At 44.5% G+C, this 72,089-nt stretch overlaps 1 protein-coding gene, 2 long non-coding RNA genes and 1 pseudogene across 3 annotated transcripts; 3 read left to right on the top strand and 1 right to left on the bottom strand.

Annotated features, from left to right (window-relative positions):
• LOC136488077 (putative disease resistance protein RGA3) overlaps nucleotides 1-481 on the top strand; it is a 4,358-nt pseudogene extending 3,877 nt beyond the window's left edge.
• A 3,434-nt stretch (nucleotides 482-3,915) lies between these two features.
• On the top strand, nucleotides 3,916-4,861 carry LOC136485966 (uncharacterized). The gene is made up of 3 exons (XR_010766621.1): nucleotides 3,916-4,025; nucleotides 4,148-4,302; nucleotides 4,726-4,861. It is a non-coding gene; the product is annotated as an uncharacterized lncRNA (long non-coding RNA).
• Nucleotides 4,862-55,672: 50,811 nt separating this feature from the next.
• On the bottom strand, nucleotides 55,673-59,135 carry LOC136487743 (laccase-25-like). Its single transcript, XM_066484840.1, has 5 exons — nucleotides 58,965-59,135; nucleotides 58,194-58,348; nucleotides 57,252-57,640; nucleotides 56,184-57,155; nucleotides 55,673-56,072 (listed from the first exon to the last, which is right to left on the bottom strand). The coding sequence occupies exons 1-5, from the start codon at nucleotides 59,058-59,060 to the stop codon at nucleotides 55,942-55,944; spliced, it is 1,743 nt and encodes a 580-aa protein (XP_066340937.1). The 5' UTR covers nucleotides 59,061-59,135; the 3' UTR covers nucleotides 55,673-55,941.
• A 9,592-nt stretch (nucleotides 59,136-68,727) lies between these two features.
• On the top strand, nucleotides 68,728-69,551 carry LOC136486472 (uncharacterized). The gene is made up of 3 exons (XR_010766826.1): nucleotides 68,728-68,839; nucleotides 68,909-68,982; nucleotides 69,085-69,551. It is a non-coding gene; the product is annotated as an uncharacterized lncRNA (long non-coding RNA).
• Nucleotides 69,552-72,089: the final 2,538 nt, after the last annotated feature.

Below are 72,089 nucleotides of genomic sequence, written 5' to 3'. Positions count from 1 at the left end.
GTGGATGTTTCGCGTCCGACTGTTGTGCAAGTTGAAACTATCAGATTTCCCAAAATTGGAGCATTTGGAGGGGCTAACAGAGTTGCCTTGTTTCGAGAAGCTTGTGCTCAAGGAAATGCCTTGTCTCAAAAGAATAAGCGGAGGTCCATTTCCTTCACCGTTGGAGTTATTCATGGATGGAATGCAGAGTTTGTGCGTGGTTCGGTTGGTAACAGAGGGGAGCTTGGCTTATGTGGAAGAGGGACAAGTGCAGCTTGGTAATCGTCTATCAGTTCTAAGTGTATCAAAGTGTCCCAATCTGATGGTGATGCCATACTTCCCTTCGTCGTTGAAGGACTTGCGTTTGGTTAAGAGCAACGTGCAGCTGCTGGGACAGCCAGGCCTAGGCCAAGGATCCTCTTTGCCGTCTTTTCGTTTTAGCTACCTAAAGGAGCTTCGCCTGGAAGGCATGCCTCCAGCAGCAGGAGCAGCATCGTATTGATCTGGATGTCGATGGGAGCTGCTGCAACACTTGACAGCACTGGAGTTCTTGCAAATTCGGAAGTGTAATGGCCTAACCGAGCTGCCCGGGAGCATGCGGAGCCTCGCGTCCCTCCGAACCCTGCGGATTATAGAATGCCAAACTCTCTGTATGGCTGGGGGAGCTCTGTTATCTGGAAAGGATGGTCATTGGGGGGGTGCGGTAGTTTGAGCCCTGCTCCATCGATGCAGCCGCTCAGGGCCCTCAAAGCACTGTATATTTCTCACAGTGGGTGGGTGGGGGACCTGTGCTCTCCATCTCTACAGACTCTGGAGATTCTGGATTGTGACGCCATAAGTAGCTCCCAATCATTCTGGCAGCTCACGTCCCTCACGAATCTCAAAATAAGTTATTGTGACATTCACAGGATGGAAAGAAAAATTATTGTCAACCTCTAGAAGGGAAACATTAGTAAAAACGGTTCTTTCCTCCATTCCAATCTACCACTTCACAGTTTTTCAGGCGCAGAAAGGGGTGCTCAAAAGGATTGACAGATTACGCCGCAGTTTCCTTTGGCGCGGTGAAACTCCAGAAAACGTTACCGGGGGACATTCACTTATAAACTGGCCCACCACCTGCCTCCCAAAGGAAAAGGGGGGGATTGGTATCTTGGATTTAGAGAGTTTCACAAGAGCTTTGAGGTTGAGATGGCTATGGTTCAAGTGGAAACAAAAGGAAAGAGCATGGACAAACCTGGAAGTCCCATGCAAAAAGACCGATCATGAGCTTTTCAACGCATCAACCGTAGTAAATATTGGCAATGGAAAAACAGCTTTGTTCTGGACTTCGTCATGGATTAACGGCGCTTCGGCAAAAACAATCGCGCCTACCTTGTTTCGGAAGACGCACAGGAAGAAGATTTCAGTGCAAAAGGCTCTAGAAAATAGCAGATGGATTGACCACATATATCCTCCGAATTCACATGCAGAGGTCTCTGAATTTGCCGACCTTTGGGAGGCCATCAAGGATACGCAGTTGATCGACAATATGGAAGACAATATAAGATGGCGTTGGACAGAAAGTGGAGAGTACACAACAAAAAGCGCTTATAAAATTCAGTTTCAGGGGACCTTTTCCAAGCTCAGAATTATGCCAATTTGGAAGGCCAAGACGGAACCGAAATGCAGATTCTTCGCATGGACACTAATGCACAAAAAAATTCTGACCGCAAACAACTTGATGAAGCGAGGATGGACGGATGACCCCATATGTAAACTATGTACAAATGATCAAGAGACACCAACGCACCTGTGTAAAGATTGCCCTTTCACTAAGGAAGTGTGGGAGTTGATCAAGATATGGTTCAGTTTAACTGACCTAAGCTCCATAAGCACAACTGAGTCGCTTCATAATTACTGGCGAAGATGTAGGAGAAAAGTTGACAAAAATCAAAGACGGCGCTTCGACGGGATCATAATCTATTTTTGGTGGAATATCTGGAAAGAGAGGAATAGGCGAACTTTCCAACAAAAAAGTTTGAGCCCAAGACAAGTTGCAAGTTTGTGCAAAGATGATATAAGTCAATTTTCTTTGGCGACGTCTCCAATTCATAATACGGCGAACTAGCAGTGGACCTCTTCTTCTGTTGGGCCAGGGTTCTTATTTTCGGAGTGTCCCTAGTCTCAGTCTTTTTACCTTTTTTTCTTCTGTATAGTTGTTTTTTCTGCCGTTTTACTAGTTTTCCGTTTTGTTTAGCAGGGGACGCTGGGTGTAAATAGAGAGTTGTATTTGCCCTTTTTTTCATTATATCGTCTAATAAAATCCACGGCAAAGCTTTTGCCGTTCTTTCGAAAAAAAAAAGACATTCACCGGCTGTCAGAATGTCTTGGAGAGCTCCGCTCTTTACAAATGCTACACATCACGGCATTATTAAGGATGAGCAACCTTCCACGATCATTGGGGCACCTCACCTCCCTCCAGGTGCTCCAAATCGAATGGTGCGATGCACTTGCCCAACTTGCCGAATGTGTCGGGGAACTTGCTTCTCTACGCATATTCAAGATTCAGTTCTTGCACGTGCCTTCCCCAATCATTGGGGTGCCTCACCTCCCTCCAGGAGCTCAAAATACGAGACTGCGGGGCACTTGGCCAATTGCCAGAATCGCTAGGGGAACTCCGTTCTCTTAGACTGTCTCCAACGAGGAGATGCAAACCCAAAATGCGTTAGGCACAGTTGCTTTACCTACCGAAAACAGCCTCCAACGGCTGACCCAGACGGATGACCCATTTTACCTACGGACGGAAGCGATACGCAAAAATGCATGCCCTCTCTCCTCGGTACGCAAAAAAGCGATGCGTTCTCTCCTCCTCCTGCGCGGCCTCTGCTCCGCCTCGCCCGCCGGACAGCCGGATCCGCGGCCCCACACGTCCCCGGACCCCGACCCCGACCCGCGGCTCGTCGGCGCGCTCTGCCGTGTGCTCAGCGACTTCGGCGGGCCGCGGCACGACCTCCGCGCCGCGCTCAACGGATTCGCGCCACGCCTCACGCCCGCGGCCGTGGCCGCCGTCCTGCGCCGCTGCCGCAACCTTCCCGTGCCCTCGCTCCGGTTCTTCATCTTCGCCGCGGCGCTCCCGGGGTTCACCCATCTTCCGGAGTCGCTCCTCATCCTCGCCGGCTCACTCACGGGGGCGCGGCTCTTCCCGCTTCTGCGCTCCCTGCTCTCCGATCTCCTGCGACCCGCGCTCTCGCGGGACCTGTTCCCGCTGCTGGTGGGCCGCCGAATGGTGGAGGCCGAGGAGTGGGATGGGGGCGAGCAGAGGAACAAGAGGAGGAGGAGGAGGTAGTAGCTGTAGTGAAGTGGGAGCTTGGATATTTTCGCGGATGCAGGGATTTGGGGCTCCTCCGTTGGAGAGGTGAAGATATGAGGAGGTAACATTTTTTACTGTACATTACCTAAACCGTGAAATAGGTCTGAGGTATGGGTTACGTTGTTGGAGTCGGTCAAGGAAATTCGAGATATGGGGCTTGCGGAGCCTGACTTCCATTCCTGAATCGATGTGCTGCCTCACCTCAAATCCTTGGCAGAGTGGATTAAAGGCCTCACCGCTCTACAGACACTGGAGATCTCTAGCTGTCCTGATCTGGAGAGGCGCTGCCAGAGGAGGAAGGGGAAGGACTGGCGTCTCACCTCCCACATCCCTCATCTGTTGATTGGGCAATCGGATGCCCGTCATCATTTCATCTGGTGAGTTCGTTAAACTCTGATGATTTGTGCCCTTTTACCTTGTGCACATTCACTGGCACACCTAATTGCTCATCCGTCTTAATTCGTCATTGCAGATGTTCAAGGTCTACATGCGCATCAATTTTTGTGATACAGTTTGGTTTGGGCTTGTGCATATGTGCACATTCTTACTTATGGTTATCCAAATCCCAGTAGGATGGACTTGCACCGAGAGTTTTGAGGTATTATTCTGTATTTCTAAATGCCATTGTTGTTACTTCTCAAGCCCGCATACCAACTGTGTCAACTGATTGCAGCAAGCAAAAGCACAATCCAAAAAGGTAATTTTCCAATTCCATTCTGCCTCTCTTTTTTTCAACACAAAAGGGTCCAAGCACCACCTGACGAAACATCAAACTCACAGCAGATGCACGTGCGAGGTTAATTTGAACTCTGATTTCAGGTACACCAGGCGTATTTGTATTGATTCATTTGACTGTGGAGGTGTGCAGTACGATAGTTCAAGCTCATTGTGCTTTTGCAAAGTACATGCCTTGGTCACATCATGTTGTGCGGTATCTTCAAGATAGAGTGCCTGGCCTTTTCTAATGATGCAAGGTACATGAACAGAGATCAATCCGAACTCCTAAAGTGCTGTGGAAATGCTTTGCAATGTTTTGTTGGAAAATTTCTGCTGCTATTAATATGCTTCACTTCATCAGTTGTGTACTACTAGCAGTTAGAGTCTTTGTTATTTTGTAGAAAGGTAAGCACCCAAAATCGACATAGAGAAGAGCATACTGTGAAGCTACTTTTTTTTTTCAACGTAACCTGAAGCTACTTAATGAAAAGGAATGTTAATCAGTTATCATGTTCAGGAAAAGATTACTATCGCAGTTTGAATCTGCAAGTACCACGAGCAGTTACAATTGTTTTTCTTTAGTAATTGCACTGCTGCGGATGGAGATGTAAAAAAAGAAGGAAAACAAATCTGAATAATTTGAGTATGGTGTAATTTTAAATAATTGCATACTATTGCAGGCCCAATGAAATCTTCGGGGCATCATTATGCAGCCATAAAACAGTGGGTGAAGAAGCATATGGAAAACTTGAGGCTATGTGATGTAAGCAAGTTCAGTCGTATCTTTTAGAGCTACCGAGGAGTGTTTGGTTGCCCCTCCTAAATTTTAGTCGTTGTTCCATCGAATGTTTGGACACATGCATGGAGTATTAAATATAGACTAATTACGAAACTAATTATATAGTTTGCGACTAATTTGCGAGACGAATCTTTTGAGCCTAATTAGTCCATGATTTAACAATGTTTTGCTACAGTAAACATGTGCTGATGACGGCTTAATTAGGCTTAAAAAATTCGTCTCGTGGAGTACTGACGGATTATGTAATTTGTTTTTTTTATTAGTATCTGAACACCCCATGCAACATCCTCTCGACATATCTCCTAAATTTTAGATGCTGGATCCAAACACCCCCTTAATTTTTTCCTGTGGAGCTGAGCCCTGTCAAACACGCACCCAGGGATCAAATTGTGATGTCTTTGATGAGGGAGGAGCTGAGCGGATGATTGGAGTGGGGGGTGGGTAGGGCAACCGAGCAGGAACGGGAGGCGGCGTGCTCATGCTGTGATGCGGACATGAGGTTATGGTCCCGTTTGGCTTGCTGAATTTTAACTGAAACTGATTGAAAAGCACTGAAGAAACTGGACAAAGCGGCTTCTGGATAAGCCAAACGAAGGCTATGTAGTGCGGCGACGAGGGCCAACCGTGTTGAACCATTAAGGCCCAGTAGCAATAAAGCCCAATGTGATTACATAAAAAAATTCATAATTTTCAAATTAGGTATCCAAATTAAATTTCGATTGCACTATTATGTTTTTTATGGTAAGATCTTCGAAATAAGACCACACTTGACTATATTTGGATAATTTTATTTGGAACAATTTTTTTAAATGCTGGAACAATTTTTTCATGAACCTAGAATAATTGTTCCAGCTTACTAATAAATTGTTCCGCCTTAAAAAAAATGTTCACAAAGAAAATTATCTAAATATATCCAAGTGTGGTCTTGTTTCGAAGATCTCGTCATGAGGATCACAGTGGTGCAATCGGAACTTGATTTGGACATCTGGTTTGAAAACTACGAGTTTTTTCTTCAAATTGAAGATGTTGCGTGCTTTTCGAGACGTGGCCCAGGGGCTGACGCGCTACAGTACGCGCGGCGTATGTGGGGTGCGGTAATCGCCTAAACACCGATTAGCCGGTGTCCAAGCGTGCCCCGCGGCCGCACCATCGCCTCCTCACGCTGCTGTGTCGGAGTTCACTCGGCGTGGTTGGTGCATCCCTGAAGCAGCGGGAATTTCTCTCCTTCCATAGCTGCCAGGACACCAACGCGAACAGTGAATCCACACCTCGGCGCTGATCCCCCTGCCAAGACGATCGCAGTTTCCGCCACCAGCTTATGACTGTCTGCGCTGCCTGTGGGATTTTGCCGTCCGAGCGCCTGATGGATCAGTGACCACACTTCCCTGGCGTATGGGCAGGTTGCAACGATGTGATCTATGGTTTCAGAGTATTGATCACAGAGGTAGCAGAATTCTCTTGCTTCCAATCCATGTCTTATGCGTCGGTCTCCTGTCCAATGCCTGCGCTTGAAGGCCAGCCATAGGAAAACTTTTACCTTTAGTGGCGCCCAAAGTTTTCCAAATCAAGGCATGTCCTCTGAATTTGATTGCGTGAATGAAGCATGTTCTAAGCGGACTTTGCCGAGTAGATGCCATTTGGGGTCCAACGCCACACTGTCCTGTCCGGCCGATCGGAGAGCACCACATTCTCCATGATGTCCCAAAGGCGCAGGTATTCTGCGATGGCTGGTACAGAGAGCCCTCCTGTGATACCCCGAACCTACTGTCTGCCCTCCAACGCCTGACAGACCGTTTGGTTTTTCCTTGTTCGCCTTGGAACCAATTCTGAAAGTATTGGCGCGATCTGTGGTATGGAGGCTCCGTCAATCCACCTGTCTTCCCAGAAGAGTGCTTGCCTTCCATTACCGACCTCCGTGAAGGTTGAAACGTTGAAGAACGCGTGCACTTGTGCGTCTGCTTTGATCGGCAGTTGGCTCCAAGCGCGCTCCTGGTCTGTCTTCTGCAGCCAGAGCCATCTGGTTTGCAGGGCATAACCGGCGAGTTTGAGATCGGAGATGCCGAGCCCGCCAAGTGCTGTAGGTTTGCACACCGCCTCCCACGCCACCAAGCACTTTCCTCTGACTGATTCTTCATGTCCTGCCCAGAAAAACTTCCTGCAGACGGTGTCAATTTCTTTCCGCGCCCACGGTGGTAGACTCTCGGCCAGCATCGCATAGATAGGAACTGCTCGGAGGACTGGTTTGATCCAAACCAATCTCCCACTTCGCGTCATGAGGGAACCGTGACAGGGCGGGAGCTTCTGGGCGACCGCTTCGACGATGGATTGGATGTTCGCTTTGGGGATTTTTTTTGGTGGTGAGGGGCAATCCAAGGTACCTGATTGGGAACGGCTGTCTTTGGCAACCGAGGATGCTGATCAGCTCGTCCATGATCTCTTCTCCCCCAAAGATAGGCGTGACCGAGGATGCCTCGCCGAAGATACGGAGAATTTCCTTTACCGCTGTTGCCTCCTGTACCGTCGGCCTGATAAACAGGATGACATCATCGGTGTAGAAACTGCACTGGTATTTGATCTCCGGTGGCTCCATCTTGCGCAGGACGCCGTCTGTTGTTGCCTTGATGAACATTCTGTGAAGAACGTCCATGGCGATGATGAACAGCATAGGCGATAACGAATCCCCTTGACGGACTCCTCTTCTGTGCTGAATCGGTTGCCCTTGCCTTCCATTTAGCAGTATCTGCGAGGACGCCGTGCTGAGCAGCGCGGCTATCCATCTGCGCCAGGCGGCCCTAAACCCTCTTGCTTGCAACACATTCAACAAGAACGGCCAAGAAAGTGTATCAAATGTTTTGGATATGTCCAGCTTTAGGAGCAGCATGGGAATTTTCTTCTTTCTGATCAGAGTTGCCGCCCGTTGAATGTATTTGAAGTTGTCATGTATGGTGCAATCTCTGATGAAGGTGTTCTGATTCTTCGCGATGAGTTCGTTGAGTTTCGGCGCCAACCGCAAGGCCAAGATTTTGGAAACCAGCTTTGCGAAGCTATGCACTATGGTGATTGGACGGAAATCAGCAGGGCAATTGGCTCCAACCTTCTTCGGCAGCAACACGACAATGGCGTTGTTTAGCTTTGCCATGTTTCTGCTGTCGGCGTGGGCGAAGGCGTGAAGTGCCGCCATAATGTCTTCACGGATGAGTGGCCACGCCGTCTTGTAGAACACCCCGGTGAAGCCGTCTGGGCCGGGCGCTCTGTCAGATGGCATGTCCTTGATGGCCGCCCAAACCTCATTAGGTGTGAAGGTGTTGTCGAGGTCGGCTAGGTCGATCGGTTGTATGTCGAGCGCGAGATAGTTTATTGCGGCATGCGTCGCGGCAGGCGTCCCGAACACCCCTGTGAAGTGGCTGTGAAGCGCCATCTCCATGTTTTCGTGCTCGGTGATGACGTACCCATCAGCGGTCAGGGACGGGATGAACACTACTACTGTAATGATTTTACGCAGCGGGCGAAATCGGTTTTCCGCGGCGGGCAAAGCTGTCCACCGTGGTTCAAAGGCCACGGGAAATCATGGCTTTACCGCAGCGGGCCAACTTGCCCGCCATGGTTAATCGATTAACCGTGGCGGGCAGGTTAGGATACCCGCCGCGGTTAATGGTTTGGAAAAAAACAAAAAAAAAACCTAGCGAGCCCAATTGAGCCCATCGCCAGGCCCAATCGAGCCCGCTGCCAGGTGCGTCGGATCTGCTGCGGACGCGCTCGCTGTCGTCGTCCTTGTTTGTGGATCTCGCCGGCCTCCGCCTCCTCGTGCCGATGGAGCTCGCAGACCCACTCGCGGTCATCGTCCTCGTGCGTATGGATCTCGCCGGCCTCCGCCTCCTCGCGCCGCCAGAGCTCGCGGACCCGCCTGGACCAGCCGCCGTGGTGGCCGAGATATCCTTGCACCGAATCTGGGCGGCCCAAGGGAAGGCGGAGGCGCTCCTAGACCGGACCTGCATGCATATACAGGGGAGAGAGTGAGGGAGTGGAAGAGAGGGAGATGAGGAGCGAGGGCAACCTACCTGAGTTGGGGGAGGCGCGACGCAGAGGATGGGAAATGGCCGCCACCGCGGCGCCGCTTTGGTGGAGCCGGATCTGGTGGAGCCGCCGGGAGAGCCGCCGCGCTGCCGTTTGCTTCGTGAGGGAGGGGAGGGGAGGGGAGCAGGGGAGGCGCCATCGGTGGAGGGAGAGGAGGCTCCTCCCCCGCGCGCCTCGCCGTCGCTAGCGTCGTAGCTCGCCCGCCGCCACCGGCCTGTCTACGAGAAGGAGAGGGGAGTGGAGGAGTGTTGCTGTCTACGAGAAGGTGAGAGGAGGCTAGCTAAGTGTTGGAAACCCTAAGTGCCATATTTATACTAGAGCGGTTATTGGGCTTCCTCTGGGCCGATTGGGCCAGGCCTTTTTTTCGTGACGGGCCTTGTAACATGCCCGCCTCAGTTAATATATTTACCGAAGCGGACAACTTAAAATGCCCGCCGCGGTTAATAGCTATTAACCGTGGCAGACATTTTAAGTTGTCCGCCTCGGTAAATATATTTTCTGTGGCGGGCAAAAGTGACCGTCATGGTAAATAAATAATGTCCGCCTCGGTTAATCGTGGCCATTAACCATGGCGCACAAAATAGGTGCCCGCCTCGGTTAAGATTTGGAGGTGTCATGCAAAATCGATCCTGTAGTAGTGGAAGTTTCTCCGCTTCCGCCCTCTTGCGATGAGATGGAAGTAGGCCGTGTTTGTGTCCCCCTCGCTCAACTATCGAACACGAGATCTCTGTCTTGCCATTGTTCTTTCCAGCGATGAGAGCCCAAGGCACCGCATCTTCATCCACTTCCTGAGGTCGTCCTCCTCTGCAGAGAGCTGCCGGATCTCTTGTGCTCTGTCAAGTTGGAGGATCAATTCCCTAGCCATGAGCAGTTGTTCTTTGATTCCCCCAATCTTGGTCGCTACCCAGCTCTGTAAATCCCTCACCAAGGTCCATAGCAGGGTATCTAGATGTGCTAAGGGGCACGACAGGTTTGGTCTCTTCTGTGGCAGAACCACCCAAATTATGCTGGTCCACGTGCACCTGTCATTGTCCTAAAGACCTCTGATTGCTACACATGAGAGCCAGATAATCCGGTAATCTGTCGGTTGTCCTCGGGGAACCCCGAATCATCCACATTTTACAACTCATACAGGATCAACAATGGAGTTACCACAACATTACAACATTTGATACAAAAAATTCATACATCGGAGTAAAGCGCAGAAGGATTACAACTTTAAGTTACAAAACATGTTAAGTACTTTTAATGTATAAGCTTTAACTTAAGTTTCAAAAGATGAGTAGAACTAAGAGAGAGAGAGAGCAACTTAGGTAAACTACCTAAGAGATAAGGGACAACCAGATCATGTCGGGTCCACTGACATGACCTTGATCAATGGGACAAGTCTGAACCTACAACAGGGGTTAACAAACTCTGAGTACTTGAGGGTACTCGACAAGACTTACCCGACTAAAAAAAGACTCCAAGGGTATGCAGGCTTAAGAGAATTCATGGTAAGTCTGAAACAAGAATCAAGAGTAACTTTTGCAGAAAAGCTTACTATATGTGGATCCTTACTTTCAATGTTTTAGCTAAAAATTGAGTCATTATGAGTATCCAGTTTGCACCTGATCTAAATCAATCACTTCTTTAAGCATCACAACTCATGTTCACAAGTACCATTGTTCCTTTGATAAGCTACGATGTAGATCGAAGATCAAGTTTCTCACTATCCGGGAGAGACGGCGATTCGAATCGATGTACATCCAGCTGGAGTCAACCTAACCGCACGACATATGTAGGTCTTGGACCTACATATATCAACCATTCCCACGGATCCTCCAAAACATGAACTGGTCCGCACTACCCGAGAGCGCAGTACTCCACTACCGTACTTCGTCCTCGACGGTGGCCTAGTAGGGTGGGTACATGCTACTCTAGCCATCTCCCACTCCCAGTGTGCGGTTGTCTTTTCACCTAATGGAATAGCCGAGGTACTCAGGCTTACCGAGGGCATGCAGTTAGTACTTTCAATCTTGATCAGCAGGTCTACAACGAACGGTCCTCAATCGACATAGGCCGAGCGCTACACCAAGACTCCATTCTCAATGCAAGCCACCCGTCCGGTCTCATATTAACCATATCCATATTTCATTACTTGTACCTGAATAAGGTACCAACTTGAATGATGGAATCATCATCCCTCAGGACATTTCTTGAGTAGAGAACCATTGTGAATGATGAACTCATCACGCGACTCTTAAAAACTAAGCAGGGCTAAGCATCAACTAGCATATAACTACCCGAGGGTGACAAGGAAATGTATTGAAATATCAAGGTAATCATGCAGCAACGGGTTTCAAATCAACCCCTATAACTTAATGCACATATTATAGGACTCAAATGACAAAAGCATTTGTAAACAACAAGGAAGGGGTTGTATGCTCCGGGGCTTGCTTGTGTTGCAGGGAAGGTCAGGATCCGTAGAAGTCCACAAAGGTTAAAGCCGACATCACGGGTGGATGAACCTTCACCGAAGCTTGATCAACACAAACCTTCTCACTCTCGTGCACTACACGTAATAAAATGATGCATGCTTAACATGATGAAGTGCATGACATGATGCATGATGAGACACATAAAAGTGCATAGATGAACTCAAACAAAAGTTAACAAACTTGAGTACAACTTTTCTTCACGGTACAGTTCCAAACCAACAAAACCAACTTGTTACCAACTAACCAAAGTTTTCATTTTAGTGTTTAATTATTTCATAAATCAAATTATTACATGTTAGTTGGAAAAGATTAACCATCCTTGGAACAGCAGGGGTTTGTGTGTTCCCAAGTTCACAACGGTGTATAAAACAGACATAAGTCATACAAGAATTTATTTTAAGCATTAAAACATTTATTAATCATTTATAAAGGCATTTAAACAAGCTTAAATTAATTATCCAAGTTAATTTTATCAAAATAGTGCCAAACTTTTTGTGAGAACAATTATGAACATGATTAACATACACAAAAAGTTTCAACATCAAAAGATTAATATTTTGAGCTACACAATTATTTTATTAAGCATTCATCTATTTAAGTTCGGAATTTTTAAGCATACAAGAATTACTGAACATGGCTAACAGATATTTTTTCATGTAGAGCAACTCATAACAAAGCTAACAAAATTAGTTTCACCATTTGAGCATTTTTCTAGAATTATTTAAGCAATTTACAAGATTTAGCACATTTTAGCATTTTCTGAAAAAACAAAAACGTTAAAAACCCTATTTTATCGCAGCCCTACCCAGCTTCAGCGACTGATAGGCAGGGCCTGGGTCATCTGCACAGTGCCCCCGTGCGTGACCGCGGGTTCACGGCTGTTGATCGGCGGTACTTGTCGACGGCGACCTCGCCGGTGACGTGACCGGAACCAACGTGCTCCCCTCACTCTCGCGCACACATCTAGGCTATCGGTTGCTCGGGTTAGGTCTTGCACGAGCTCAGCCGCAACCATGGTGGCATGGCAGAGCTCGACATGGTGGCGCGGTGGTGCTCCATTCGCTATAGGCCTCGGCTGGCCTAGCTAGGGTTTACTACGCACTCGGGGGCTCACCATGACTTGATCGGCTGCTCAGTTGGGAAAGGGACGAGGCAGAGATGCTTGGCTGGTGTTGAGGACGACAACGACGGCGTGAACCAACGAAGATGATGGTGTTCTATCATGTCCTGCATGGTAGCAACCAAACAAACGAGCTAATCACAACTAGGGCATCAAGGCAAAGCCAAAGCAAAAGACGAGAGAGAGAGAGAGCCTCACCAGAGCGAGCTAGCCATGACGAGGTGGCCTGCGGCGACGCTGGCAGACGGCTGTGGCGGGAATGGTGCAGCCGGCAATTACGATGGCGAGAGCTGCTGCGACAGGGCTCAAACGGCACGCAAGGAGAAGGCGGAGCTGGCTGCACAAGCTATAGGGCGGGGATAGCTCAACGACGGCGAATTTTGCCAGCGATTAGAGATGGCTAGCGGCAGTGAAGAAGAGAGGAAAAGAGAGATATAGTGGCTGGGCTAGCTTAAGACGGCGACGACGATGTCTCTAGGCTTCACCCGCACCTTCTCGAGCGAGCCACATAGACTGTCGCACGTCCAAACGCGAGAGACGGCCAAACGTCGCACAACGGTGACGCGCCAAGCAGACAGCTATTGGCGTTACTATAGTAGTGTGACAGAGCTCCTTCTCCTCCCTTTTTCTCCCACAATCGTGTAGAAACTTGATGAACTCCAAAAATAAAAGTTGTTCTAGTCAATGAGATCTCCAAGTTTTATTTAAGGATCAACATCGAATTCTTACTATTTTTGAAGATTTTGAGTTTTGAACACATGAACTCAAAACTGAAAACCTAGATTTAGGTTTTTGATCAAATAGTTTTGATTAGCTAAGTTTGGTAATTAATTAGTGGCCAAAACATTTTCAAACAATCAAACCAATGGCAGAGTATCAAAGTACAAACATCATACCAAAGCATAGAGCCAAAGTTTGACAAATTTTATTTATAAAATTCCATTTAATAATTCCTCCAAAATTGAATTTGTTTACTGTTTTCCAGGACAACCAAAAATGGTTGTGGAATTCAGTATTGAATTCAAATTTGGAGTTCAAATTTAAACATGTTTGACTTAAAAACTCAATGGATGGGATTTAAATACTTCAATGGAAGCATGGAAAATGAATTCCAAAAGAAGGTTCCAAGGAGAGAGAGCACATTAATTGTGGGGCTATAATGGATCATGAAAGGACCTTGATGTCGCCTAGAGGGGGTGAATAGACACTTCTGAAAATTAACAACAAATAAAACTTGCAGTGGATTAGTAGAGTGCGCGGCACTGCCGCTCCACGGCGTGACACTGCCGCTCCACGCAGAGAGCTCAACAATAGCTATGCCTAGACACCAAACTCCAACCAAACTTGGAGATATCTAGTAGCAAGTCCACTAAGTACCTACGCTCACAAACACACACAACCAAGTAGATCGAGTGGAAAATGAATCATGCAAATCAACACACAAGAGGATACGTGATTTATCCCGTAGTTTAGCTCGCCACCAAGGCTTGCCTATGTCTATGTTTTCGAGGAAGCCACTAGGGCTTGAGCTTTGCAACACTTATCCTAGTTATCAAGTCAAGAGAGTGAACTCTTGAGATGAGGGGTTTTCACTAGATGAAAGGGGTGATTACAAACTTTCCTGCAGCTCACCACAAGCACGGGAGCATGTCGGGCAACGCCTAGCCGTCTAGGAGGCTTCACCTCCAAGAGTAACAAATGCACAATGAAGATCGACCAAGCATGACAAGTGCTCAAGGTTTGGATTGCTCTAATCATCTCTATAACACTTAATCACACACTAATCACTCACTCTCACAAAGAGAGAAGTTAGAGAGAACTCTTACAAGGCTTGGGATGTGTCTTTGAGGTTCTAAAGATCAGCAGCATGCCCAGGGGGCGTGGGATGGGTATATATAACCACCCCACTAAAACTAGCCGTTAGAAATTAAAAACTAGCCATTATGACCTATACACTGCCGTACCTACATGCAGCACTACCAAGACACAGCACTGCTATGAAAATTCATGGCACTTCCGCAACAGTGAAAACAACACAGGTCACCTCACAAAAAATGCCATAACTTTTTACTCCGAACTCCATTTTTAGTGATCTTGGACTTTTCGAAAAGCTTGTTTCAAGGGCTATCTAGTCCAGTAGAGAACAAGCCCCAAGATCAAAAAGTACAAGTGTTGTGCTAATGTGTTTCTCTCATGTTAGCACTTGGGTTCGGTTAGTTTGAGCACTTGAGACTTGTCTATGATTCGTATTGCATCCCCTTGATAGTATGGCATACCTGTATTCAAGATTAAGAGAATATAACCTTTTTAACCACTTGAGTCTTCATTGTCTTCATATGCCATTTCTTCTCAATATCACTTCAAAAGGGGTTGCAATCATCTTTGTCTCATCTCTTCGAGCAAACACACCTTGAGCATGTGACTTGAACCATTTCAACACATATGAGTTCAATTCATGGCTTCAAGTCACTTCTATTAATGATTTGATCCTCAACATAGTATGACTCCTCATAGCTCAATTGGTACCTCAACTCAATGCAAGTACTCTCTTCTTCACCTTAGCCATGGTATCTCGGTCCTCAAGCCATCGCTTGCCCTTCACCTCCGTTTAGTCCCTCGAAACTCTTTCCTTGCTATCTTCACTCTATCGAGCCATCCTCAAGTCACATCATATTAAGCATCCATTAAAACCATTTCTTCAATATTATGATCCTTGCTTGAATATCTTCTAGATATGAATGTTGAGATCAATCAAGCTTCACATAGAATGCCATATATGAATCAATCATCAATATGGTCAAGCCAATTCACGATTCCTTATATCCTCTTTATTTTGGCTTGACACTCCTAACACTCACTTCAATCTCTATCTTCATACTTCTAGCTTGATCAAATTAATGCAAAGTGATTTTCTAAATCTTTATCCATACAAGCAAACCAATGTATAGACCATCTTATATCCACAAAACATTGTCTGCTATGTCATTTGACCTTTGCTTGACATTTTCTCACTTATGCATTCTTGATTCATTCTTCAACCTTGATCAAAGCTAATTCACTATCAAACTCTTCTTATTCATGCAAAGTAAGCCATTATAGAGATCAATCAAAAATCATCAACTCATGTCTCATTTGTCATTTGCCAAATATGCTTGCTTTCACATGATACTATGATGTCCCACAACATACAAGCCATTTCATCAATTCTATTTGCATTGTTGTCTTTTTCTTGAACTATATTATTTCCATGATCTTCCAACACAACAATACATAATTTGGCCTTCATTTGAACATAATGTGGAATACCATCAAGTTTGCTTTCTTGTTGAACCTTTGATACACTTAGCAAACTTTGTTAGACCTTTAATTGTGTTGTCATTCAATTCACTAAAACCCACTAAAGGGCTAGATGCACTTACAATCCCCCCTTTTTGGTGATTGATGACAACACAATTAAGGCTTACAAGAGATTGATAAATGATAAGATTTTGAATCCTATAATATAGTGAGCTCACCCTAAATGTGTGCATTGAAAGGAATTCAAATGGTCTCAAATGCCAAATGCACATATTTAAGAATAAGTGTGGGAACTCTCCTATATCTTAGCAGCCATAGGGTGCAAGGTGTCATCATGATAAACGTGATGCTCATGACAGTTCATGCACTCAACAAGTTTTTGAAGCTGTCATGTGCGGCACTTCCGCGAGTGCGCGCGGCACTGCTGCACAAATGGCAGTCAGAGAAATAAACAACACACCATTCAAGGCATGAACATCACAGACTAGCATAAACAGTCCTTATCAAGAGCATCAATTTAAACTATCCTTGCACACACCACACAAAAAATGAAAAATCTTATATGCCTCTCTTTTACCCCTTTAAATCCACATATCAATCTCTCCTCCCTTACTCTCTCTAAATATTTCTCTCGCTTTGGCATTAATCTCCAAAAAAGATCTCTCTTCCAAAAGGAAGAAATGATGGTAGACAAGTGAGGGCAAGAGGTAGGTAAAAGTTTAGAATATAGAATTTCTCTCCTAAGTTTTCTAACAAACAAAGTATGCAATAATTTAAGTCAAGATTCTTGAGAAGTTAGCATATTTGACTCATACCTCACTTAGATGACATTTTTAACATGAGACTAACTCATGACATCACCACAAGAGAAATCAACCAAATATCTAAAGAATTCTCTAATCGTCACCACAAGAACAAACTCATGGTGTGACTCAAAATATTGCATACACATGCACACACTAGCATGTAAGGGCCTAGATGCACAAAGGTAGTACTAGAGTTCATGGAGGGATATACCTTTGTTCTGAGCCTCATAATCTCCACCATGATAATGATTTTCATTGGTTGAATTTAGTGCTTTGGTGGGCTTAACACTTCTTTATGCAAAAAGATTTCATTTGTGCCCATCTCTCTTCATCATCATCTTCAAGGAGATTTCAAGGAGATATCACAAACTTGTGCTTAACTCGATTGAAAGTCCATTGCTAGCTCTTGTTGCTATTTTGAGATACCAATTGAAGACATATTTCTTGATATACCAAATTGAAAATTGTCCACCAATATCAATTGAAATAGTATCTTCATATTTTTGACACCAATTGAAGAAATCTTCACAAGTTGATGCCAATTGGAATGGATGCTTGTATCTCATAATGCTACCTTGGAATGCTTACATGGACAAGATAGAGCATTAAATTGCACAAGCTATAGTTTCACAACTAGTGACCATTTTGGATGTGGAAGGCATGTAGATCACTAATTGCAAAACCTCATAACATATACTAAATTCTCCCTTTTTGATAGTGCATACATATATATGTGGAAGGCAAGAATATATACACTTTTGGTCAATTAAGTCCAAACAAGGGAATTTAAGCTATATTATGGATAGTAGTTATTTAAGAGATAAAATGTTGCAATCCAAATGAATATGAGAGATAAATTTATCAATTTGGATTGAGTTAATATAGCATACCCATGAGAAACTCATTCTCACTAAGAGACTATACAAATTCACTAGAAGAAAATGTTAGTCTTAAAAGACACAATATATAGAATGTGCTTCCCCTTAATATGTGCATCAAGTACTCGAATTACTTATGAAATGCACTTGAATCAGTTTAAGAGTCTAGAGGAGTTCATCCCACATCTTGGTCTAGGCATAATAATCTTGCAATGATTGAAATTGTGCCAAAGGAAACATACCATCACCAAGGTAGATAGATCACCACACAATACCATCATAAGTGAGACTTTAATGAATTGGATGGCAATAATTCTCACTTGATGAGATATGGTGAATTTGAGCTCATATGATCATTCAAGATTCATATTAGGTTCCTAGTTCTTTCTTTACCTAAAGCAACTCACATAGAGCAATAGGTAAAATTCATAAAATTTACAAATTGTGAACTAGGAGTTACCACTCTTTATTGACAAGATCCTGACTGATCAAGGGGATGGATCATGTGCACTTGATGAGCTCTAGAGAGGAGAAATAATAATGAAAGTCCACTCTTCATTTCTTTTCTCCAAATCATTCAATCCCAAATCCACTAAAGGATTGGGGCATCCAACACTAAACCGGGAGCACTCAGTTTATAAAAACTGAGATCTCCTAGAATAATTGTGAAGCACCTAGAGAATCTAAAGGAACCATCCATCCTCCTTTGATGTTCTTCTTTCTCCAATGTATGAGACCACTCATGATGAACTTGAAATAAACAATTAGTCCCACAAGATCTAGGCTAAACTTCACATTAATTTGTGCATACAAGAATACACAAAGTACACTTAAGCACATTAACAATATGAGGTTAAGGGAGAAGATTACACTATATTCCAACTGATCTCAAACTCCTTCAAGCTGCATGCTGTCCAATTAGTTTTAGATGGTTCCAGTTGCTTCCAATTGATTTCAGCTAGTTCCAACTGATTGTAACTCATTGCTGCTATTTGTAACTATTGAAGTCAACTGGTTCCATCTAGTTTCAATTGACTTTAGCTGCTGTTTCTAAAAGCCTGCAACTAATTTCTTCTAGTTCCAACTAGTTGCAACCATTTGCAGCTGCTTATAATTTGACTGCAACTCATTTGGACCAACCCGATGCTTCTCATTTTTACTAATTCTTTATGACCAACTTGAGAGCCAACTTAATCTTATTGTTATAATGCAATCCAATTCCATACAGTGAGTTTTCAGATTCTGTCTTCCTTGGAGAAAAATTCATATCTCTCAGACCACTTGTCGAATATGCATGAAATTTGGTAGACATGTGCATCTATGAGTCCTCTAACTTGTATAAAAAATTCAGATCATTTGGACTAAATTTGATCAGTTAAATCAATTTTCTACCAAAACTGCTAGGTCTGAAACTTCAATGCTGAAGCTGACAGAATTGAACTCAAAACTGATGTTCTTCTCAATCAATCTTCGGGCCAGTTATATAGCAACAAGTACTAAATGTGTATAGCATGCTCACAAAGTTTGAGGACAATTTATTAATATTTGGATCTCCAAATTCATGCTTGAAGGCAGCCAACTCATAATTCTAATTTTTTGGACAGATTTGGTAATTGATGATTCTTCTTCTTTTCTTGTCCAATCTTGAGGTGATTTTGGTTGCGATCCCTCACAAGATGTTATTTTCATTCAGTCCTCTTACCAATACCTGTAATCTTGTGAATTCTTCTAATATAGCTTATCCAACTCAACCTTAAACTTAATTTTATTCCAATTGAATTTTTTGATCTCCTTGGCCTCTTGCAACCTCATCTTACTTTAGGTGAAGGGTAACCTTTAGGCTTGTGATTATCCAATTAGACAAAGCACAACCCTTCTTATTTATTATCTATGAATATTATCAACACAAGAGGGCATTAGTAACACAAGCACTAGTTTCTTATTTAGTAACCCTTTATATGTGGAAGGCAAGTGGATTACCAAAATAGAGAAACCTCATAACATAGATTAAATCTCCCTTAAAGCCTCATGTACACTTTTTGAATGGAATGGAAATGTGAATGTGCATGGTTGGTCAATTAAGTCCAAAGGGTAGATTTAAGCCATATTATGGTGAGTGGCTAACATAGATGAATCAAATCCAAATTAACTAGAGAGAGAATATATCACATGGTTTTGGATTGATAGCCTTCATATGATAGCACACTCCATTTGAGAAACACATTCTCATTTAGTGAGACTATACAAATCACTTAGAGAGGAAGGTTAGTCTCACAACACTAGTCATAGAGTAAAGTCTCCTTTTATAAGTGCTCTAAGTATTTGAATTTGTCACATAGCACTTTATTCATTTAAGAATTTGGGATTTCACTCTATGTCTAGGTCATGGCAACAATACATTTATCAAATTGAACTATGCCAAGAAATACTTACAACCATTTGAGCATGTAGATGGCCATATGATGCAAATGAGATTTTGCTAATCTACCATATGACAATATTCCATCAAGTAGAGAGTTCTTAAATTATGAGTGATACATGCCAATACTTGAGTTTGATTCTTTATTCTTGGCTTCCTTGAAATTCTTGGTTTGAACTCAAAGAAAACCAAAGACATGTATGTTTCTTGTTGTGGATGATCAATTCAATTCTAATCATACTTTTCTTCTATGACCAACAACCAATGTATATCTTCAAGTGCTTCATTTTCCTAAGTGGCTACACGAGACACATATCAGTTTAGTTTGAAATAACTTGCACTTGAGATTTAGCTGTTACCACCCCCTTTTGAACATAATGGATGAGGTGGTCTCTTCATCTTCATTTTGCTCATCATCATGTTGTAGGTTTCATCCATGACTTGGACTTTTGTCAACTGATGCTATCTGTAGGGGTGTGGTAGTGCTGCTTCTCTACGCGGTAGTGTTGCTGGCCGGCAGTGCTGCTGGTGTGAGCGGCACTGCTGCTTGTGCTTCAGTAGTAGGTTGCAGATCAGCTACAACTTGAGGAGCCTCCACCTCTATAGCCTGTACTTCTTGTGGTCTTATATCATCAATGGCCATTTGTTTGATTGCCTTGCAAAGTGGTTCCTCATTTCCTACAACATTAATAAGATCTTGCTCTACTAGAGAGCCATTAAAAGAATCATATAGCAAATGATTCATTTAAACTTGAAGTACTCTAGCCACTCCTAATAATTCACAAATACACATATTTATGAACTACTAGAGACTACACAAGTTAAGTGGCTAGTTAGAAAGGGTTAGGTACTAGTTACCGAGGTGAGTATGAAGTTAGAAATATATCCATTAATTTGTCCTTGGGTCAATCCTGAGAGAATATACAATATAAATAAGATTGATAGCTTGAGATGATATTTTCAATCAACTTGCTCAAGCACCCCATGCTTCATATCGCCTTCAAGTACCTACAACACTTATCAAGCACAATTTGGTACCCAAACTATGTTGGGTCCATCAAGGTTAGTCACAAGAGACTTAGGCACCCAAATAGCCTTTGTGCTAACACATGGTGAACCAATCACCTTTCTAGCACAAGTGTCATTTTTAGGTCTCCTAAGAAATTTTGAATTAATTGATGAATTGAGCTTAAGAGTGTTACCCATAGGACAATACTTGCTTAGATGTCCCTTTCTTCTACAAGTGTAGCATAGAAGGCTCTTGTTCTTGTTATCCTTCTCTTCTTTCCTTTTGCTTGCTACCTTGCCAATGATCCTCTTTGTTGATGACATAAGGCCTTCACTTTTCTTGTTAGGACATGAGCCAAGTTTATGTCCCTTCTCATTGCATCCATAACACTTTCTCTTGGTTTTTCTTGTCTTCTTGTTTAGAAATGTGGCTCGGTCATCAACCTTGTTGAAACACATAGAGGCATTGTGTCCCATGTTGGAGCACTTGACATGAGCCATCTTCTTCTTCTCTTGGATCTTGCTCATGCCATTCTCTTCTTTCTTCAAGGAGCAATCTCTTACATGGTGACACTCTTTATTGCATTTGAAGCAAGTGATGAGAGTCTTCTTTGGTTGAAGTTGCATCTTGGTGGCCTTGGGGGCTTTGATGTTCTGCCCACGTGCAACACTACCGCACTAGGATGTGGCACTACCGCATCCTAGAACCTTTGTAGCCTTGAGCAAAACTGCTGCATTTTGGACAAATTGCACTTCTCTAAATTTCCCCTTGACTTTTCCATTGTTGGACTTGTGATCTTGTTGATGGGGTTTTATGCATGCTACAGTTGATCCCTTCTCAAGCTTCTTCACCATGTCTTCACGGTTATCTTGAGAAGGTTGAGCATTGCACTTGCCCTTCTAGTGAATCAAGTCCCTTCTTAGCCTCTCAACCTCTTCCTTGACCTCTTCATTTTCTTTTGTGACAAGATCATCATAATTTTCTACAAGTATATGCTCAACAAAAGGTTGGCTTGCTTGAGAGCAACAATTGTTAGCACATGATAAAATAGATGGAACTTGTGTACATGTGCACTTGTGAGTGTGAGGTTGGTATGATTTTACCATTGTTACCACAACCTCATGAGCAATTTCTAGCACGAGATAAGAATCCATAAGCTTCTCATGAGAGCATAAGAGACCATCACGACTTTCTTGCAAAGTCTCATTCTTGCTAGTAAGCCTTTCCACTTTGTCCTTGAGCATATAATTCTCATCTTCTAATTGAGCAAAAAAGGATAGAGAGTTAATAGTATGAGTTTGCTCAATTGACAAGTTTTCATACCTTTCGACCAAACTAGCATGAGAGCACTTAAGCTTTTCATGCTTTTTGGTCAACTTCTCCAAGCATTTGATCTTTTCAACAAGAAAGTCTTCTTGCTTGTGAAGTGTTTCTTCTTGTTTATCAATTTTATCTATGAGCTTGAGCACCATCAACTTGTCTTTCTTGCTTAGCCGTGCAAGGTGTTGATTGAACTCATCATCATCACTTTCATCTTCACTCTCACTCTTACTTGCCACATTCTTCTCTTTCTTTGCCACAAGACCCATATGAGAAGTGTCATAGAGAGTTGAGCTTCTTGGTGAGGTGGATTCATCATTTGGCCTCCACCGATCACAAACTTCTCCTTAGATAGCCCAGGAAGTCAAATCTCACATATAGCTATAAATAAGGGTAATATCGAAAGACAATGCTCAATATATAACGTACTTAGTATAAAGAATGTAACCTTAGATAGCAAACAGTGGAAAGACAACTCCGATCTTCGGATGAAGACTCCAATTCCACAGGGACAACTGACTGATCGATCACAAGCCTAATTCCTCCAAACTATAGCAATCTGGTACCCATCTGGGATTTTTATCCAAATAATTGAAAAATAAAGCAAGTGTAAGTACATATCGTACTCAACAAATATATCATGGGGTTCGTGAGGCTTTTAGTGAGTCACAATTTTAAGTAATTGAGTAGCAACAAGTTTATCACAAGTCCATATAAACACATGATCAGGTAAATATGAATAATGAATAGCATAAACAGTAATCATTAGTGAGCATCTTCATCATCTGTATCATCAGTGTTCATCATCTATTCCGTAAGGGTTCTAAGGCCGCTTGTGATCATGAGCATGGCTGTTATAACAGTTTTACACTCTGCAGAGGTTGTACACTTTCATTGTGAGTTGTGATTTACCCTTTCACCCGAGGTGACCAGCCTCTTGACCCACTACCTAGGAATGTTGGCAGGGTTCACTATGAAGCCTTTCAAAGGTTCATCTAACAAGTTAGGGCTACTAGATTCACTCAGCAAATAGATATAGGAACCCTTTGTCGAATGACACAATTCCATCATGGCTATACACATAAGAGTAGAGGCTGTCTTATACCCAATTCATCAAGCCATTCTTATGCCATAAAGGTAACCACTAACAAGCTAGAAAAGATCCTCATACTGAGCTAAAGCCAGAGCCATATAGCCCTCATATATGTACTGTAAGTTCCGGATGATCACTTACAGATAAGTCCTTAGGGAGAGGAATCTAGAGCACCATAATAATAGCCCAATGCTCTAGCTCCCTGATTCCATGTTGCTAAAAAGCATCTTTTAGTCTTTATTGCATATACCATTAGTCAAGTTATAAGATCATAGTTGCAGTTGAGCACTAGCATCATACTACCTAATGCAATAACCCATAGGAATCAGGGTATAGGGTAACAAAGTACTAGGAAATCCTTAGTGGTAGTCAAGGTAGACACATGCAGTATGAATTAAATGATTAAAGGTGTATAGGACAACAAGGAAGATCCTAGGCTATACTTGCCTTAAAACTCAGATCCTTCTTCTACTAAATTGTAACCTCCAAAAGACTTCTTCTGGATCACCAACTTCTTCTATTTCACCAACGTACTTCTCACTGACTAGACATGATCATAAAGCACCACACAAGCATCCATGCAATCATACATGAAGCAAACAATAATACTAAATTAGAACAGTAACCAAACATATGAAACAACAAGTAAAAATGTTTTAAAGATGTTCTACACGTCGCTATGAACACATAGACATAAAAAGCACTCTAATTGGAACTACAGTTGTAAAGAAACGACTACAAGGTTTTATATTATAAAAGAAAAGAGAAGACTATAAGCTTGATTTATGTTAATTAGGAAAAACTATGTGAGTAGCATTAATTTAGATTAAACAAATCATATTTATACTTAAAAACTGAGTTGAAGCTAATCATATTTTATTTATAAATATTTTGATATCATTTATGCCAATTCAACTTTAACTTGCAAATACAAACTGACATATGAGAACATCTAATCAAATTTGATATGTGTGTTTAGACTAAACATATTATAATTTAAAAACATATTTATGTTAGCAACTAGTCATGTTAAAACTTATTTGCAAAAGAGCATTGTATATAATTATGTTGCTTTTTATTTATAAAAACTAGTTGCATGAATATTAATCAAATTAATATTTAAACATATATATAAAAGTCACTTGACATGAAAAATGACGGCACTAGCATGTAGATCATATCGATATGAATCTAATGCAATTGGAATGACTCGAAACGGACTTAAAATGAATATACGACGACAATATTACGAACTAGTGGTAATTTCGTAATTACCTCGTCTTCATCCTTTGGCCTCCCGTACAGCCACCACACGGTCATGGCAACAACAGCTATATAGGGGTGGGCTCGACTTGTTGCAAGAAGGAGAGGATGCCCATGTTGGGTAGCGGCCATGCACAGTGCGCATGCGAGCTCACCCTTGCGCGAGGCGACAGATGGTAGGGCCCGCCTGACAGTGCTAGCGACGGCGCCTGTACTCGAGCAGCATGGCACAAAAGAGAAAATAAATGCCAAAGCATCATCAAGCACAACGAGAAAGGAAAATAGGAAAAATAACATATGAAAGCTCACGGAACTTTGATATGGCCATAGTCAAACTCCAGACTGGGGGAAGGTGGCCACGATGGAACTCTACGTGGATGGGCAGCACGGCGGCGACAGCGACGGCGAGAGAAGGAGGAGAAAAATCTAATTTACTACATAAGGAATTTCCTAAACTAGGGGCTCCCCTTACCGTAGTTTTGGTGTACTTTGCCAAAGGGGTTGGAACATATTTATAGGGAGAAAAACTCCCCACATCTACATCAACTAGCAATATGGTACTAATTGATGTTGCACCCTCCACATTTACTAATGGGCCTAAATAATCATTAAAGTCCATTAGTAAATAAATGCATGGGCCTTTAGGATTTATTAGGATTATTACACATGGGCTTTCAGCGTTGGAAAAAATGAGAGATTTATTATTTTTGGAATTAATTAATTTAAGCTGCAAAAAATACTCCAAAAGCTCTAAAAATTCGGGGAAAATTCTCAGAGACATTATGGAACATGAGGAACCCAAATAAAGTATTTGGAGCCCATGATAAGATAATTTGGAGCATTTAAAAATTAAATTATACTCATAGACAAGTATGAACAAGTACCAGAAAAAGCTGAAAAAATTCCCGAGAAGTTTGTAGAGATTGATTGACGGACAAGAAACTAAAAGGAGTGTTATGTGTTACAAAGAAAAGATTTTAGGAAGCCCCCAACGAAAATTTTAGCCGAGAAACAAAGAATTTGATTGTAGAAAAAGATAAAGGCGTGCCGGAGAAGGAAAATCGACCTACTAACGCATTTTAAAAACTTTGCTCTCTCAACACATAAAGAAACAACAAGAAAACATCACATCATCCAAACGCTCGTCAAAATTAGAAAACTTTGAAAATTCACATTTTTCCTATAACTAAATTTGCGCTAGCTCGAACTAAACTTGGTCAATTTTATCCAAATATTAAAATAATTCATTTTATTTAGTGTTTTCTATGCACAACCCAAAATTGGAAATTTTGGGGTGTGAGAAAATTTGAATTTGTTATTGTTTTCTAGGACTGCCAAAAATGGCTGTGGAATTTAGTATTGAATTCAAATTTGGAGTTCAAATTTAAACATGTTTGACTTGAAAACTCAAACAAACCTTGATTCAATATTGTAGAACACACTTTTCACTTCAAAGTTTATTCTAACAAAATTGTATTTGTTTAAGAAATTTTCATTCCATAAAATCACAAAGAATCTTAATTGATATTGTTGATAACAAATGATCAATGATGCTATATAGTATGATGCTATATAGTACTGATGTCACACACACGATCTATCACCGATCTAGAATACAGGGGGCATCCATGATTAACCTAAGTCTAAGCACCACACTTACACTCATGATTAATACTCTACCCCCTAGGAAGAGAATAAAGCACTCAAAAGAGAGTTGTGAACCTGAAGAATAGTATAAACAAGATGCTTACTTGAATCAAAAGTTGATTACTAGAGATATATCAAAGACAAGCTCAAGTAAAACTTGGATCCACCAAGGTACAAGCCGTAGAGAGGGCACCAACAGGCCGGCATCTCCTCCAAACTCTTCACTCACTCTCTATCTCACTATTTCTATTTATAAGACTAGATCCTATGGAGGACTAATTTTCTCCTAATAGCTAGCTCTAATCCTCATGAGGAGAATATGAATTAGAATTTTAGGGATCTGAGGATCTGATGAGGGAGGGGGTAGGGCTGCTATATATAGGCTAGAGGTAGAGTAGCAGCCAAGAAATCGAGGTGGAGTAAGGGGCAAGGACTCTAGGAGGAGTAGGGGCAAGGAATTACCACGTCATCGATCCATGTCATCTCTCCCGACCACTGTTGGATGAACCAATCTAAAACCTCCTTAAAATCAATGGTGTAGATCATAGGAAGGAGTATGCGGTGGCGGAGAGTGATGGGCCACCCCCATGGACCGAGTGGCCTCCCTAGTGGGCCAGCCAGCCTACTATGGTGCCAGGTGGACTTCTCCTTCTGGTGGTGAGGCTTCGGCTCCATCTTGAGTCAACTTTTGTAGGTGTCATGGGTAGAATTACTTATTGTCGTCGGTTTGCTTGTTTAGGGTGTATGTCAGTGGTCCCTAGAGCAGTTTTCTGGATAAATCCTCCTGCACTCATGAAATAACCAAAGCTCATGAAATTCATTAGTTTAAGGGGAAATTGGTCGGCGAACACCCACAGTGGTGGTCGTTTGCTAACAGACACCCAAAGTGGAGTTGTATGCTAGAAGACACTCTGGTTTGTTGTAATTATGCCAGAGGACACCGCGGGCCTATTTCCACCGGTTGAGGAGAGAGAAAATTCAGTTTAGACATCCGGTGCCCCTGAGCCACGTTTGGGTCTGGTTGGACCAGCTAATAACCGACCCGAGCCTAGTCTGGTTAACCGCCTGTGCCCCTCTCTCCCTCAGTCCCTTTGCCAGGCAGGCCCCTCACCCTTTCCTCGCTGACGGGTGGAGCCCACCCATCATCCCCCACCTCTGGCTCTTCCTTCTCCTCCGCTCCTCTCTGCCCTGACTGGGCGACCGAGCAAGCCATGGACTGAGCCCCGTCTGTGCTCCTCCTGCATCCACCGTAGCCACATGGACTAGGCCCTCGCTTCGTCCTTGCTGAATCCCCACCGTGAATCACTCTCCCACGCGCGCACGGAGTCACGTCCGCCATGACCGGCATGCTTGAGCTCTCCATGACCCAACCCCTCTCCGCTCCCTCTCTATCCTATAAAAGCAGGGAATCGGCACCGCAACTACACGCCACACCCGCCCTGACCCTCTCCAAGCTCTCTCCCTCACTCTAGCGCCTCTAATGGCCGCCACCGCCATGGCTGATCATGGCTCAAGCTTCCGATCTGCTCACTCCGGCCATCTACACTACTCCTCTTGGGCTCTACAAGCTCGCAAGAGCATGACAAACCCACCCACAACTCCTACTTATCGATCCATGCCCAGCACTGCCCCTCCGACCTCAGTGAGGTGCGCTGCCGCCCCTTACCAGTGTCCACCACCTCTAGTCCACCAATGTAGATGAAAACTCCACCATCATGATCGCAACGGCATCCTCGTAGACCCTCGCCCACCTTGGCATCTCGCTGGAGGCCGCCGGCCACCGGAGAGCCATTTTCGGTAAGCGCCACGACCGCCACCGGCTCTACTCCTTCCCAGTGGAAATGAAGGGTAGGCAACAAACCTCTGCCCGCCATGTCAAGATCAGCGGTCCAGATCTTCTGTTGACCTATGGTCAACAAAGTCAATGTAAGGTCCAGATCTGCCGTGTCCAGACCATGCTCGGGTCAGTTATTACCTGGTCCAACCAGACCCAAACGTGACTTAGGGGCATCGGATGTTCAAACTGAATTTTTCTCTCTCCTCAACCGGTGGAAACCGGCCCGCGGTGTCCTCTGGCATAATTACAACAAACCAGAGTATCTTCTAGCATATAGCTCCACTTTGGGTGTCGGCCAGCAAATGACCACCACTGTGGGTGTCCGCCAGCTAATTTCCCCTTAGTTTAAACCCCTAAACCTTCATGGGTGATTATATTTATGCCCTTATATATGTTTAATTGATAGTTTATAATAGTTGTTAACTACCATCAACAATTACCCCAAGGTTAACCTTTGATAGCCCCTAGCAAAGCTAACTCAGTAATGGATCAGGAGTTGCTACTATGCTTTCATGCCTCAAAAGTACACAGGTGTTCAATAAAAAATTCTCCTCTAGGTTAGCATAAACTGATTTGACTTTAAAACTTACCCATATTACCTTCCACCATGGGGCTTCTCAGCCTTCACTTAGGTCTTGAGCAATTGAAAGACAGAACGATCAAGTCAAGCACTATGTCTCAAGTTCTTTGTTCCACCATTGTTCCGAAGTTTTTATAAATTTTCAAAATAAAACTAAGAGATTCCATTATATGACACTCTCAGGTCCCTCAATATATGTGGTATTTGTGGATCCTCACCAAGGCAATGAAGATGTTATGCCTTTTTCTTCCTACTACTAAGGTTTATGTGGAGTTTATAGGTAGGGAGAAAGCTAGAGCATACTTGTAGTGCATATATTGTAAAGTCAAACCTCAGATCCAAAGAGAGTCAAGTCATACAATCAAATTAAGATGTGCATGTGTGTGGATATATGTGGTGGATATATATATGGTGGCTAACCTAATTCTACTATACTCCTTGAAAACATATCTCTCCTACATTGTGTCCATTTTTTCTCATCTTTTTTTTTCTTTTCTCTCTTTTTTATGAATAAATTTTGCAGAGCCCCATGTCTCTTTTCTGCAATAGAACTTTTGAGAGATAGCAACAAGAACTTAGAGCATTTATTTGGTGGATGAGAAACCTAACAAGCATGTTTTTGGTGTTCACTCCCAATGTAGGAGTAGAACATTTTTTTGGTGGATCTAGATGGAACACATGTTTTGCGTACTCCCAGTGTAGAAGCAACAGGTATATGTGGTGTGTACATGATCTTGATTTTAAGAGCATGACAAACCTCTCATATGGGTCAATAAAGCTTGACAAAACTTAATGCAAAAGCAAGCAGTATATATGTGGAGATTTTTCAAGCCTAAATATTATGTATGGCTTTGGTGGGAATTCAAGCTTTGTCATACAGGAACTCATCATGTAAATTTTTTGTGTTTTTCTAAAGATAAATCTCCAGAACTTTAGTGTCACGTGGAACAAGATAAACAGCAGCTCAGACCTTCTCATATCACATCCATTGATTACCTAAACTTAGATCAAGCATTCACTACCCACGAGTTTCAAGTTCAGAGTAAATCTTTTTATCAAATTAGCCGTATCCAAAACTCAGGAGAATTCAAGGCTGAAAACTAGGTACTTGAAAGGAATTACAATAGAGCAACTATTCATCATTTCCATTTTAAGAGATTATTCTGAGTCATCTTTATTTTATTCAGTTCCTAAAAATAAATTAAAGCAAACTAGACATACCTTTATATTTTGTTTTCAATTTTACCAGATCACATATTATTACTATAACTATATATATTTATTATATAGATAACTTTTTATTTTATTTTCCATTCATCATTTTTAACTATTTAAAAGAAACTAAAACTAGAACAAAGGGAAAGCATACTTATCTGGATACACGGGAGTGCTTCTCCCCCAAGATAGCTTTTTCGGTGAGGGTTTGGTATTGTAAGTCCTTTGCACTGGACTTCTCCTTGTAAAGTTTATTGATACCTCGGTTTGTTCTGAAGACGAAGATTCTTATGATGATGCCTCTAATGGTGATGTCACTTTCTTTTGCCAAACCTGTCTTGATTTTGAATTTTGATTTTGGTTTGATAGGTTCAGGACCTTCACTTGTAGAAATTTGGAAAATCGACTGTCTTCCCCCACACTTTGCTTGAAGTGTGTCCTGCTCATAAAACAAGGTAGAGATCAAGTGCATGGGCTCTATTGGTGGGAAAACACCAACAGAACCAAAACTTTACCTATTCTTCTATAACCTTAGGCACATTGAAATTGAACAGGATGAAATTGATGTTGTGTGTTTTATTCAATTATGTCATGGGTAATAAGATCAAAATGTTTAGCATGAATGTGGCATTTAAGTTCATTTGGCAGGAAAGATTGAGTTGCTTAACCCATGGAAAGATTGTCTATCTTTACATAATGTATAAATCTTTACATGATTATGACTATCATCTTCCAGAGATAAGGATGTGCAATGTTTTAGCTCATTTGGTTAAAATTATGAGCTCAGGAAAGTGGTGCTAGGAACAAGTTTAAAGAACTAAACATGTTGAGTTAATCAGGTTGGATCAAGGAAGTTATGACTCAAACATGTTTGTTTCTTATTTATGTGTCTACCATAATCAAGGAAAACCTTTTTAAATAATGACCATTTACCTTAGGATGTTACCTTTGTCATTGGGGCGTGAAGACACCATATGACGAAGGGTAGAATACTTGTGATGGACCTTCCTATTTACTTAAAGTTTTTCTTGTTTGGCTAGCCTCACAGTACGAGTTGTTCATGAGCTTCTTGTTTCCTAGTTCACACCTTTTCTTTCTCATCCTTCTGTCATGCCATTTTTTGCTCTTTGATCTTTTGACACCTTGTTAGACCTTCCGCCTCACTCATTGTTTTATGCCTGTAAAGGATTAGTGGACAACATATACCCGAAGGAGTATACAATTTTGAAACACGGGTTGTTTGTCCAGAATTTTGTAATTTCCCTCTATGCTAATGAAAAAATAGTTTTGGGATTACTTTAGTATAGAGATCATGTTTTATACCAGCATGGCTCAAGGCAAAGGTAACTTGAAGCAAAAGACAAAGTGAATGAACTTTGATACTTACAGTTCTTTCATCCATGTTGAATGAGCTGTGTCTTCTTTGTGCCATGTAATTGGAGTTCGACATGTGCCTTGCTTCATCTTCGATTTGAATTCATCTCGTGACTTACCCAAATTGAATTAAGAGTTTCCTGCAGGGGTTAGTCCAACAAAATGACCAGTATCTACTATAGCATATTCTTGGTTTAAAAATCAAACTAGACACCTTGTCTAATTTAATATAGGAAAGCATTTTAACCTAAGTACCACACTTAATTTAAAAAATCTTCTGAAGTAGGATCAACACTCCTAAACTTAGCACCATGCTTAATTTAAAAGATATATGAACATACTCCAAACCTTAAGCATACTATAGCAAACAAAGTTAGCATGAAAACATTATAGAATTTTATTCAAATAGAGATGAAGAGCACGATTGTTATTTAGCAAACTGAGCGTGGTTTAAAGGTAGAGACAACCAAGATAAATTTAGCAACATGGCAAGAGATTTTTTTAGAGAAGTCCATCCCCCATGCTTGAATTTTGCAAATGCAAAATCAAGTTTGGATGGATGTGATTAAATGTTGCATGATAATGGGTTGGACATACCTTGCGTCATCATCCTTTATTCTTTTTACTTCAGACCTGGAATGGTTAGTGGAAAAATATCCGAAGGAATATTTTCATAATTATATTTCTATGCACATTTCACAAGGGCATTATAGCAAAAGATGAAAACTCGTGTTATCTCCGAAAGTGCTTGCTTTAGGGCAAAAGCTCATTCTTGGGAAACCTTCGAATTGTGTTTCAACTTGGTGAAGTGGTTTCCCCTCCAACACCAACCTTTGTATGCCTATCTCAAGATTCACACAACGAGATCTACAATATTTATGATAAACATATGCATCTACAACCACCCTTTCAAAGTGTTTATGAACAAGGAGAATGAGGGGGTTGAAGATCTTGTGTGTGGCAAGGTTGGAGAGACCAATTGATTTAGGAGATTTCTCATGTGATCATGGATTTGATGAGGTGTTCATAAAATAACTTCCATGCTTGTCGATGTCATCTTCCTTTTCAAGCTCTAGGGGTGTTTCTTCATGAATGTCTATAGGTGGAAACATTATCTCAATCATTACATGCCTATGACATTCATTCAATGTTTTATTGTCTAAGATTTCCCATGGATCGGTGACTCTCGGATTGATCTTATCTAAAGCCTCGTCCATCCATTCAATGGCAATGGCACATAAGTTCTTAATATCCTTCAGCCATTGTTGTTGCTCTTCTTGGTCTTCCTTGTGGCCTTCATGACTCCAATGCTTTGAGTGTTTTGGTGGATTTCTAGGGTCATCATGAGACTTAGGAGAAAGAGCATAAGAGGGATCATCGGGTCAAGGATGGGTTGAAAGATGGGTTCAGATGAGACATCTAATGTGGGTATAGAAGGAGAGAGAATAGGAATGGCTTCTAGATAGCTTGGCTCTCCTTCTATGGTTTTACTAGACATGCCACCCTTGTGTTCTTCCCAATGTCCTATATGAGAATAAGGACGCTTTATAAGAGATCTCTTCTTGAGAGGATTTGAATTATATTCGCTCGAAGGTCTCTTGTGAAGATGATAATTTAATGTCCTCCCAAAATTAGCACCAAAGAGGTCATCCTTAATTTCAACAGGGATTTTCAAAGGTGGAATTCCTTCTTCTCTTGGAGGATTTTGGGTATTGGTGGTTCATGATTGATAGCTAAATCTTAGGATTGAAGTGGTTGTGATTTGGCTATCAAAACTTTCTCTTCTTATTTGAGAGATGATTCCTTCTCTTTCTTGAGGAGTTCATTATGAATGCTAGTGCAAGGAGTCTTTCCACTAATTCTATCAAGCATAGCCCTTGCTTCACTAGTAGACAAATGAAGGAAATCTCCTCTAGAGGCTGCATCAAGGGTTTGCGTAGGATCCTTGCTAAGACCCATATAAAAATGTTGAATGAGCATTGGGCCTAGAATAGCAAGGGCTGGGCAAGTGATGATGAGTTCATTAAAATGATCCCACGATGCGCCAAGAGATTCTTCTTCTAGTTGTCTAAAATTTAGAACCTCTTTCCAAAGGCTAACTACTTTAGAGATGGAAAAGAAACGTAAACAAAATTTAGAGCATAATGTTTCTCAATCTCCTTGCACACTTCCTATAGTTTGACTATACCATGTTTTAGCTTTTCTCATCAAAGAGAACAGAAATAACTTCTATCTTAAGGTCTTGTCAGACATGCCTGCGATACGCAAGCATGCATAGATCTGCTCAAACTCTCATAGGTGTGAGTATGGGTTTTATTGCCTTCTCCCGAGAAGGATTTATCCCATATCAATTTTATTAAATATGGGCGCAGCTCATAACCAGGTGTTATGATAGGCTCTAAAGAATTTGGTGGCTTTAGGCTTGCGCTCATGGGTTTAGCATATTGATAGATAGAAGTGGAATCTATGCTAAAAGAAAAATTAAAAACAAAAGAAAGAATAAAAGATAAAAGGTTAAGCTAGGCTTGTAGTTAATTCAGCAACCGTTTCCTTGGCAACGGCGTCAGAAAGCTTGTTGTATATTTAACGCACATAGATAAATTCATAAGCGCACGAATACCGCTATAGCTTTCACCCGAAAGTATTCCAAGTATCGTATCCATAGAGAAACGTGTGAGACTAACTATGGTCTAACTTAACAAGGGGTAATGATGAGGTTAATGGTTAACTTTAAATAAGAGTAGCAATAAGGTTAGGATAAATAGGAGCATAGAGAGGATAACCGAGGTTCTCTAGTTCGGACTTGCATAAGCCTATGTCTTCTACTGTTTAATTGGGTACATTAGTTAAGAAAAGACACCAGAAGATGATGCTTTCCTTAGTAACCGGGTCCTACGTGCGCCTACAGACGGGAGGTGGACAACAAAGGATCAACGATGCTATATAGTACGATGCTATATAGTACTGATGTCACACACGTGATCTACCACCGATCCGGAATACAGGGGGCATCCACGATTAATCTAAGTCTAAGCACCATGCTTACACTCACGATTAATACTCTACTCCCTCTAGGAAGAGAATAAAGCACTCAAAAGAGAGTCGCGAACCTGACGAACAGTATAAACAAGATTCTTAGTTGAATCAAAAGTTGATTACTAAAGATATCTCGAAGACAAGGTCAAGTAGAATTTAGATCCGACAAGGTACAAGCCGTAGAGAGGACACCGACAAACTGACATCTCCTCCAAACTCTTCCCTCACTCTCCATCTCACTATTTCTATTTATAAGACTAGATCCTATGGAGGACTAATCTTCTCTTGATAGCTAGCTCTAATCCTCATGAGGATAATATGAATTAGGGTTTGAGGGTTCTGAGGATCTGATGAGGGAGGGGATAGGGGCTGCTATATATAGGCCAGAGGTAGAGAAGCGGCCATGGAATCGAGGTGGAGTAAGGGGCAAGGACTCTAGGAGGAGTAGGGTGCAAAGAATTGCCACGTCATTGATCCGCGTCATCTCTCCCGACCACCATTGAATGAACCGATCTAAAACCGCCTTAAAATCAACGGTGTAGATCGTAGGAAGGAGTACGCGGCGGCGAAGAGTGATGGGCCACCCCTGTGGGTCGGCCGGCCCACTATGGTGCCAGGTGGGCTTCTCCTTCTGGTGGCGAAGCTTGGGCTCCGTCTTGAGTCGACTTTCGTTGGTGTCGCGGGTAGAATTACTTGTTGTTGTCGGTTTGCTCGTTTAGAGTGTATGACAGCGGTCCTGGGAGCTATTTTCTAGATAAATCCTCCTGCACTCATGAAATCACCAAAGCTCGTGGAATTAATTAGTTTAAACCCCTAAACTTCATGGGTGATTATATTTATGCCCTTATACATGTTTAATTGACGATTTATAATGGTTGTTAACTATCGTCAACAATTACCCAAGGCCCAACACAAGCGTCACAAATGGCCTCCAGCTCTTCCAAGAAGGCCTTCTCAGCATCATCTTATGGCCCGTAAACGGATGACAGCCATCAGCTTGTGTCCCCTATATCCCCTTGGCCGGGCTGCTGCACCCGCACCGTAATGGAATAGCAGCCTAGCATGGACGTCGGAGATCGACCTCCTGTTGGCGTCCTGCGATGAGGATGCCGCCTCGCGTATTGGAAGCAGGCAAGTACGCATAATCGTGGAAATTAATTCCAAGCATGGAGTACACCAAGTTTTGTGGTACTACGTCTAGCTTAGTCTCTTGCAGACAAACGATCCTGGGCCTGAGATTGGTGACTAGCGTCTTGACATTGTCCTGTCGCGCCCGCGCGTTGAGGCCGCACACATTCCACGAGAGAATGATCTTGTTATCCATTGAAGTATGCGACGGAAGCCGGTGTTCTTGGCTCAGATGGCCTCCACTAGGGCCCGCCGAGCTACTCGACCAGATTTGCATTTGCTCGCTGGGAACAGGTCATCCAAAGCGGCAACTTGACTCGTCGTCAGTTTGCCGGTGAAGATGGCGTCATAGGATCGCTTTGCCACTGACGAGACTGGTGCGGAAGGCGGCAGAACACCCATCTTCTTCACGAGTAGCACCTCACCCCGCTTTGATGCAGGGATGTGAGCCAGCTGCTGCGCCACAATTCGGGTACTCCTGATGGGCATGGGCTTGGTTTTGCTTGGCGGCTTCGGCATTGGCGGTGTTTTGATTAGCGGTGACCGGATGGTGCACTGAACCTCCATGGCGTACTTTGTCAGCCGGCGCTTTGCCTCGCGCGGCGTTGGCGTTGCCTCCAGGTCGACCTCCGCTGCGTGAACTGGGCCGTCGTATTGCTGTGGCGACGGCTGGGAGAAATTGACTTGTTCCACTTCCGCCTCTACTTGGGCTGCGTTAAGTGTCGCTAATGGGCCAGAGGGTGCCTCCTCCCGCCGCACTGGGCTGGGATGGTGGGCCGGCCTGCTGTGTTCTGCGTCGTATTGTTGTGGCGACGGCTGGGAGCAATTGATCTGTTCCACTGCCGCCACTACTTGGGCTGCGTCAGGTGTCGCCAATGGGCCAGAGGGTGCCTCCTGCCGCCACACTGGGCTGGTATGCTGGGCCGGCCTGCTGTGCTCTGCCGTTTCCGCAGCATGGCGCTCTGCTACTTCCTCCGCGTGGCGCAGCTGTGCCTCGTCAGGAGAAGCCAATGGGACCGCCTGGACAGTTGCCGCGTCAGCTTGGTGCAGCGTATCAGACTGGTGCAGTATCACCAAATTCCACTGAGATTTCATTTCTTTCTTTAAGTTGATTGGGGTTTCATTTGCTCTACGAAAAGAGAAAGTTAGTTGAGATTTCGAATAAACTTTGCAGCAATTGTTTATTTAAAGCAGCTGTCGCATTGCAAAATGGGAAAAATCAATTGATCAGATGGTGTCTTTTGCCCTTTGTTGCGTGGAAAACACGCAGCCCATAACAGGCATTACGACAGGAAGTACAAGCACAAATTCGTATTGCAATTTTTTGTTTTTTGTTTTTCATTTTTCATTTCATTTAATACACATAATTTAGGCTTATTTTCTTTATTGTGTTGCATGAAATGTAAACGCGCCACAACTACAGAGCAGGAGTTCACTATCGGCTCAGAACCGGCATCCGTACCGGTTCCGCGCTACCGGCACAACCTGAGCGACAGTGATGCGGCATCCGTGCCAGCTCTGTTGCAACTGGTAGGGATGTCTAGGTAGCGAAGCCCAGTCCTACAGTAGTGCGTGCCTAACAAAGTTCCCTGGTTGAATTGAAGTGTTGAGGGGGAAATAAGTTTGGAATTACGTACTCCAACGTAACTGAGAATGTAAACGCGCGCGTGGGGTTTGACAGTTGCTTCTTCTGCTCTTGCGATTACATACTTTTCAAATTTCAAGGGTTGGAAAAATGAACATATCTATAGGAGCCCACCCTATGGTACCCTATAACGAAGATAAGGTTTTGTATAGAAAGCTAATGAATGCTTGGCTGTCATTGACGTGCAAGTCCCTGATGACCAAATCATATCCAATCATATCATGGAGGCCTTTCTTTGTACGTAGTCATCCATGACGATGATGGTTTTCTGAAAGAGACCAACGATGTCGAGATGGAAATTTTCAGTCATTTCGTTTTAGCTGAATTGACTTATAAGTCATGGTTGAAAGTACTATTAGCTGATTTGATGTGAGAGAAAAATACTATTCAAGCCATGAATTATAAGTTAGATACGAGCGAATAAGCCGAAATGAACAGGCTGTTTGTTTGATTAGATTTCGATTCGTAGGTGCAGACTGCGAATATAGAGCAGAACCTAGTATCTACATTTATTTTATCATATGGCATTCCGGTGGTTAATTTCGTACGGGAAGTCACATCTAAGATGCTTTGACAAAACAAAAGTTTGGTTTTCGTAAGGGACTCATGTTGCTGATAGACTCTATCGTCATTTCCTAGTTGTTTCAATTCTCTTTCAAGTTACAAAATTTTCATTTTGTAACAACCCACTCCTTTCAGAATCACCTCGCAATATCTAGTAATACCTATCTGGTGACCTAAACAACCTCAAAAGTTTTAGATCCCACTGAAATCTACAACTTACTACTATAGATTTGAACATCACTGCTGGCATCATCACTGTCGGATTTATCAGAACTGGCAGTGATGTGCCTTCACTGCCGGTTATGAGCATGAAAATGAGAAAATGATTGGGGCTGGGCTAAAATCGGCAGTGAAGGACCACATCACTGCCGATTTGTGGCTTGGACCGGCAGTGTTTTGGTGGCCACTTATCACTACCGGTTCAAGCTAAGAGCCAACAGTGATTAGGATCTATCATTGTCAGTTCTAGCCAAGAACCGACGGTGATAAGCATACAGCATAAAAAGGCTGCAGCGTCCTCTTCTTCCTCATCTCTTTCGTCCCAAGAACAGAGGCGCGCGTTTGGTCCCTTCCCTCCATTGTTGTGGCTGCTCTTTACTATGAAGCTAGTGTTTGTATTTTAAAAAATGGCTTGATCCTTTTGTTTTAAGGTTAGTAACAAACATCCACTCCTTTGATTTTGTTGCTTAATTAGCTTCGTTTTGATGGCTACATTGCTTGATTCTCATTCTAGTTCTTTCTCTATTTTAGAGAGCACTTTTTCAATTGGACATTTGTGCAAGGCTCAAATTATGGTGAATCCATCATCCAAAAGGTTGGTGTCTATGAACACATTTAGAATCCTAGCTAATTATTCCGTGGTGGTCAAGATCATCATTTTTAGCATGTGATGCTATAATTAGTTCTTAGAAGTAGAGTAGAATAGTTGTTCTTCATTATTGTGTAATAATTGTTTTTACTACGATTTTCAATTTACAGGGCCGGGGCTAACAATTTCAATTTTTCAATAATTAGTGTACAATAATGTTTTCCAAAAATGGTACTTTTGAGCTACAATTGTTGTTCATGAAGCTCGATTTTTTATTAATTCCTTGTAATTACTGTCTCGGTATTTTTTTATGCAGAGATGGATCGAGAATGGATGCATCTGTCCTAAACGGACAAGCGGTACATGCATGACGTTAGCCAGTTTATCACCGATGACAAAGCCCATGCTGGGAATGGGAACCCTGTCTTCTGCCCATGCAAAGATTGCAAGAATCAAAGGAACTTTCGTCAAATTGAGTATATACGATTGCACTTGATTACCAGGGGGTTCATGCCAAACTATATGATATGGACTATACATGGTGAGGTTGGTGTGAATGTTCCGTAGGAAAATGATGATGATGTGGCCATGCCTCAAGTAGCCATCTACGATGCTGACGAGGAACCCGGTGTCAACACGGAACCTATAGCAACAGTTAATAATATGTTTAGGAACATGCTAGCTGACGACACCGAGGATAACGATGGCATTTCTCAGCTGCTACGTAATGTAGACACCAGATGTCTTAATGAAAGACAGCTAAAAAACCTAGAGAAAATGAGACAAGATGGCAAAACACCATTGTGTAGGAGTTATCCAATGAGGAAACTAGAAGCCGACATCATGTTGTTAGAGTTCAAATCGATAAACGGATTGAGCGATATAAAGGCTTCGATCATTTGTTAGGTATAATAAGGAAAATGCTCCCAGTAAAAAACGAGTTGCCAGAAAAGACATACTTGGCCAAGCAAATGTTCTGCCCTATCGGCCTCGAGGTTGAAAAAATCCACGCGTGTTCCAATGATTGCATATTGTACTGTGGAAAAAAATACAAAGACTTGGACAAGTGCCCCAAGTGTGAAGCTCCACGGTACAAAGAAGGGCCGTCAGATGAGGGTACTAAGACCAGAGGAGGTCCCGTAAAGGTTGTTTGGTATTGCCCTATAGCTCCCCGGGTGCATAGGCGGTTCGCATGTGCATTGTCAGCCAAGCTGTTGCGCTGGCATGACGAAGAGCATAAGAAAGATACAATGATAAGGCACCCTACCGATGGGCATGACTGGAGGACTATCAATACTAAGTTCTATAAGGACATCGGTGGAGAGGTAAGGCACCTTTGATTTGCTTTGAGCACAAATGGGATGAATCCTTTCGACCAGGTTAGAAGCAATCATAGCACCTGGCTAGTGACGCTCTGTATATACAATCTTCCACCTTGGGTCTGCATGAAGCGGTCGTACATCTAGATGCCACTACTTATCCAAGGGCCAAGACAACCTGAGAATGGCATCGATGTTTTTCTGGAACGAGTGATCGATGAACTAGTGGAGATGTTTGAAAAGGGTGTGCCAGATGCTTGGGAAGAGTACAAAAAGGAACATGTACAAAAAAGAACATGTCACGATCAAGGGAGTACTTATCGCTATAATCACCGACCTGCCAGGTCGAGGATCATTGTCTAGAGAGAAGACAAAAGGCTATACTCGATGTGTCGAGTGCTTAGACGACACCGATGCGGTAAATCTACCAAATAACTCAAAGATAGTTTATATGGGACACCGTAGGTTCCTACCTAAGGATCACCCTTACCACAGGAATAGAAAAGATTTCAACGATACTATTGAGAAATGCTTAGCTCTAAAATATCGAGATGGGCCTGCGATACTTCGAGAACTCAACAAACAGGAGGTTGTCCTTGGGAAGGGGGACAATGTAGTAGCAGCGCCTGATGGGAGCGTTTGGTAGAAAAAATCAGATTTCTTGAAACTACCTTACTGGCCATTTTTGAGTGTACGCCACTGTCTTAATCCCATGCATATCACTAAAAACGTGTGCGCTAGCACTCTTAACACCTTGATGGACACCGAGGGTACATCAAAGGATTCACTAGCCACACGCCTAGACATGCAACACTTGGGAATCAGGAAGGAGCTGCATCTCATGGAGCTAGAGAATGGCCAGTTCGAACTTCCAGTTGCATCATGGACATTGAAGAAGGAAGAAAAGCGTGCGCTTATTTCTTTCTTCAATAAACTCAAAGTCCCGACGGGCTACTGTGTGAACCCAAAGAGGCTAGTGAATATGAGAGAACTCAAGTTCAACTATGGCCCTATGAAGGCCCATGACTGTCATGTCATTATGACTCAGCTGCTCCCTGTTGCCCTACGTGGTATCCTCCCCCCAAAGGTCCGCACCCCAATCATAAAGCTATGCTCATTCTTCAATGTGATCTCAAAAAAGGTCATTGATGTGTCCACACTAGAGCAGCTACAACGGGACATAGCTGAAACTCTTGTCAGACTTGAGATGCATTTCCTACCGACTTACTTTGATATCTCATTGCATCTGCTCATTCATCTTGTTGACCAAATTAGAGCCCTTGGCCCAATGTATCTGCATCAGATGTTCCCTTTTGAAAGATTGATGAAAGTTTTCAGGAGGTATGTTAGAAACAGATTTAGGCCAGAACGGGGCATGGTTGAAGGATGGTCAATGGAGGAGGCCATTGAGTTCTGCACATATTATCTAGACATCAAAAGGGTCGAAGTTCCAGAATCTCGTCACAAGGGAAGACTACGTGGCAAAGGAACAATCGGGGAGAAATCTATTACAGTAGACGACCCTGTTTCTTTTAGACAGGCACAGTTCACTATTCTCCAGCAAGCCAAGGGTGTGATGCCATATATTGACAAGCACAGGCAATCACTGCAAACTCTATATCCGAGCAGGTCACAGGCTTGGCTGGACAAAAAACATAAGGAGGAATTTATCAACTGGTTGCGACGCCGCTTGCTTGGAATAAAGTTGGATAATCAACTAGATGCCTTAGCTAAGGGACCTTACATATCTTAAGTACCAAGGGTATGAGATCAATGGATTCACATTTTACACAAAAAAGCAAGATGGAAAGAGCACATATCAAAATTATGGTGTTCGTTTTGATGCTCACGATGAAAACGGCAACGTGCAGGCGACATACTATAGTTTCATAGAGGAGATATAGGAGCTAGCCTATGGTCCATTGAAGGCAGCTCTTTTTCGCTGCTAGTGGGTTCAGCTCGAGGAAATTAACACTAACAACGAAGGGTTCACTATCATTGATCTCACTAAGACCGCATACAGAGACAGCCCCTTCATCCTTACAAGAGATGTTATGCAAGTCTTCTATGCAAGGGACAACAAGACAAAAGGAAGGATAAAGTTAGTCCTAGAAGGGAAAAGGAAGATTGTCAATGTTGATAGAGTGACGGATGAAGAAGACTATAGGGGCTATCAGGAAATGTCTCTATTCGGGGTGAACGTACCCCTACCTATCCCTCAAGAGGGTGATGAACCTGCTTACGTACGGCTTGGTCACAATGAGGCCCTCATTGTTGATGCACCTAAAGATAGTTAGATTATTGTTAACTATGTAATCATTATTTGGACGTTGTTCACCAACTATGTAATCGAATTTCTATTTTATGCGCTTCTCTAAAATTAAATAATTGACTATGTAATCAAATATTGAGATGATGTTCAGAAACACTATTATTTGATAATTATAGACAATTAATTAATTATCATGAAATTAAATAATCGAGACATAAATATTTGTATTATTTTATAATAAATTATATGTATTTACATGCACTAAACGGATAAAAGAAAAATCATAACCTTAACTAACGTAATCCCTAATGCTAGCACAGCGGTTAAGGCCCTATAATCTGGACCTCGAATTAATTAACTCTCGTTCAGAGGATAAAACAAAAAAGAAAATGTACCTTGACGTACTCCCTATCATAGCGAAGTGGTGAAAGCCAGCTACTATGAAACCCGCGCCCTTTGTTCGAATCCTAGGTGTGGCAAACTTTTTTTATGTTTTTACAGAATTAAATGGCACTCAACTTAAACTATAAAAATGATAACAAAATGTTTCCTAACGTAAATCCTCCTTTAACGTAGCGGTTAAGCCACTAATCACTCTTTCTCGCACCCTCGGTTCGAAATCTAGTTGGGACCAATTTTTTTTTGTTTTTTTTATCCAGAGCTACATCGGCATCACTACCGGTTCTAGGAATGGCCTGACAGTGATGTTGCCTCATCACTGTCGGTTTAAAACTTACAAACCGACAGTGATGAACCATTGGGATAAAAGCAAGGCGCGAGGTGAAATTTTCCAAAGTCATTTAATAATTAATAAAATTAGACCAAAAAATTTGGGCCGCCTAGGACTCGAACAGGGTCTCGGGGGCTATATTGTGTGGTCTTAACCGTTGAGGCAGTCAGAGGATTTTGAAAGAAAGGGAAAAGATATTCTACTTAATCCGTAACCGCAACACCCTCATCACTACTGGTTCTAGGAATGGCCCGGCAATGATGTTGCCTCATCACTGTCGGTTTAAAACTTACAACCGGCAGTGATGAACCATTGGTATAAAAGCCAGGCATGGGGTGAAATTTTCCAAAGTCATTTCAACCCCACGCCAACACCTCCCCCCGCGCCGCCAGAGCACCACCCCACGCCGACGGGCACCACCGCCCCCTGCACCGCCGTTCCTAGCCCCGCGCTCCTCTTCTTCGACACTGACGCTCGTGCATCCCCTGGATGCCGTCCACCGCCCCATGCTAGAGCACCGCGCCATCCGTGCCCTCGTTCCTCGCCTGTGACGTCGTCCACCACCCCACGCCGAAGCACCATGCCGTCCATGCCCTCGTTCCTTGTCCAGGACACCGGTCATGCCCCTCCTCCTCCATGCCTACACTCCCACCACCGAGGCCTTTAAGAGTGCGCAGATAGCTGCTTTCCTACCCCCATGGTGAGTGCGTGGCTCACTGCCCACTATGCGTTTGATGAAATGCCCCACGGTGAGTGTGTGGTGGCGGCGGCCAAGATTTGGTAGGTCCTCTCCTGCATTGACTCATGATCCGTGTGGCATTTGGCGTGTTGGGGCCAATGGGACTTTAGGGGTGGGCATTGGGAGGTTTTAAAGGCAAAATGATAGTATCATGGTTTACTAGTGTGAAACTGAGCATGCCGGTGTGATCTGTTTATCTGTACCGCTGACCTTAGTGTACATCGTCCTAATTTTGGCTATGTCACTCTCATTGCTGTTTTTTGTTAGCTCTGTTCAGTTTGTTAGTAATGAGCTACTGAACGAGCATTGCAGCTGTAGCTAGTGGTGTAGCAACTGTAACCTGTTTGTAGTTGAAGTAAATTTGGATGCATTAGAAAAGTTTGAGTTTAGAATGGCAGGGGCCAAAAAATGCTTAGGAAGTCCTGTAAAGTATGGGAATGTCAATCCTGTATAAAATTATCTGGAAGCTTGATCAATACCTTTATGCCTGCTTTGCTAGTATTAATTTCTTTGAGAGCCAACTTATGAGAAGAACTGCAGTTACTTAACGGGGAAAAACGTTAGGCCAATCCATTGCAGGAGTACTAGCAAAAGTACCTAATGTGGTTAAACTCTGTACATTCACTGTCATATACTTATAATCATGTTGTATAATTTATCATTCAGATATGAGGGTTCAATAAGATGGCACAATTACTCTACACATAAACGCCATTCTTATTGTGGTATTGCAATGTTTAAGAGCGCCAGTTTTTGCTTGGCAACTTAACTTGATAGCATGATCTAGCCTTTAGGAAGCAACTGTTTAAATTGGCCATGTTGAGTGGTATGTGCTTGGTATTTGGTAACTCCACTTTTAGTGTGATATTTGCTGGAACTATGGTAGTATGGTCCACTCCATGGTTCCTATATAATTTTGGTATTGTGCATCAGTATACATCCTATAAAGGCTTGCAATTAGAATGAGCTTAACCAGATGTTGGTCCACTCCATGGTTCCTATATAATTTTGGTTCTGTGTTGAATGTTGGCATTTTAAACAACTGTTTTAACTTTTTAGACGAGAAAGTCTTTGTTACAACAACAACAAAAACAAAGCCTTTAAGTCCCAAACAAGTTGGGGTAGGCTAGAGTTGAAACCCAGCAGAAGCAATCAAGGTCTAGGCATGTGACTAGCAGTTTTCCAAGAACTCCTATCTAAGGCTAAGTCTTTGGGTATATTCCATCCTTTCAAGTCTCCTTTTATTGCCTCTACCCAAGTCAACTTCGGTGTTCCTCTACCTCTTTTCGCGTTACTATCCTAGCTTAGGATTCCACTACGCATCGGTGCCTCTGGAGGTCTTCGTTGGACATGTCCAAACCATCTCAACCGGTGTTGGACAAGCTTTTTCATGCTAAAATCATGAAGAACAATTTAATTTGTTAGATGCTGCAAGTACCTCCTCTCACAATGTAGCTTGCTCCATGCCTCTTTATCTAGGTAATATTTGTTCATTAGCTGTATGTGAACTTAATATTCTGATACATTATGTTTGAATGACAACCTAATTTACTTAAATGTATAGGCAACCATGGCATGGTATGTAGTGCATGTTGGTCACGTGCCTAGGATTTATCGAACCTAGGAAGATTGCTATGCTCAAGTCAATCGCTACCCTAGTAATTTGCACAAAAAATACAACACAGAAGCTGAAGCTTTGAGGGCCTACTATAGTCATCCAGCCTACCTTGCAAATCATGGGCGACTAGACTACTATGGTCTAATGAATGCAAACCATGGCCATCCGTCGGCACTGGAGATTGAAGAGAAGCCATCCGTCGGAGATGTGAAGATTAGGAGAATTGCTCCTTGGTCTTGGAAAGATGTCATGCTTTTATTTATGGCTATGGTCATTGCTTTTCTTATTTGGAAGTTGATGTAGGCTTAGTTTTGTAGAACAGTAGGTGGACTTTGTTGTATGTGGTCAATCAAACAATAAATTTATTCTAGGTGGACTTTTATTTATGAATTTGTTGTATGTGGACTTATTATTAGACTTTGCATTAACATATTATATATATATATATATATAATATGAACATATGCTATTAGTAGTTGTCCGTAGCCAAAACTAACCACGATCGTGTCACAGCCATGACTCATCGTCGCCTGTTACCCCATCGCCGAAGAACAGATCGGCAACAAGAAGTGGCTGATATTGCTGGGACGGGAGAGCCGCATGATCCGACAAAAGTTGACAGTGTCAATCAGGACGGTGAGGACGAGCAGCCATGGACCCCGTCCGGCCTGCTCGAGCTGGGTTAAAATGACCAAGATGGCCAGGTAACTTTGGTATTATGTGACTATTTAACCACACACGCTAATCAATTGATAGGGTCATAGCTTACTTGGTGTCTCCAGCAGGAGCCTCCGCTGGTCGAGGAGCCAAAGGGTTCGGGTAGCAGGAAGGCCAGATCCAAGTGAGGCGTGTCAAAGATTCCTATTGGTAGAAATGCACACTGGCACATCATTGAGTTTGATGAATTCAGGGATCTACTCTCACCGCCTATAGCTTTGACCAAATACAAGACTATCATCAGGTTACTTGTAAGGGACTTCATCCCAATTAGGTACAGGAAGTGGATTGGAAAGATGATGACACGTGGAGGGTTCCCGAAAGTGAGAAGAATTACATATGAGATATCAAGATCCTAGAGTATTTCACTTTCCCAATGGAGTATGACAAGGAGGTAGTCAAGAAAAAAGCAAAAGAAATCATGGGGACATGCTTTAAGAATTTCAAGGGGACATTGTACAAGAATTTTGTCCTCCAAAATAAAGAGCTAGATTTCGATGGTGGATAGTTTAGCAAGCAGAAGGACTTCTGGCATGATTTCAAGGAATATAGGTTATCCAAGGAGTACTTAGAACTGAGCAGGAAGAATAAGGAGAACTCATAGAAAAGTGACGAATCCTCATCATCTCGGCTCTTGTGGCTATGCCAAAAAAATACCAGAATTTGAAGCAGAACTTGGAAAGATGGATCACCTTACTGAGGAAGGCGTTCAGGTTGAGACCACCCATCGGGAGCCAAGATTGGTAATATACTATATGGGGAGGAATGTACGCCACGCCGAGGATGGGAACTTTAGCTCCACAAATCCACCCATGAGCGAACTCATCCAGAGGATCTCCCAGGTAACTGAGGAGGTGAGGCAAGGGACTCACACTTCTAATAGGGAGAAAGACGTGCTCACCTAAACACTTGGAACCAAGAAGCACCCTGGTCGCACTAGAGGAACCGGTGTTGTTCCTTGGAAACTAGCATTCCCCTAAGAATCTCACACTTACCGAAGCCATTCGAGGGGTAGAGTGAATCAGGAGACAGAGTGTTTGAGGTGACTAAAAGAGATGGAAGACAGAATGGATGCATGGATTGAGGCGACCGTTGAAGCATGAGTCTAGCAAATTTTGTTGTCCAAGGGGTCAGGAGTATCACAAAACCCTACTCCTACTGCCTTTAGCCCACAGTTTAGGGGTCGTAGCAGCTGCGGATTGACCCCGCTTGACGAGGAAGATGCGAATGTGCCTCATCCGGTGGACGGTATCACTGAACCCGTCAATGTCAAGTTGTACATCCGTCAGGAATGGACAAAGGACAAGGTGGCGCTCGGCCAGGCCTGGCTTGTGGGAGACGTGACCATTAATGGCTGCCCAATTCCACAGGGGTACGCTCACATCACCATTGACAGAATACTTGATAAGAAGTATAACAAGATACACATTGAGTACCCCGCAATGGAAGACAGGTCGAACTTGGTCATAACAAGGGCTCTCAAGTGGCCTGGCGCAAGTGCTTCATTAAGCTTGACCACCAATTGTCCTCTAATGATGAGGATGACTACGAGTCTTCGCCCACCCATGATGATCACTCACCGTCTCCCAACAGAGATCACTCCCCTCCTCATCCCTTGCCATCACCCCAAGAAGACAGAGGTCTCCTTCTATTCCTCCTCGTTCGACTCCATCTTCATCATCCCCGAGAAAAGAGAAGACTCCTCCTCCTCCTCCATCTTCATTAGCCCCGGGAAAATAGAATTCTCATCGTCATCCTCCTCCTCCTCCACCTCAATCCAAAACAAGATCAAAGGCATTCTCGCAGTCACAGAAAAGGTTCTTGGATTCGGTCGCTAATGCTCTCAAAGTGGATCAACAAAAAACAAAAAGGCCGTTCAGTGGCAGCGTTACAAACTTGATGAAAGAAAAATTTACAGCACACATCTCGAAGGAAGATTGTGTTAGTTTCTTCAATCTCTGTGCCTCACTGCCTCCGTGTTTGTTGAAGTCTGAATTCGAAAGGCACACATAGAATCAGTACGCTACAATAAGAGCCGAAGAAATACACAATGAAGATTTAAGGAATATATAGAAGTACGTCGAAGCCAACACCAAATTAACCATGGAAGAGGCCGCGAACATCTATTATGATGTACAAGGGATGGGAACACCGGCAATGAAGTATAAAAGGGGCAATCTTTTGGTTCCCGATCACGAGTATAAAAATTTGACAACATATATGCGCCAGTTGCATGAATATTATATAGCTCAAGGAACAAAGATGGAGGACTTTGGTTTTGAGGTTATTATCCGTTCGCCACATGTTTTTCATTATCCTGAAGAAGAGAAGTTCGATGTCGAGTGGGAGTGTTTGTTCCAGCTATACCAGAAATACTCTCTCGATACACAAATGTTGACGCTGTGGACTATGTAAGTACCCTACACGCACAATATTATAATTAACTACTCTCTCGGGACACAAATTGTTAACTTTTGAGCACTTCCCATGATTTTATATAGGTGTATAGCAAAATTTTGCATACTAAAAAGCAAATGGAATAACATAGGCTTCTTGGACCCCTTGCGAGTCAATGAGAAGACATGTTTAGGCCTCCATGCTGGATGTGACGTGGAAGACCTGAAAGAGAGATTGATTGTTGTTTTCGATGAATTCAAGATGAAGAACAAAATCCACAAACTTCTAGCTACAACTGTGAGTATGTGTTCTTAGCTTTTAATTTTATGCTTATTTTTTCGTTAAGATTATTCGATAATTAGGATTCTGTGATTACAACAACCATTTCATCTTCATTTGTGTTAATCTTGCTAAAAATCTGATCGAGGTGTGTGACTCGAAGAAAAAACCATTTCATCATCTAGATGCACTTGTGGCAGTGCTGAATTAGTAAGCGATCCTAATAACATATTATTTTCTAATCACACATATCGCTTTCTAATGTTTCTCCTTTTAATGTTGCACAGTGTCCGAAGAAGACATATCGGTGGGACGCAAGTACCATTCAAGGTTGTCGAAATGGAGGGGAAGTACCTAAAACAGCCAGCGGAAAACAATAAATGCGGGTTTTATATAATGTGGGCAATGTTTCGCTACATCGGCGGGAAATTGGAAGAAGCAGATAAGTTGGTGTGTATAATCCCCATTTCATTTATGTCTGTTAATAATTCAACAAAATAATTTACTGATTCCTCTTTGGATATCATCTTTTTTGAATGACAGCCCAAAAAATATAACCACGAAAGGCTGTTAGACATGGACATCGTCGCACTGCAATCGGAACTGGCAAAATTCATCTTAGCCGAGGTATTGGAAAATGATGGAGTATTTTCCATTACACAATCCGTGAAGTTCAAGGACCAGTATGGCCCAGAGCGGCTCGCTAGATTATTGTAAGAAGTCCGAGAAGCATGCTTCATCTTATCGAACAATTTCTTTTTTATTTTGCGGGATCAAGATCTTGATAAGAACATTTAAACTATAACCGTAACATTTATAATGTTTACTATTGATGGACCTATCGTCTACGTAGCGTATATAAAGCGAAACCCGATTCCACGAAAAATATAAATTAAAATAAATTATAAAACAATAAATGCGAACGGGCCATCACTGTCGGTTAGCAGCAAACCGGTAGTGTTGTCGTAGCCATCACTGCCGGTAAGCAACAAACCGATAGTGATGGCCATGCCGGTTAGCAACAAACCGACAGTGATGGCCAAGATGGCACTGCCGGATTGAGCCACAAACTGGTAGCGTTGGCTTAGCCATCACTGCCGGTTCTTGTCATAAACCGGCAGTGCTTCTTACGACAACACTGCCGGTTAAAGCACAAACTGACAGTGATGTTTGAGGTTACACTGCCGGGTTGTCTCATGAACCGGCAGTGTTGGTGGACTTGAACTCTGTTGGTTTGTGTAAAGGACCGGCAGTGAAGTTGAAGAACACTGTCGGTTTGTAGGAACCGACAGTGATAGCTAACCCTCATCACTGACGATATGGTTGTGTCAGTTCAAAATCTGGCAGTGATGGGGGTGTTTTGAGCCGGCAGTATTGTCGTGATCTGGGGTAGTGACTTTCATATAGGTTAATTATTTCTCCATCCGAAGCCGTTTGAAAATTTCAAAAAATTTGTTTGTTCAAATAGATCCGAAACATGTAAATATTGTTGACTATAAAGTTATAGATCTCGTCGAGATATATAATTTTGATATAGAGTTTGTCTTCATGTGACTTTGTATGCGAAAGTTACGATTTCTACAAAAAAAATGTCTAGGTTGATTTATGTAAATTGATTTACAGAGGCGGTTGCAAACATGTCCGCCCCTTTAAATCGATTTATAGAGGCAGACCTAAATATGCCCATCACTATAAATGCTTGAATTATAGATGTGGTTGTTCTTACAGTCCGCCTATGTAAATAGATTTACAGAGGCGGGCAATGGCGTTGGGCTTGCTAGCTAACTGTGTAGGTAGTCCAAAATCTTGCCCGCCTGTGTTTAGAATTGCCAAGCGCCTCGAAAAATATTTTTTCTAATAGTGACTTGAGACCTGTTGTGTTCATGTTGAAAAAGTTCCATATCATTGAATGAGTAATATACTATTGTTTGTCAAGAAGGTGTCTAAAATTATAAAAGAAAAGTATAAAGTTGACATGTGATATCTATGGGCTTGTGAGTTTGAAAGTCTATAAGCAGCGCTAAAGTGACATAGAGAGGACGACTTTTTCCTGAGAGGAAAACATCAAAACAATATTTTTTACTGGTTTCAAATTGACGTTGTGTCTTATACTTAACAACATTTTAGTCTTATCATGAAGTCATGATGAAAAGGAGCCTTACCTACTTCAGACGGAAGAGTCCCAAGTTTTCTCCTTCTCCTCACTCCTTGATTCCCCCATACATCCCTGAAAACCTCCACTCAAAACCGTCTTCCTCGACACGGCCGAAAGTCCATAGACAATTTTAAAATATCCTAGAGAGAGGGCAACTTTTCCGAGAGAAAAATTTGGTTGATTACATCAAATCAATGTTACTTGCATAACTTTTCATGCTATGCTTCTTATAGATCTAACATTCATCATCATTCATGAAAAAGGAGCCTTTATTTCTACGAAGCTTGATATTCCTTTAGTACCACGAGGGCTAATAGACTACTAGTTCTCGGATCCTGCTCAGCAGCCAATCATAGTCTTGTTAGCTTGTTGGAATTCACTCTGTGTTTTCATTTCCAGACTGCTAATTGCATGGTATATTGGTAATTCAATTCGGGCTGATATAATTTGTTTGAGAAACTAAATTTGTAGTCTCACCTCACATAACATTTTCTGGAGTTCGAGGGACACTTCTCAGAAACAATCTGGCAACCAAGTCACGGAAAATGAGAAATTTGTGGTGGTTGTAAAACAAGCCATCCATCGGTAGGAATCCAACGGTGGAAAAATAAAAGGTATCCATAACAAGGTACCAAGTAATACCAAACTAGTGGGACCGATACAAAGTACACGAGGGACCAGTACTCAGTTTAATTTTTTTTCTTAGTCAGCAAAGTATCCTTACCCCATAATTTAATTGTTGATAAATTGTTTTGATTGAAATTATCAGATCAACAGTCAGAAAAAAAATTAGAGGGGTAAAAAAACCTGAAAGTACCACCGGTAACTTCCTACCACCCTAAAAGAGCTCCACGAGAAGTAGCAAACATGGTATATTTATTGACACTGTTTGGGACTGATTTACCCAACTACACTCCACCATATTTATCATGGAGCAGCTCCATAATAAAGTTGTTGTTTCACCATGAAGCAGTTCCACATGTTTGGCTTGCAGTCTAGCTTCAGCTCCAAGAGCGTGAGGTGGAGATCATAATGGTCCATTTTGCCATTGAGTCATGGGACCCACAATGTCAGTCGTATGCTTTTTTCCACCCCCACCCCTCACCTCCGCACTGCACACTACCATCGTCGCTTGCTGCCGGGGGCTGCCCTCGTTGCGCACTGCTTGCCGTTTTCGCTAGATTGCCCTGTCGCGCGCCACCTCGGGCCGCCGACGTCGCCTGGGTCGGCCAAGCTAACCATGGCCGCTTGCGCGCCACCTCGGGCTATCGATGTCGCCTGGGTTGGCCAAGCCAACTGCAGCCGCTTGCGTGCCTTGGTCGGCGGGCGTGGCCTAGCTAGGCAAGCCAGGCGCGGTGAGCCCGTGGCCGCTGGCGGCCGGCAGCGACGGCCCGAGCCTAGGGAGCCCAACCCTGGGTGCCAGCGGTGAGGTCCCAGGACGGAGCAAAGCCGGCGTTGGGGACTCCAAAAACTGGGTCGGGCGGCGGTGGGGCCCTGGATCCCTCCATTGCGACGGTCCCCTCGCCGGCGGGGAAGGGTTGGCGGCCAAGAGATGACTGGGCGGCGGCGCTAGGTCGCATGAGGACTGAGGAGGCCAGGAGAGCAAATGGATGGGGGTGCTAGTGGAAGAGATGAGAATAGAAAATGAATCGGTACCGTGTAATTAGTGGCATTGGGGGTAATTTCACCCCAACTCTATGAGAACTGTGGAAACTTCAATTCTTGGAGCACCTCTTGAGGAGCTGCACAAAAAACGTGGAGCTGGCCCCCATATTCGATTTTTTTCTGGAGCTGCAAAATCTGGAGTTAGGGTGTTTGGCTTGACTTGGTGGAGCAGAGCTGAAAATTATGGAGTGAAGCCGTTCCAAACACCCTATTGTAATTACTAGAACGATCCAATTTTTTTCCTTATTGTCCAGCGCCGCTAGGGAATACTAAAACCATGAGTGGGTTCTAGGGTAGCTTTTCCCTAATCGAGTGAAAATGTTCTCCAAAATAGTGGTCTGCTATTAAGAAAAGAAATGACCAATTCACTTATCTGCGGTTACACGGTTGGATACTTTGGCTACTTCTTGTTTGTCATGCTTAACCTTTGCCCAAACTCCAGTTTTACAATTCACGTAACCACGGACCACAGTTTCACAAAGTCGATTTAGTAGTGTCCAGCTTGACATGGAATTGCCCCATGGTCGATCCGCGTTATCACCCGGTCTACAGGCCGTTCATATAAGAAATAGCTTGCAAAAATCACCATTTTCATATGTGGTTCTCGGCGGTCGGATTATGTAACCACCTATGGCAGTGGCGGATCCAGGATTTCAGTCATGGGGGTACGGACCTAAGTGACACAATTCGCTAATGATATAAACAATCTAAGTGATGCAGTTCACTAAGAGCAACTCCAAAAGACTGTATATCTTTCATATGATTTATAGAAAAGCTGGTGGAGTGTACAAAGATATAGAAAGCGTTTTTCATAAAATAACTCTCCAAATAATGATTTAGAGAGTAAATTTTACCAAGACTATTGGAGATCGATGCTCTAAGGATACAATTAACCAACATTCATCTAGGAGTATACAGATATAGTCATTGCCAAGGTCTTCATAAGCATATTAGTTTCTTGCTGACTCAGAGTAGACCAAGAAATCTTTTCAGCCTTTTTGTTTAGCTGGTTCGTATCGTTGCTGGTTCATGAAAAAGTACTGCTGGCTGGTTTGTGTGAGAGAAAAATATTGTTCTGGCTGAAAATTTACGATCGTTTACGACAAGCCACAGCCAAACAAACAGACTGTTTGTGCTTTGTATATAGAGTAATATATTAAAAATGCTAGATCATTGTTTCTGTTAATACCACAATGTTCTACAAAAGTAAAATTATTTATTTGTCGAGTAATCTACAGATGACTTTTCTTTCCAAAAATTGTCTGATTATCAAACAAAATCAAAACTCAAACTTCACGAATTAAAACTATAATGATGGTTTAGAAGGAAAAAGAGTCAACTTTTCCAAAAAAAAAACTGTCCACTTAATTCGTTTTCATACTTATCTTTTTTTTAGCAAAGCTCGTTCGTATTTATCTTATACTTGTGTTTGTGCACAGGTTAACTTTGGATTCCCAGGCTTTAGAAGAAAGAGCTATAGTCCATCATCTTAGAAGAGTACTTGAGCTCAAGAATTTGTTATTTGATAATGTTTTACATAATTAAATATTATAGGTACATATACTTAGTGTTTCTACAGAATTTTTTGGGGTACAGCTGTACCCCCATGCACCTATACTACATCCGCCACTGACCTATGGAAATGAATCGAAGGTGTCTTAGAAAGTTTTTTTTTTAAAAAAAAAGAGGTAACACGGACATGTAAGCAGGAAGCACACATGGATGCACAAATAATCGTGAAGTACTAGTGCACATCTTCCTGTTCGAGCTCTAGTGTGCAACCAAGCACACATGGATGCACAAAATCCTGGATACGGATGGATATCACCGATATTATATTTGTTTTCATATTTCTGTCCAGATTCGGATTCGAATACAGATAGTGTCAACTATGTCGGATAGGATACGATTGGATATCGACATCATAAATATGCGATTTGAGTATTCGGATACGGATACGGTATCGGATGTTGGATATCCGGACTCGGATACAGACAGATCTCAACCCCTCTAAACGGATTCGGTTTCGAATACGGTCGAAAAATATCCGTACCGTTTTCATCCCTAACTCTACCTTCAATTCCAATTCCCCATCTCTATGTCCAAGGAGAGATCATTAGTTATGTGCCCATATATGGCGTGCACATGTGAAGCTCAAAGAAATCTACCTCTGCGGTACTCCCTGCAGTTAATGTCAAAATGTGCTACGAGATGAAGCTTTGACCAACAACTTCAATGAAATGTGACATTTAAATAAAAAATAAATCGTTAGAAACTCGTACTGGGTTAACTTGTGAGCCAACCGACAATAGTCAAATTAATGTCACAACCTTGTCGCATCAAGCGAAACTTCACCATTTGCAAGCTTCGTACTGGGTTAACTGTACATATTTACAAATAGCAAGATTTGTAGATATGGTTTGTGCGACTATATATACGAGCAGTGCAAGCCAAAAGAAGAATTCGGTCGCTTATGGACAGACGAGCGCCGGAAGCGCCATGGTCTACAGCAGGACGCCACCTGCGTTCTGTGCGACCAGCGTGACGAGGCCACCGACCATTTGCTGGCTTCGTGCGTATTCACACGCGAGGTTTGGCAACGAATGCTGGCAAGAGCTGGGTTGCAGCACCTGGGACCGAACGATGAATCCACCCTGGCCGATTGGTGGCAGCAGACACGGACAGCAGTTCCAAGGGATATTCAGGCATGGCTTCGACTCCACTGTGCTACTCGTCTCCTGGGGCGTCTGGAAGGAGCGCAACAGGCGCCAAGACGCCGGCTCAGGTCCTTGCTCTAATCTCTGAGGAGGCCGACTCCTGGATCGCTGCTGGATTTCGGAGCTTGGCGTTGCTGGTTGCGGTCAGAGGCGGAACCAGAACTTTTGAATAAGGGAGGCCGGATAATACGATACACCTTGTAAACATGATAAATATGTACAACAAATGTATGACTCAATAGCTTTTCAACATTTTTACACATATATTTAGTACTCATAACGAAAAAGCACAATATTTATCATCAAAATAGAGTGAAATAATAATTTTTTTAGCTATGCAAGGTTGCGGTGGTCACCTAAAGGGCAACGATTCTCCTACTTAGTCGCAAGATTAGTTGTTCACTTAGTACGCCTATCAAAGCGCCACCGTTAAAGCCGGTGCCCTCTGTATGTGTTCCGGCCACCAGTTGGCGGCCTACGGCATCTCGCTGTCGTGCCTCCCCGGGCTGTGTGTATCACCCCTTTCTAAACTTTCCTTAATGAAGCACGTGCTAAGCACACTTTCGAAAAAAAAACTATATATCCGAGCGGATAAGTATAGCAACTAGCTAGTCAAATGTCATGACCGAATAATAACTCATATCCAGGCTGCTTCACGTGCTGACGTACGTATCCAATTTATTTATACACCAAACTCAAACAATCATATCCATGACTCGACTTTTTACATATAAAATAAAAATGCGTGTGCTCCCTATGCCAGTAGAACAATAATCTTGTAACGGATCGGACAAACAATAGTTAAGAATCACAACATAGCTAGTAGACAAAGCTTGTACACTTTTTCTGTTGACAAATCCATCACCCAATTCAAAGAATCACGTTTGACAACGATTTTAGCACTGAGGTAGGTCCAATGGCGGCGGCGGCACCGATGTCTCCGCCGTCGGCCCGTCCTGAACCTCGAACACCATTGCCAGCCCCAGATCAAGGTGGGCGTCGAAGTGGCAGTGCATGAACCACATCCCTGCAAAATAATAGATACAATTTATTTGATCCTTATTAGTTATTAGTACATTTCAATTTATGCAAATAAATAATTATGATTTATGAAAAATGTACAGTACAGATTCTTTACCAGGGTTGTTTGCGACGAAGCGGATGACGGCCCAGCCGCCGGTGGGGACGGCGACGGTGTTGCGCTCCTGCGGGTTGACGAGGTTGAACCGCGGCGCCGCCGCGGCCTCGTCGTAGTTGCCGAAGCCCTGGGCGAGCACGAAGAAGTTGAAGCCGTGGAGGTGCATGGGGTGGCTCTCCTTGCCAATCAGCCGCGTGTTCTGCAGCACCATCTCCACCGTCTCGTTGTACCGCAGCGTCCTCACCTTGGTGGACTTGGTCGTGTACTTGAGCGTGTCGTTGTCGCTGGCGTCCGCGGTGTAGTCGAAGATGACCGGCGGCCGGTCGGGGAAGTCGCGGGTGTAGACGCCGGCCGACGCGGCGTCCCCGTAGTAGTGCGCCTGGAGCATGGAGACGGCGTCGGGGAGAAGGAATGACGCGTTGTTCATGCTCGCCGAGAAGATGCGGGGACGCGTCCCCGTAGTGTTGCACAGCGTCTGCTTTGGCTGGCAGTCGCCGTTGCCGAGCCCGACGGTGACGAACATGCGGGTGTCCACGGACAGCGGCACCGTCGGTTTGCCGGGGAGCACCAGCGCCGTCAGGTTGGAGAGGAACCGGAAGGCCGTGTCCGTGTCGTTGTACTCCGTCCGCGGCGGCAGCTGCGGCTCCTCCTCCCCAGCCGAGCCAGCGTACTCGACGATGGCCGTGCCGTTGGTCATGCTGAATGGCGGCCCCTGCGGGATGGCGCTGTCGTAAGGGGATGCCGCCATGTAGTAGCGCCCGACGGCGGCGCCCGCGACCATGAGCGCGTCCACGGTCTGCCCGGGCGCGATCACCACCACGTCGGTCTCGTACGGCGTGGTGTAGGCGGCGTCCGCGCCGACGACGGTGAAGGTGTGGTTCGCCACCTTGAAGAACATGGGCGTGTTGAGCGCGGCGTTGATGATCCGGAGTAGGTACGTCTCGTTGCTCCGCACCCGGAACTTGTAAGTCTCTGCACGCGCGTATATACACAAATAAACATCAGCTTCAGACATCAGTAATTAGCATGAGCTTTAATTAAACATCAGTGATCTAGCCATTAACATACGGTTAGCGGCGGAGCAGTTGTACAAGTCTCCCGGCTTGCCGTTGATGGTGTAGGCGTCGGCAGGCGGCATCCTCGTCGTGTCCCCCGTGAGGAACACCTGCTGCTGCAGATCGTAGACGTTGGCGTTCCACCACTCGCCGAGGACGACGGTCTCCTCCCTGTGGGGCTTGGGGGAGAAGGGGTAGGCGCCGGCGCCGCCGCGGGGGCGGATGACGAGCGCGCCGTAGACGGTGGCGCGGAGGAAGGAGATGTGGGCGTGCCACCACAGCGTGCCCTCCTGGTCCGTCACGTTGAAGCGATACGTGTAGTTGGCGCCCGGCTTGACGGGGCACTGCGTCACCATCGCCGGCCCGTCCGCCCACGGCGAGCCGCGCTGGAACACGCCATGCCTGCGAGGTTGGTTCGTCGTCACAAGAACAAATTAACCACCGTTCACTGCACCATGGGCATGCTTTGCATTGGGAGACAGTTTTTTTAACTTCATTATCTTTCAGCTATATATATATATGTGTGTGTGCGCGCGCGCGCGCAATTCTTTTACCACTGCTGCCAGTAATCGAAGCTATCTGTAATGATGTTAGCAAGCAAAGTACCCTTGGGGATGAGCAATAAGCTACAACCTAGCTAGGTAATTTTGACACGTCTAAAGCTTATTAAAGTGTTTTATTCACAGCACGGATCGGAACCTGAAACGTCAACGAGGAGACCTCTTTCTGTTAGGTGGCGGCGTCTGCATCTTGGTATGTAGGGTTTTGCTATGTTTGGTTTGAGGTTTGATGTTGCACTGGTTTACACGAGACTTTATCCTTCTACAGATGATGTTACTTCATGCTCATGCAGCTAGGTAGCTAGTGCGAAGTGACTGATAAAAAACAAAGCTTTGCATGCGCAAGTTGATGCACGAAAAAGTACTAGTAGCTTTGACAGCGATTAGCTAGCTACCAGTGGATGGTCATGTTGTAGGGCGACTCGTTGACGAGGTGAACAACCACCGTGTCGCCCTCCCGGGCCTCGACGGTCGGACCGGGGAGCCGCCCATTCACCGCCGTGATGATCATCGCCGGCTGGCACAGCTGGCTTATAGACAGGTTCCCGACCTGGCGATAATTAAACACACGAGTGATTAATAATGTGAAAAAAAAAATATTGAGTGGTCCACTAGTAAACTTGACATGTGCATGATGCGCCGCCAATAGAATCAAGAAATACTACCGATGCATAAACATCATTAGAAACAATATATTTATGCATGCGTGCATATATGAAACCATATGTGAGCAACTATCAAATATACATACATGGTGCTTGCATAACAGAACTAACTATCGTAAGTCTATCTTCAACAACACCATCCAAAATACAAGACTCATTCGTCCTTTGGGTAGTGCTACAGGCAAAAGGTTCAATACATATTCGGCATCTTCTCCAACAACAAGATCCAAAAGAGAATCCTTTCGGTAAATGGGTTTCCAGGAGAGAGGATGCCCATATTTGAGTCGTGCCTCTTAGGCAAACCAAAATAGGTCTCATATATAGGTACTCTGTTGGAGGCTGATTTTAGGTCTCTTGCTACCCATTTTATGTTTTGGTGCCCATATAGGTTCCTTGTCGAAGATAGTCTAATTAAACAGATACTATATATATGCATGGCGACCATCGAAAGAGATATGAAGTAGAAAAGAAAAACTGTATATGCGCATGCATGTGGATTACATTGAAGGTGTGCTCCACAACAGCAGCTTGAGCAACAGAGGCAACGAAAAAGAGGCCGAAAGGCAGTAACCAAGGCCAGGCCATGGCTCTCTTCATCAACGACCAACAACACAGAGACTAGCTGATGAAGAGGAAGAAGATATGATTTGGTTGTTAGAGAAGAGAACTGTTATGCAAGTGATTGAAGACATTTATGAGAGGGTCGGCATGGAGTTCAATATATAGGGAGAGATCAATGCATGACGATGACGCTGACTGAATACATTGATAAGTTAGTTGGAACACGTAAGGTAGTCTAGCTTCGTACCGTTCAGACACGTGCGTCTTATGTGTTCAAAGGTCGCAATTGTGGTTAGAATGGGAGCACCAAGTTATCCATAAACAGAAGCGGATTGGCCTTTGCGCGTAGATTTTTTTCCAGTTGCGTGTGTCACTGCTTTTAATTAAAGGGATAGAGCTTGTAAAACATTTTAAAGCTACTTATAGTATTTGAACATTGCAATAGAATGTATCTTTACATAAAAGTATGTTTCATAGCAAAACAACCCGTCTCCTAGTTTCATACAGTTGGACCAACTATAGAAATAATCATATATATCATTTGCAGTATTTAAAGGCATGATAATTGTTATTAATGTAACGAACTAATATGTGACACATACACGGTGGCAGAGCAACAGAACATAATTTGAAGGGTGACAACAGGAGTACTTTTCATGAGTCAATGGAACACGGCGCTGGTTGGCGATTATATAGAAGAACTTGACAACTCGCAGCTATTATTGGACTTTCATGATTGAGGGAATAGGCCAGTTTCCGTAAGGCATATGATGATAAGAGTCTGATTAAAAGGCTAAACTTCTTTGGTCGTTCATAGTTTCTCTTTCTTGGCCATGACATTAAGAGATACTTCCCTGATGTGGCGGATGCAGAACAGGATTGAAGGGGGGTCTGGTCTCTTCTTCTTTCTCTCTCTCCCTATTTTTCTTCTTTTCTCCACCTCTTCTTCTCCCTCACCCTTCCTATATTTCCATTTATGCACCAGCTGTAGGGGGGCTGGAGCCCCCCCCCCCAGCCCTCCCTTTGAATCCGCCCCTGCTTCCCTGGGCACATAACTTTTTTGTAGTTCTTTATTAGAATAAAGTGAAGATTTTTACCTAGAGCACTTTTTCTAAAACAATCGATGATCAAGGTGCAAGAGAAACACAGATGCTCTGTTCTGTTAGGGAAATCCTTCATTGACAAGCTATCTTTGGATGGTTTAACTCAAGTCATATTACCTTTAGCCAAAGCAAGCTACAGTAACAGGTCGGAGGAGTACCGTCCAAAGAAGTAAGATGGAGCCTTTGACAAAAACATTTTTGCCTTTTTTTTTTGAGGAGTCAGCGTCATAAACAGTGGTCCGTGCATTTATATCTCCATTTGGATCCTACGAAACATTTCCTATACGCATGATCATTTAAGGCTACGTTATGTCGCAAACAAATTTTCTATGCTTTGGTTAATTACTCTGGATGTTTCATTGTAATACAACGATATATGTTGTAGTCAAATGAAGTAGTACTTGGGGCCACGCCCACGCCCAAAAGTTAATTTTTTGTGACTACAAGAAGTAGTCTTATTGACACATCAGTCAATTGTGTATTTAAATAGTTGCACAATTTCTTGGCTTTCACTAATTGACACCATCTGCTTGGTAATCCTATTTTTATATATGAAGCTAATATTTTTTTTAGGAAATAGATTTTATTTTGATATCACAACTCAGTGACCTTGTAGAAAAATGTATATAGAAATTAGAAACGTAGAAATATGGATCAAAGTCCATACCGTGTTATGGTTGCCTAAGCTAGCAATGTGTGGAATCTAAGCATATGTACCTGGACTTGAGAAATTAACTCATAGTTACTCTTATGGCACCAGTCAATGCAAGGTATGGTTTTCTTATGGACTCATTTTACTTATTTCATGTCTTTTCTTGGCTAGTTTTGTCTTCGAGTCCAGGATTTAACAATTGAATGACAGCTACAGGAAGTTATTCTTTTTCTGGATGAGATGTCTACATGCCTAGACTTGAGAAAGCAACTCAGTAATAAAATGACATAACTAATTGAAGAGAAGAGTTTTTGTGGATAGAAGCACCGTCTTCAAGATTTCTTTGTCTTGTAGAACTTGTCTTTTTATTCCCTTAGTTTCTCATGTGGACCAAGCTTACATATATTACTCTACAAGTTTTTTTTGCGCCTCTCATCTAGGTACAACTATAACTATAGTATCTGTTCATGAACAGACACACACTAACACCACACACACTCACACACACCTTACTCACACCTCATGTACATAAACAGACCCTACAACTACACCTAGATTTTAAGATCGCGTGCTTGAGGAGATCACCGAAACCATCCAAGGCTCCGTAGGCGACGGGCGCGCCGCTATCCCTTTGTAGCACCACGCGAGACCCCGGTGGGGATCTGGCACGTGCACTCTGGGCCGGCACTGGCACGGCACGAAGAAGCACGACCCAGGCTTGGCCCGGCCCGGCTCCCGCCGTGCCCGTGCCTGGCACGGCCCGGTCGTAGTGCCGTGCCTGGGCTGCCATGTCGGCCCATAGTGCCGGTCCAGGCACGTGGCACTATGCGGCCCGATTTATTTGGACCATTCGATGAAGACGTGATGAATCTGAACCGTTGGATGGAAAACACAAATATATAAGCAAGCACCATTCACTTGCAAACCCTATCTTCTTGCTCTCTCGTCTCTCCTCTCTTTCCTGATGGCGTGCGGCGCATCTGACCGTGGCTATGGCGGCCCAACCGCGCTCGCGAGGCGGCGGCCCGAGGCCGGGGGCATGTCTCCGCGGCGGCTGTCTGAGGTCGGGCCGCGTCCCTGCAGCATCGGTGGTGGGGGCGCATCTGCGCACGTCGGTGGTGTCGCAGGCGCGCGTGCGGCCGGCGGTGCGTCTCCTCGGCGGTGGTGCGTCCACACGGCGGAGGCGCTCATCCAGGGGCAGCGAGGCGCGTTCGCGTGGTAGCTGCGCGTCTAGGCGGAGACACGGCTTTGGCTCGACGGCGCGTGGCCATGGCGACGGGCTGGCACAGGCTTGGCGGGTCGTCATGCCCATCGGCATGGCACGGCACGGCTCCGCCTCCGTAGTGTCGTGCCTGGGCCACAAGGTCGCCACGGCGGCACTATCCAGCATGGCACGGCTACGCCATCGTGCCGCATAGTGCCGTGCCGCGCTGTGCGGTGCCCAATTGGTGCTAGTGCCGTGCCGTGCCCAATGGTGCTTAGTGCCGTGCCGGTGCCCAATCGTGCTAGCTGCAGCTGCACATGCATGTAGATTCCAGCCACGCTGCTTCATCATGGGAAAAGTCTGCAGTGTCCATCGTTGATGTATGCGTGGGAACACCTCCTTCGTGCCTGATTAGTCAAAATAAAGTCACCTGCTGCCACGGGAAAAGCTGGCCGGCCACGTTTTGCTTCTGCGCGTTGTCGTGTTGCACGTACACTACGTAACGGGCTAACGGCTGACACTGCCTGCCGACATGTCGTGTATGGCGCTCTTTTAGTTATTTATTTTGCTACCGGGAAACTGGTGAGGAAAAATGCAAGCTTTGAGATTCGAGGTAGCCCTGTACATGGTCCGGTTGCAACCCGGACCAACCCGTAAACCAGCCCACGTTAAACCGTATTTGGAGGGCACAACCGGGCTGGTTTGCGTCGGGTTCCAGACCGCTCAACCCGTGGGGCAGCGTGAGGTGTGGCCGCCGGTACGGTGCTACCGCGTCGATCTCTTCTACATCTTCGCCGCAGCCACTTCCTTCTCCGCACTCTGACGACTCACCGCCAAGCCCCAGCTGCCGGGAGTCACCTGCGAAGTGGTCGAGGACACAGCACCGCTGCCACTGAGATCTTGGCGAGATCTGCGATGGCTGGTCGGCCAGGGAACCACTCGGTTTTGTAGTGTTGCAATCCACCCGAACTATTAGTACCAAAGAGCAATTAGAAGGAGATAATTTATTTTCTGCAAGTTTTTTCCAAGAATCAACCGATGATTTCATTAATTTATATATCCATGCCCAACAAAAGGAAAGAGTCTTTTACCTGCGTGCCATTATAAAAAATGGTCGTTGCCTATGTGCCACTAAAAAGTTCAAACGCTAACAGGTGCTACTGGCGGGAACTTTTTTATCGTCCACAGCATTCCGTTTGCATTCGCGGGTAATGGTGTCAAACAGGTGGATGAAATAACCATTTTGCCCTCAAGTCAGTTGGATTTCTAATTTTTGTTCAGTTTCCTTCTGTGCCATTCGCTCGTCCTACGACACTAGCCTCTTGTGCTCACACAGTGTCGACGGCGACCGTGATGATGACGGGAGGATGCCGACGGCGAGCACGACCACCCCAACCATGTCCACCACCATCCCCACCAGCAGCAGCAGTGGACGCCGCCGAGGAACCCGCAGCGGTGTCGTTGACGGCCTCGGTGACGGTCCTCGCGACCTCGGCTTCTGCGGGCACGCCGTGCGCACAGCTGCCTGGCGCCCTCGTGCGCCACGGCGGCGGCGAGCTACTCGAGCCCCCTCCCGTCCTACCTCTGCGCGCGCGGCGGAGGCCTGTATGACGCAGAACAACGGTTTCCACCAGTCGCCAAACCTGTATGTACTCACAGAGTACCACAATCATCAAGGCGCCTGATATGTCACGCACCCAACGGCGTTGATGGAGAGCCTCTTTCACTGATCGCCGATGCCTGCATTTTGGAATTGCACGAAAGAGGTTAGGGGCACACGACCTGATTGAACCCTCAGGCAGCCAACTGTCAATCCAAAACTTGGCCGTAGCACCGTCGCCAATGGAGACCGAGATGGAAGCTTCAGACATAACTTTCACTGGCTGCTCGTTTTTTTACCGGGAAAGCAGTCCATCCAAGCTCCGGCTTTGTTCTGCGCAGCCATTCGAGAGCGAATCCCACGATACGCAAGTCTGAAACACCCAATCCGCCATACACTGTGGGAGAACAGACTGTCCTCCAGTTCACCTTGCAGCGCCCTCCAGTGACAGAATCAGTCCCAGCCCATAGGAATGCACGATGGCGCTTTGTCAATTTGCCGAATCGCCCATGGCGAGAGCCGAGAGGCAGGTTGCAATCGATACGTGGACAGGCATGGCAGACAGTGTCACACGAGTGAGAAGAACTAACAGTTAGCAATCCTGATTTCCAAGTTGGAATCCTAGCGGCGACCTCATCAACCAACGGTTGCTCTTCTGTCCGCCTCAAGCAGTAGATGGACAGAGGGATCCCTAAGTATGGACAGGGGAAAGCTGCGGCCTGACTGGGGAAGACATCACTCACGACGGTCAATTTCTAAGTAAACGAGGATCCACTGCACAAGAAGAAAGCAATTTATTTGTAACAAAAATAGAAGTTGAAAGCTTAGGCCCCGTTTCATAGAGCTCCTACCGGCTCCAGCTTCTCTGACACATTCACCGCTCATACACCGTTCACATGTGTTGGGCAACAGTTCCCGACAGGTGGAAAGGGCGGCCTCCGGAAATGCCGAAGGCCCTAGGAGAACAATGAGCAAGATGGGGTCCGCGTTGATCCCAACAGGTGGAAAGGGCGGTCTCCGCAAATGCCGAAGGCCCTAGGAGAACAATGAGCAAGATGGGGTCCGCGCTGATCTAGGGTTTCATTCAATGGGGTTCAACCACCCTTACACAGGGTGCACTCACCCCTTTTATAGGTTACTGTACATTAAAGAGTCCTTTTACGACTGTACCCTTCGATAGTACGGGTATATTACAGGGATATTCCCATACATGCACAAGCCTCCGGGGGTATTCTGGGTCTTCCACTACTATAGGAAATTTTACCGAGGCGGGCATTTTGGATTAACCGAGGCGGTTTGCGAAAACCACCTCGGCACAAAGGTCACGGTTAATCGTGGCCTTAACTGAGGCGGTTGCCTTAACCGCCTCGGTTAATCGATTAACCATGGCGGGCGCCTTGCAAATGCCCGCCACTGTTAATGAATTAAAAAACAAAAAAAAACCCAAAGCCCACCGCGAGCCCGTTTCGAAGCCCACTGGCGAGCTCGCTTGCTCCATGCGGCCCCACCGCCACCGCCACATCCCCGTGCGGGTCCGCGTCCCTGCACCGAGCCGACACTGGATCCAGCGTCCCCACGCCACGCCGCCACCGGATCTAGCCGGGAGAGGAGGCCATGTCCCCACGCCATGCTCCTGGGCCGGATCCGCCACGCGAGGATCCATGCGAAGCCGCCGCCGCTCGGGCACCGTGGTCTAGGGAGAGGGAGGGGTCACCGTGCCGTGTTTGGAGGAGAGGCGCGGCCTAGATCCGCCAGGGAGCCGATAGAGGAGAGAGAGGGGTCGCTAGTGCGGGCCGCACTCCTGTGGCCAGGCTGCCCGTTGCGTTAATCTACATTAACGGTGGCGGCTACGTTACAATGCCCGCCTCGGTTAAGGATTAACCGAGGCAGTTGCTGCCCTGACTGCCCTGCCTCGAATAACCAAATCGGGCAACTAGGCCAACCGCGTCGGAGCCCCAAATGGAAACGTTGCGCAAAAGATTTTCTGTAGTAGTGTTCTCCATGTGTCTTGAACAGATGGGCCGCATCTTATGTCTACTGGAGGCCCATCCAATCTCCGAGGTACGCGCACGTTGGCAGCATCCCTTTGGATGGTGAAGGTCCGCCAACACCATCACATGGCATGCCTTCGCCCTTCCGTCCGAGCTTCCAGCGGTGTCCTCTGCCGCATGCTTGGAACCTTCGCCTAGGTCTTGGTTGTCTTTGCCCGTTTCACCTCTGCTGTCGAAGGCCCCTGCACGATTCCTGCAGTGATTCACGTACACAGACTTTTAGTGTTAGTGTTTGTCCCAGTGAGGGGGAAACCCTGTTTTCACGGCTCATATATGCGTCCTCGAGCCTTCGCCTGTTGTGAGAGCGCCGGGCGGAGGCGCCTGCCAGCCTACATATCTCATGAAGTGATTCGTATTATCAAGGTTATCGTTAGTTCATCTTAGGTGAAGAGGTGATACTGGACCTTCGCATACTCACATATCTGCATCCCAACATTTCCCCTCTTGAGGGTTCGGTCTGGTGCAGTCGGGTCGTGATCCGTCGACATTGAGTTGCGAAGGTCCTTACGGAGGCTTCCCCCTGGAACACACTGTGCCAGACCCTGCTCATCATGAGGTGTTGCTTTTTGGTTGGTTGCGGTGGCTCTGAGATCGATGCATCGCAGAGCGGATGTGACCGTTGCCGTTGGAAGCCGAAGGGTCCCTCCGAGGGCTATATAAGGGGGCGGTGGAGGCTCCCCCCTGTTGAGCCATCATTTTCCTAGCTTTTGCTTTCAGAGCTCCTGCTTCCCCTTCTGCCTTCGCTGAATCCTTGCCTGCTTTTGCTTAGTGCTAGCTTTCCTAGCCTTCAGAGGTGGCTCCTCCCGTTAAGCTTTACTCTCGCTGGGCGTCCTTTAGAGGCCCCTATTCTCGATTGCTTGGCGTTAGGGCCGGCGAGTGGTCTAGGCATTTCGAGGAGTGCATGCTGGCTAGTGCGGAGGCTCGAGAGCTTGAAGAAAATTTGAGTGGTGTTGAGGCTTCAGTTGGTGATCTGATTGTGGCGGAGGAGGCCGAAGACATGGCTAAGAAGACTTGGGATTTTGGGCCTTCGCTCATGACCCAAGAGATGATTGAAGTGCTTGAGAAGGAAGGTTACATTCCTAAGGGAAAAGCCAGTCTTCCGAAGGGTGAGACGGTTCCCAAGCCAAGTGCTGCTGATGCTGTGGTGTTCAAGGACTTCTTCGCCTACGGCCTTTGCTTCCCGACGGTGAGGTTTCTTCGTGAGGTGCTAGAGAGCTTTAAGGTATAGCTCCATCACCTCACTCCCAATGGGGTTCTAGCTCTTAGTAAATTTTGCTGGGCCGGTGAGTCTTATGATGCGGAGCCAGATTTGGATACGTTCTTTGAATATTACGAGCTCCAGTGCCAACCTAAGAAGATAGGCGATGAAGAGTTTGAGGCGTAGTATGGCAGCTGCGCTTTCATGGCGAAGAGGTAGAAAAAGGGCCCGAAGTTGGAAATCTCCTTCTACCAGAAGAATAAGTGGGAAAAGGAGTGGATGCAGTATTAGTTCTATGTTAGGACCTCTGGCACGACATCCACGGCTGATGATGGGACGAAGACTACCCGTTACCGTCTTGCTTCTATTATGAAGGATATGAAGCCTTCGATGCGGGTGACTCCTGACTTGGAAGTTAATCGTCACCACGCGGCTTGCGACAAGGCCTTCGCTTTGGCCTGCCAGTATTCCGAAGGCCGTGATCTTGTGGAGGAGATGGTGGCTTCAAAGTGCTGGCCTCGTGGAAAGAATAGGTCGCCGTTCAAGCTAGAGAAGGTGAAGCTACCCGTTTTCAGCGAAGAAGGTGGGGTTCCCTTCCCCCGCTTTAATATAAAGCTAAGTGAGGATGAGACAGCTGAAACTTTTGTTTCGCTGGTCGAGCAGGAGGCGCGGGTGGTGGCTGGCGATATCTCTGACCATGAATACCTTGCGCGGAGGGTTATTGCGGGCGCTATGCATGCCCCGTCTTAACCGCGTTTTCGAGGAGCTGGACATTCATTACGAAGATCGCCCAATTCACGCAAGGTACTGAGGTCCATTGCTGAGAAGGAGAGGAAAGTTGCGATGAAAAACATAACTGTCGCGGTGGAAGCAAAGAAGAGAAAAGGTGCCGATAGGGGGAAAGTGATCAGCAAAAGGCGGAAGGTTGGAGACGCCTCTGCTGCTGCTTCCGTCGGCTCTGGAGAGGAGGTGGCGGAGTCGGGTGCTGAGGATGTTCCGCTGACGACGGAGGAGGTTGGGGAAATAGAAACCTTCGCTGCTGGCAAAGCCTCTGCTGCTGATGTGGATGCGGATCTAATGGCGTCTGGTGCTCAGGTCTTGAGCAGTGGCGCTGCTCTTGGAGCTCCAGACTTGGACCCCTGCCGTCGGTTTTCGGGCCCAGTACCGGTTCGTCCAGCACCGAAGATGAGGACGAAGACGCGGGCGCGATGGCTGCGTCTGATGACGACAAAACCACCTCTAAGGGGCAGACTCGCTCCGTAAAGACTTCTCACCAGGAGGAGTCTGACGCGGAGTCAGAGGACCAGGTGCCGGCCCTAGGATCCCCTCTGTGCGAGGATGCTGCTATTGCTGACGCTGCTCTGGGGATATTGAGTTTGGGTAAGGCCTTGTTTAGATCACCACCAAATTCTAAGTTTTTCACTCTCTCTCCATCACATCAATTTTTAGCCGTTTGTATGGAGCATTAAATGTAGGTAAAAAAATAACTAATTGCACAGTTTAGTTCGAAATCACGAGGTGAATCTTTTGAGCTTAGTTGGTCTACGATTGGATAATATTTAACAAATAAGACGAAAATGCTATTATTCATCGGTTTGAAATTTTTTTCAATCTAAACATGGCCTAAACATCTATTTGCTGGCTTATCTTTTTGTATTCTGTTGGAGCTTCTACTAAAAAACTCTTGCTGTGCAGGGGCATTGCCCGTTGGTGTCTCCACCGGTGACTGGATGGCAATTGCAGGTGCCTCCGGCAACAGGCTCCTTACGCCTAGGCACGACCTTTCTTTGGGTGGGCCAACTGAGGCGTCTGGACACCCTGGAGTTGCTGGGTCTTCACAACCACCACCGACTAGCGGCGATGGTTAGCTTTTATTTCTTGTTACCTGCTTTCCTGTTATTACTTAATGAGTTGTTCATTTGTGTGCTTTGTTTGCACCAGGTGGCTCTTCTGATACTCTTGGTGGGTGGGCGGAGGCACTAGGCCAACTTTCCCAACTACTAGGAGGTTGTTCGTTGTCTCTTGTTTCGCTTTTTGTTTCTTATCTTATTTGTCTTATGTTTTTGCTTTGTGTAGATCGTGTCTGCCATCATTTTAAGACGGTTGACATTTATAGCCTGCTGCGACTTAATCTTGAGCAGCAGTGTGTGGTATGTTTTTGGTTGGCCTTCGTTTGCTTGGGTATATTTCGTCACTTAGGTGTTTGTTCGTATGTTTGCTTGTTTTTTATTTTGTTGTTTTTTGTGTTGTAGAGTCATCACCTCGCAAAGGCTTTGGAGGAGCGTGCTTCTCAGGAGATCCTTGACCGTGACACGGTCATCGAGGGTCTTTAGAAGGAGCGCAATGATCTTGTCGCGAAGAAGGAGCGACTTAAAGAGGAGGCCGATAGTCTTCGGTTGGTCAAGAAAGACTTTGATGAGCTAACGGCTAAGGAAGAGTCTTTGGACAAGGCTCTGGCTGGATCGAAGGCTGCTGAGCGCTTGGCCCTAGAAAGGGTGCGAAAGGCCAATGAAACTGCTGAGGGCCTCCGCAAGGAGATAGATGCGGAGAGGGCTTCAAGTGCTTCCCTGCTTGCAGAGGTCGAAACGCTGAAGAAGCAGCTTGATGACACAAGGACGTTGGGCTTGGCCGCCGCCGAAGTGTATGCCTCCGCACTTGCTGGTTTTGGTGGTGTCACATCCCCCCTTCCGCCGGAGTCTTCTTCTAGCATCTTTTCATGGATGAAGGCCAACTTCTCCAAGCTTCCTGAATTTGTTGGCAAGGTTGGAGATTTCGCTATGCTTTCCAGTGCCACCAACCTTGCCAAGACATTATCGAAGGCTGGTTGTGAGCATGTTGGTGAGTTAAGGTATAAGAAGGACTACGAAAGCCCAAGGGAGCTTGGAGAAGCCCCGAAGGCTATCTCCACTGCTGTTTGTCGCTTCATCAGTTACTTCTGGTGTAAGTTTGGGCGGCAGGATGCTCGTGCCTTGGTGGAGGCTCGTAGGGCTGAGGTTTGCCTTCTTGCCTCGATGTGTTTTCTATTGGTTCCTATTTTCTTCTTGTTCTAACTTAGGTGTACTTTGTGCAGGATTTGAAGGCTGTGGAGGCTAAGCGCGGCGTGCGAGGGCCTGAGGGTTCCAAGTCTAGGGCCTGAGGGAGGCGCAGAAGCCAGAGGAGCATGCTGGGGAGGAGGCCCAGAAGGCGGAGGAACCAATTCCCGCCCTTACCCTTCTGGAGGTTAACCCCTAGATTAGTTGGTTTGTAAGCGTAGTGGGTTGGTGTGGATACAACACTACTCCAGATCTAGACATCACTGCCGGTTCAAAATTGCCGGTTCAAAAACCCACTTCACTGCCGGATTTTGAACCGACAGTGGCATACCGGCAGTGATGGGGGGTTGACATCACAACCGGTCCTTCAAAACCGACACTGATCTACAGAAAACAGTGTCGGTTCTTGGCTCTGCCCGGCAGTGTCCAGTTGAACAACACTGCTGGTTTGTAGTGCCAACCGACAGTGACGATTGCTTTAAGAGTGTAGGTTCTTGGCTCAAGCCAGCAATGTTGAGCAAGCCTACACTGTCGGTTCATGGATCAAACCGGCAGTATTGTAGTAAATATCAATGTCGGTTCATGGATCAAACTGGCAGTGTTCTTGTAACTATCAGTGTCGGTTCATGGTTCAAGCCGGCAGTGCTGAGCAAGACAACACTGTCGGTTTGCTTCTAACCGGCAGTGATAGTTACGACAACACTGCTGGTTTGTTGTTAACCGGCGGTGATGGCCCGTTCGTATTTTATTGTTTTATAATTTATTTTAATTTATATTTTTTCGTGGAATCGAGTTTCGCTTTATATACGCTACGTAGACGACAGGTCCATCAATATAAACATTACAAATGTTACGATTACAATTTAAATGTTCTTATCCACATCTCGATTCTTCAAAATAAAAAAGAAATGTTCTTGGACTTCACACATACTTCTCAGACTTCCTACAATAATCTGGCGAGCCGCTCTGGGTCATACTGGTCCTTGTACTTCACGGATTGTGCAATAGAAAATACTCCATTTTTTTTCAATACCTCGGCTAAAATGAATTTTGCCAGCTCCGATTGTAGTGCGACAATCTCCATGTCTAGCAGCCTTTCGTGCTTAAATTTCTTGCGCTGTCATTCAAAAAAGATGATATCCAAAGAGGAACAGTAAATCATTTTGTTGAATTATTAACAGACATAAATGAAATGGAGATTATACACACCAACTTATCGGCTTCTTCTGATTTTCCACCGATGTAGCGAAGCATTGCCCACATTATATAAAACCCGCATTTATTGTTTCCCGCCGGCTGTGATAGGTACTTCCCCTCCATTTCGACAACCTTTAATGGGACCGGCGTCACACCGATATATCTTCTTCGGACACTGAGCAACATTAAAAAGAGAAACATTAGAAAGCGGTATGTGTGATTAGAAAATAATAGTTATTAGGATCGCTTACTAATTCAGTACTGCCACCAGTGCATCCAGATGATGAAATGGTTTTTTCTTCGAGTCCCACACCTTGAGCAAATTTTTGGCAAGATTAATACAAATGAAGATGAAATGGTTGCTGCAATCACATAATCCTAATTATCGAATAATCTTAACGAAAAAAGAAGCATAAAATTAAAAGCAGAGAACACATACTCGTAGTTGTAGGCTAGAAGTATGTGGGTTTTCTTCTTCATCGTGAATTCGTCGAAAACAACAATCAATCTCTGTTTTAGGTCTTCCACGTCACATCCATAGAGACTTAGACATGTCCTCCCATTGACTCGCATGGGGTCCAAGAAGCCTATGTAATCCCATTTGCTTTTTAGAATGCAAAATTTTGCTATACACCTACATAAAATCATGGGAAGTGCTCAAAAGTTAACAATTTATGTCTCGAGAGAGTAGTTAATTGTAATATCATGTGTGTAGGGTACTTACATAGTCCACAGCGTCAACATTTGAACATCGAGAGAGCGTTTCTGGTATAGCTGGAACAAGCACTCCCACTCGACATCAAACTTCTCTTCTTCAGGATATTGGAAAACATGTGGCAAACGGATAATAACCTCAAAACCAAAGTCGTTCGTCTCTGTTGCTTGAGCCATATAATATTCATGTAATTGGCGCATATATGTTGTTAGATTTTTATACTAATGATCGGGAACCAAAAGATTGCCCCTTTCATACTTCATTGCCGGTGTTCCCGTCCCTTGTACATCATAATAGATGTTCGTGGCCTCTT

Source organism: Miscanthus floridulus, chromosome 10, assembly GCF_019320115.1.
Source record: "Miscanthus floridulus cultivar M001 chromosome 10, ASM1932011v1, whole genome shotgun sequence".
NCBI classification, from domain to species: domain Eukaryota; kingdom Viridiplantae; phylum Streptophyta; class Magnoliopsida; order Poales; family Poaceae; genus Miscanthus; species Miscanthus floridulus.
The sequence above is the reverse complement of the archived record's forward strand: the minus strand, read 5'-3'. Positions and strand labels throughout refer to the sequence as shown.

What these genes read in the sequence shown, in the direction of transcription:
- LOC136487743 (XM_066484840.1), bottom strand. Translation starts at nt 59,060, where the DNA reads ATGAAGAGAGCCATGGCCTGGCCTTGGTTACTGCCTTTCGGCCTCTTT. An exon ending in TACAACATGACCATCCACTG is followed by an intron (nt 57,641 to 58,193) that starts GTAGCTAGCTAA and finishes CCAACCTCGCAG; the next exon opens with GCATGGCGTGTTCCAGCGCG. An exon ending in CAACTGCTCCGCCGCTAACC is followed by an intron (nt 57,156 to 57,251) that starts GTATGTTAATGG and finishes ACGCGCGTGCAG; the next exon opens with AGACTTACAAGTTCCGGGTG.